General features: G+C 50.4%; 1 protein-coding gene across 1 annotated transcript; it reads right to left on the reverse strand.

The window, feature by feature from the left end:
- Nucleotides 1-23,202: 23,202 nt before the first annotated feature.
- On the reverse strand, nt 23,203-49,564 carry LOC102373037 (plexin-A4-like). The gene is made up of 3 exons (XM_006038133.3): nt 48,326-49,564; nt 26,951-27,133; nt 23,203-23,250 (listed from the first exon to the last, which is right to left on the reverse strand). Exons 1-3 carry the CDS (start codon nt 49,502-49,504, stop codon nt 23,203-23,205), a joined length of 1,410 nt encoding a protein of 469 aa, XP_006038195.2. The 5' UTR covers nt 49,505-49,564.
- Nucleotides 49,565-51,087: the final 1,523 nt, after the last annotated feature.

The raw sequence follows: 51,087 nt of genomic DNA on the forward strand, positions 1-51,087 counted from the left end.
AGGGGGTCGGACTCGATGATCTATTGAGGTCCCTTCTGACCCTAACAGCTATGAATCTATGAATGCCCCATTTCATGGATCTGGCTGCCTCTCTGCCCTCCAGGACTCTGAGCCTCTGCTTCACCTACTGGCAAAAGATATAGCCAAGATGTGATACTCACCACTGCTTCGCAGGACTAGGAAAAACTCCATTTTAGCAGAATCAGAAAAAACTTCAAGAATAAAAGCAGCTTCCCCAGTTGCTCTGGGATAACAATGAAAGGCCAGTCAATCCTATTGCTCCAGGCCATAAACTAACTATGCACAAAGGAGAAATGGCCTACCATAGACATTTCAGCTGCATGATTAGGTTCAACAGGTACATGCCAGAGAGAAGCAGGGAGTTGGGAACGCAGGTGTAGTGGGATGCATTTCTTTGAAGGTTTCTGACCTGCCTGCCATCAAAGCCAGAGCAGACAGCGCGGGTCCATCTCAGTCGGGAGATCCTTTGGTATACAATGGAAAGGCATTCTCCTAGTCCTTCTAGTCTGTTCCAAAGTTCCCCAGCAGGAGAGCATGGCATAGGCCATTAGAGGATAACAGTCTACTACTGCTACCAGCAAATAGAGTTATTCATTCAGCACCAGGGATAGAAGGCCGAGTTGCAGTGCCCAAGACTAATGCAGCGGTTCCCAAACGGTGGGTCGGGACCCCAAATGAGGTCGCAACATCAGCAGAGAGGGCCATGCTGAAGACATGGGGTCATGCTGAGGAAAAGTTTGGGAAGCAGTGCCCCAATGGAAAACCTATGCCCTATTTCTGCAAAGGAAGGGCAGGGGCACAGGTGACCAGAAGGGGACAGAGCCTAGGGCTAGATAACCCTGGCTCCTGGGCAGAAGTGTCAGGCTGGCTTGTCTTTCCCAGAATCACCTCCCTCCCTCTCCCTGCTTCCCACCTTTTGCATTCAAATCACTCACTCCACTTCCTGCACTGCTCCGTGCTTGTCCGTTCACAGCATCTGATGAAGGGAGGTCAAGTTCACAAAATCTTATATATTTTATTTAGTCAGTCGACACATCTACCCTGCCTTCTGCCCAACTTCAGATGCAGGCGGCTAACTACCTTCCTCTCCCCTCATCCTGAGGGCTGCCTCCCAAATGCATAGGAACTTACCATCAAGGCCTGGCAGGAAAGGATAGGGACTATCTGGTGGGAACTGAGATGAAAGACGGGCTCAGTGGGGCCACAGATGCCATCAGAGGGAGGGTCTTTTACAAAGGTGAAAATCCATGCCACGAGCACTAGCTGAGGGCGTTCGAGCTGCTATTGCAGCCGTAGCAAACAGCATTTTCCAGTCTGCTTCTTTCCCTGATCTCACAGACTCTGCAAGCTCCCGGCTTGCCCCGCTCCGAAGGCAGGAACCGCTCAGCTTTCCAAACTTATTCATGCAGCCGCAGCAGCGTGCCAAGTTCATCTCGACTTGACTCAGACGAAAAAGCAAAAGCTTGGCGTGTTACAAACAGCAGTCAAGGAGCAGCGGGTGGCGGGGTTTCTTCAGGACAGAGGTTAGGCTACTGCAGACGGATCCAGCGCCAGGGGGTAAAGGGAAGAGACAGCAGGGTATGAACTCAGGCCTGAGGAGGCCGGCCTGCAGCTGTCTCTGCTCTGGCTTGAGGGCTCCTGCTGGGACGCAGGCAGCCGCCCGTGGAAAGAAGGCTGTGAAGCACGTCCGCTATGGGGAGCTGTTTCCCATTGATGCTCTGCAAGCGCAGGCAGAGAGAAGATGCAACAGGGATGTATGAAACCCCAGCTGCTGAGCCACACGTGGGCTGCATAGGAGTGAGGATGCTACCAGCCTCCTTGCTGAGATAAAGCACTCGTCTTGCTTGTCCAGCATTATCAAGCCCCTGTTGCCCATTTTCTCTTGCACCAATAAAACGCGCTGTTGCCTTTGGCTTCCTGTGCCGCAACACCCCTCCCCCTGGCAGGCAGACAGCAGGTGGGAAGGAGGAGACGGGTGAGGACCTCCCCCCTCCAATATCTCCAAGTCTCTCTTAGGGCACTGCTGATTTTTAGCCAGCTCCCTGGACAGGAACTCCCCCACGCAACCGTCTGTGATACCCAAGGCAATGCCAGGATGCTAATAAAAGGTGGGCAGGAAATGTGTGCATGGGAAGGGGGAGAAGTAGAGCCTCCCTGAGTGAGAAAAGAGGCACAGAGTTGAGAAAAAAAGATAAAACAGCTGGAGGACTGCAACTCTTGACCTTTCTCATGCCAGAAGCTTAGCCCCAGTCAGCAATGTGGGAAGGGAAGGGTTGTCGGCATAGTCCTGACCCCTGGACACCTGTTTGCAGCCTCTCCCCACGCACCTCCTCCCGAACTGCCCCTAGGGATCGACAGGATCTGCATATGAACATACAGCCCCTAGCACAGGGAGGCCCTGACCCTCCCAGATGCCTACCACAATACAATGAGTACTAATAATCATTTTGGCCTCTGGTTTAGCGCAGATGTGAAGTGGCAGAGAGGGTAACAGGACAGCCCTGAGACATGATCCTCCTATTCATTGTGGAAGACACCCACTTTAGGGCATGGCTACATTTGACCTGTACAAGACTTCTCCTGAGGAGGGAGGAGCTGGGGCAGGTTGAAGGGCTGTGGGTGTCCCAATAGATCACCATGGTTTGGGTGATCTATCGGCCACATGCAGTCCGAGTCAGACTCCAGCCAGTCCTTCCCAGTCTGAATTTCAACCCCGCCATGCGTCCCAACAACGTGCAAGGCAGCAGAGGGGGTGGGGGGGGGAGCAGGTGAATGTAACCCTGCACCAGCGCCAGCTGTCGAGCCCGCGGGCAGGCAGTAGGCCTCCGCAGCCCTTGTAAATAGCGTGTAAAGCTCCTGGGCAAATGCAGAGGAGCAGGAAATACAAAGGGAAGGGCACGTGGGGTGGGTGAGTTTCTGTGCCCAGAACCGGGTGCTTTCAACCGTAGCCCAGACTGAGCAAAACCTAGTCTGACGGCCAGCGTAGGGCTCAGGCATCTGGCACCGCTTGGCTCCCTTTCCCAACCCAGCAGTGACTTCTGCAAGCTGCTTGACTGCTTTGTAACTCAGTTTCCCCAACTGCAAAAATGGGTATAAGATCCTTGCCCATTGGTGTGCATGCTCACAGACGTGCCAAGTGCTTGCATGTGCACACGTGCTCACACATACATACACACGCGCACCCATTACTACTATTGAGAAGCAATGAATACGACGCAATTCGTGGAATAAACGGTGTTAATTTTGTAGCTTCAAACTTTCCATCTACGCTCTGCCTACTAATCTAACTCTGCTGGGAGGATTTCTAATGCTACAGCAGGTTCAACACAGCTGCTGTTTGGAAAAAAAAAATCTCCTTACGCAATCTAAAAATACCCCCAGCTCATGCCAACAATAACTTTCTACCACACCACCGTGTACTCTTTCCATCGCTCTGTATTTATAATTCTCTCTGCCCTGTGCGCGCACTCATTCTGCCTCTATACCAGACACAGGAATAGTGTAATAATCATGATCAAGAGGGCTTCCCATGTTCATTACAATTTTTATCAAGCCGAGATGCAATTCGCCCCAGTGCAAAGGACCAACGTAGGAACAAAGCTCACATGAGCGGTCTGCCCCAGGAGTGCATGTCGCCGTACAGATCATCACCCACTCGGGGTGGTACACATCACAGGGCTTTTACCCCCATCCCTCCCAAGTCAGAGGTGATGGGATAACGTCTCCTGGGAGTTTGCATAAACTTTTCTTCATTTGCATTTGGGCTGTAATTGAAAATCGCTAGCGCTGGCAAGGGCATTCTTGTATGCTGCAGCAGTGCCTTTTCCTATCTCTGCCACTACACTCTGCAAGTAGCCTTGGGGCAGTCACTTCAACTCTCTGCACCTGTGTTTCCCACCCCCCCGCTGCTTGCCAGAGGTCAGGCTTCTAGTCATTAAGAGTGTGCAAAGAACTTATTGTTTCTCAAATAGAAAGTACTAGAGAGAGGCAAATTCTTGTCAAAGGCATTGTGCACCTAAGCTAAGTCCTGAAAAATGATGGCCAAAATCAATGTAATGGAGGAAAACCGCATCAGCGATTCTTGTTCAACCAGCCCAATTTGAGGAGTCGCTGGTCACAACCAAATGTCAGGTTAATCTCCACCCAGTCTCACCAGTCATCTCATACGTTGCCCTTGTCATGGGCACTGCCCGCCCTTCTCACCTGGCTTTACAGCATGTGTTTGCACGTGCCTTTACACCCCAGGGATTTATCGTTCATTGGACACCTGCACAGCTCCATGCACATTGCCGATTACCAGTACAATCCCTGTTGTAGGAGCAGTTATTCCCTTTACAAGAGTCCCTAACACCAGTACAGCTTATTTCTCTTCCCTCAGGGTGCAGACTATGCTAGTAGAAATAGCTAGTAATATTAGTATGCTTGCATCCACATTAGCTGGGGAGGTATCGCCTTAAATCGAGCTGTTACATTCATCGGTACAACTTTGTATGCAGACGAGTCTTTAACGAATCAAACTGCAGCAGCTGGGGTGGTTCCCCTCGGGTCCCCTTTTGGCTGGCTCCCCACATCAGACCGAGTTGCCCAGTTCAGATCAGCATCCAAACTTCTGCAGGGAGCTGGAGGGCTTGCATCTGCAGCGGCGATTTTGATCCACCGTAACATAACAGCCGACGGAAAGAGCCTCGTCCTACGCGGTCTTCTTTGGTGTACGCATCAAACGGCATCACCAAAATCAATCGCCATGCGGTGACGTCACGAGCATAATTGAATTGTGCGTGCGCCGAGCAGCCTCTTTGCGCTTGCTGTCCCAACTGACTACCATTGAATTATGATGAAACATCGGCAGAGATATATGAAACATGCATGAATAGCCTAAGCATTCATTTTTAATGATGGAGTCCTGATAACACTCCCCCCGCCCCAACCAAATCAAAATGAATTAAACACAAGGAGCTGTCAGCTTTTAAAAAATCGCATCATTTCAATGGCAACGTGAAAGGTACGCCTGAATGGCAGCGCGACGAGGACAGTTGTAATGATGCCGATTAACATATCTGTCCATTTAACGGTTTCCAGTGCAGGGGGAGATAGCAGCCTGGGTGATATTGAAATGGAAAACAGGGTGGGAAGGAGGAGGACAATGGTGTATCTCCCAGGAAACAGTGGGACCAAATCAAGAGGGAAATTTCAGCTGAATGATCAGGCAATGAATCCTGACAGCAAACTCTCCTGGGCTCTCAGACCGGCTCACCGAGGTACAGGGAACGCAGGACGCTCAGGAGAGACAGGACTCAGTCCTACAGAAATGCAGCACGGACTTGTTCTGCAAGGGCATAAGGAGCCGGATCAGAGTCAGGTTATTTCTATATGAGCCACTATGGGGCTGACTCCATCTGGGATGCTTGAAGTAACCTGCCCTAGGTTTAAGTGTGGATGAGCGGTGCAAGGGGATGATCAACGCAGGTGCTGTGTCCTTGCTGCTTCTTCTCATGTTGACCTTGAGAGGCATTCTGGATCCGTGGTGGCTCCCTGTCTTCACAGGCCTCCTGGACACCCCTTGCACCCCAGCCCTGAGCCGTACCCAGGTGCTTTCAACCACAGGCTCACAAGCGCTCTGCCCACCCGAGTTTCACGACTCCACTCCACCCAAATTAGTTATTTCCCACAGACTAAACACCACGCTGCCTCAGAGCAACGTTTCTCGGAAGACTGCCCCGCTGCCTATTAGCACCTGGTCCCTGGATATCACAGCAGTGAACGGGCTTTGCTGGTGAAAAGTTACACACTTGCTAATGTTTGTTACCTGGTAGCAAAATGGACACGCTCCCATTTGCAAAGCTCATTAAAAACCACCTGGAAGGACTCCTTGAAGAAATCAAGGCAGAGGAAGAACCACTCACTCCTGCCTTGGAGAAGTCAAGTTGCTCCCAGATTCACTGCAGATGAGAAACGTGGGTCTTATTGCCAATCTAGTACAAGATGCTACTAAAACAAAAAAAGGTCTGGAGTCATCGTAGACTCTATTCCTGATTGCACTGAGACTAGAAATGGAAGCACAGGAGGTAGCAACTGGTGATGTAAATACGTTCCCTGCAATAAGCAGCACCAAATTTGCCCTTCACAGGAGCAAATTGGATGTAACCAACCTGGATGTACACAGCACATTTCAAGATGGAAACTGCGAGTCTGTGCTCGGAGGCTCGGCAGACTTAGAGAGGCAGAAGCAGCCACTGCAACTGAGAAGAGAAGAGCCAAGGGTCACGCGAGAAAATGAATGGCAAGTACGTTTTAGACTAATGCGTCTTGCCCGAGTGGGTGCCTACCCTGAGAAACTCACTCCTGCAGAACATGAGCATGATAAAACCCACCAACATGTGGGTAAGGCTGGATCACTAGACAACAGCACTGCCATAGACACAGACTTCAGACCACAGGACGGGGGCCTGGAAGGAGGGGCAGGAAGATTTTCTCCCTGCACCCCCAGCATGACACACGGGGGCTCAGGAGACCTGGGCCTACTCCCCTGCTCATCACAAGCTTCCCTGTTCACTCACCGTGAATATAACAGCAGTTCCCTATCTTATAAGGATGCAGCCAGGATAAAGGCATGAAAGGCCAGGAGAGAGAATAGTCCTGGTAACATAACATCTGGATAAGTGCCACACAGAGACAGTATGTACAGCACCGTGCTCAATAAGGCTCTGACTTTACTGGGGTCTCTAGGGTTGGAGTGCTGTTGTAGCTTGGCCAACATCTCTCCCTACTATATAGCTAGCCCAAGAAAAGATATCACCCGAAGAAGCTGACACACCGGTCAGAGGTTTCAAACCTGGGCACTATTTTTCCTTCTCTCCTTTGCTTTGCATTGGCTTCCCTCTCATATGCAAATGTTAAATCCTGGAACCAATTAAGAGGGCGATTTATTTCTTAGAAAGGGAATGGATCCATCTCTCTTTTATAGGAAGCAGACACTTCCGCTTTGTTAAATTTAAAAATAAAAATCCACTTGGGGGAAAAAAAAAAAAAAGGCCACCGCATTATCAGGAGGTGTTTAAAATGCAGCGAGCAGGTTTTAAGTGTTCCCGAGAAACTCTCCTGTCAAATAGACTTGGGGGCCGGGAGGTTAAAACACAACCATCATAACCTTTATTACTTCATTTTTGTGAAGCCATTAACTGCAGGAGGGACCACAGATGTGCCACAGAGCCAGCAACTGGAGTGAAATTCAATACCCACATCAGAATCTAATTTATGACCAACCTGCTGGGAGGGGGTGGGGGAAAAAGCTGGAGAGTGACATTTCTGCATGTCAGGGCGGCCACAGATTGCAAGATGCATGGGGTGGAGAGAGGGAAATGTGCATTAAAGAAGGCTTTCCCAGCCCCCTTCTCGCACACAAGCACAACTGGGACAGATGTGGATGGAGGAACTCTGCTGTAGGTCAATGGGTTTCTGAGTACATCACTGTCTGGGGGAGCAGCGGCATATAGGAGAGAGCCAGGCTGAATGGATTTGTATTCAGTAGCATTAGAGGGCTCAGTAGAGAGTCAGTGTGTTAGGTGCTGTACATCCACACAAAGGGTGGCCGTAGGGCCGAGTTAAGACAGAGGGATGACTTGCTATGCATCAGCTGCTCAGCAATAACTCTCCCACATGTCTACTCTAACACTCGGTAAGCTGAAGCTAAATGGGGGGACCGTACCCCTGAAAGAAACAACTGCCACACTACCACAGTTTAACTTCCACTTAATGCAGGGTAGAGCAGACCCATGCAAGAGATACCACGGACGAGCTGCTGTCTTACCCTCTTTAGGATGAATTGCACATGTGTCCATACCCACAGCTAGAGACCCAGATACCCCGAATTGAGCAAGTCACAAAGACAGGCTGGTGGGAGTAGAAACACAATGGGAAACACAGTGGGAGAAAGGGAAAGTGATGTGACCATGGTTACATAGGAAGTCAGTGGCAGAGCCAGGACTCGCATCTCCTGAGTCTTGATCCAATGCTCCATTCACTATCTTCCAGTGCTGATTTCCAGCCCCCCTGCCAGCCTCCGTCTTCTCCACTGACCTCCATTCAACCCCGCCGCCCTTGGATCTGTGAACTCCCCTCTCGTTGGATCATAATACATTCCTCGGTGCAGAGACAGGGTTTTATATGCCCACGGGTGCAGCAGTCCTGAGGCAGGATGTTCCAGTTACCTGGATGGGTTCAGAAGCAGAAAAGCCCAGACGGTGCAAGGCAAGACTGTCCTCCTGGCTCCAAAGGAAAACATAAGAGCTGGAAATCTCCCTAGCAAGGCTCTAGCAAAGGGTTTCCACCCCAGACTTGTGCCACCAAATCCAGCCATGGTAGAAATGGGTAAACTGGTGTAATTCCCTTTGGCTGTGACAAAGCTCCACCTGCTTAGACTGTGAATTAATTTGATGTTTAGACCATTGCTAGCCTCAGCTGCGATACACAGCACTCAACACCTTCAATGGAGGGCCCCATGCACCTTCATAGGGTGCATCACAATTATTAACTCTGCCTCCTCCACTGCCCTTTTAAACACATGCCTCAGAGTCAGGAGATTTGCCCAAGGTCACCCAGTGAGTCAGTGGCACAGCTGGGAACAGCAGCCAGATCCTGTGACTCATTCGGTTCATTCACAAAGTCAGGTCTGAGCTAAAATCCTGACTCTGAACCTGTGCAAAGCCACACCAAGACAGGGGGGTGCAGAGGCAGCAGCCGTTTAAACTCCAGTCTCAGGTCTGCAAACAGATATAGGCAATGCTCTATTAAACTTGGAGGTGGGAAACGGGACACAGTAGCCAGTAAGGATTCACCCAGGAAAATAAAATGCAACCAAAGCCTAGCTTGACTCTTGCACAAAACCAAGCAGCAGCTAATGGAGTCACCTGCCACCATCAGGACAAGCAGAAGTCAGTCACGTCGGTGCCTGCCAGAGCATCCCTGGCACGGGCAACGGGCCTGATGGCAGGGATATACTTAGTGCCAATGACATCATCGCTCTTAACGGGGCCTGCCGGCTGCACAGAGCATAAGGGCAGCGTTTCCGTTCCAAGGTCAAGCCCAAGCCTTTAGGGAAAAAATGCCGGAGATTTCCTTACCAGCGAAGAGAACAGCACAGCAGCCTACTGGATCACAGGACACGAGAAAGATAGAGGTGGGGGGACTGGGCCAAGGTGAAAAGCAAGGAGTGAGGGGGGAATATAATATTGAAAAGGTATTCTATATTACATAATGCATTATACGTATTCTGTTGCATTTCTTTATGATATTATAGTTAATAAATTATCTGCTCATGTGCTACAGACATTGCAATATAGAGGTATAACATTGTTGGTTGGAGCCGTGTCGGTCTAAGGACTTAGGCAGGTGAGGTTCTTTGGATAGACGTGATATCTTTCATGAGACCATCAAAATAGTTGGAAAAAAAGGTTCTTTGCAAGGCTTCTTTACTATTTATTCCATCCAGGAAGAGCACACACCAACTGCAGCTGCCTCCTCAGCCTGACGAAGGGTATTTAGCCCTGAAAGCTTGCAAAGAAGAATTTTTCCAGCTATTTAAGCTGGTCTAATAAAAGATACCAGATTTACTCAAAGAGCAAGCTTTTGGGCACAAACACCCTTCGTCAGGTATAGGGAGACTCCCCTGGTGTAACGTGTTTGTCGCTACTTAGGCTTTTATAGGCGTCCCTGTCGCTTGCTCCCATCGCCATTTGTGTTTTTACAGCCTGGGTACAATTCAGAGGCTTCCACTATAAAAAAATCACAGTCCGCCTCTGCTCCACCTAAGGGAAAATCTTTGCTAGCAGTACAGGGCATAGGCCACGCAGCTGAAGCATGCAGATTCCCCTGCCCAGCTGATGACAGAGCTGTTGCAAAGTCATCCCCCTAAAAATAATTTCATTAATCAGACACGTCCTTCCATCCTTTGGGCTGGGTGGCCACTTTTGCCAACCGTGACTCATACTAGCTGCCACCTTCAGTCATCAACATCACAAGTCAAGCCCGCCAAAGAGCTGAGACCAGCTTATCAATTATAGCAGTTTTTTAAAATAATGCCTCTCGTCGGGTTTTTTTGGGTTTGGTTTGTTTGGGTTTTTTTCATATTCTGCTTTTTGAGCCTGTTGAGATCGTGCTTTCAATTTTTTTTCCACCGCAGTCAGGAAGATGAGAAACCGCTTTTCTCGCCCCTGCTAAATACAACCAGAAACTCGCATCATCCCATGATTCCCAGAGCTGGGGCTTTAAGCAAAGCATCAGGTATTATGAGACTCTCATTAAAACCATGAGAACTGGTAACCATTAAATGACTCCTTCTGAACTGTGAAATCTAACTGGGCAGCTCTAACCTTCCCTTCTCCGCATCCATTAGTCCAACGATTATCCAAATTATGCATGAATTTAGACTTGCAAAATTCTACATTATCCCCAGCGAAAACTATTTGTTTTTGGGGGCAAGCAAACTTTGGTTCATTTTTCTGCCTTAGCATCACCTAGTGCAATAAAGGCTGCCTGAATAGATTTTGTTGGCCGAGCCAGTATATTTTCACGACAAATTTTGAAGGCGCTGTTATACACTCATATATTGTATCCACGAATAGACATTACAGAGACAGCAAACCCTTTGGGGACCACTGCTGTCTTGGGCTCAGTGATTATACAGCACCCAGTATTGTTATACTAGGCCTGATCCTGCCTGGGGCTTCTGGCTGTTAATATAACAGAGGCCTGATTTACGAACAGATACTGTACCCATATAACTGTGCCAGTTAGGCATGCAATTATTTTTTACCATTATAACTAAAGCAGTACAATGCCCGTCACGTGGAACCAATTATGCTGGTTTAAAGGTGTCTGATGCCAGGTTGGCGTGATACCCTCCCACACAACAAGCTGCTGCTATCTATCCACCTACAACCCTCCCATAAAAGAAATGGTTTTGTTTGCTGCTGTATTCTGGTACTCTACTAAAAAGGGCACTCAGGTAAGTTCAACCCTCCTACTTCAAGGCCATTAAAAATGCTAACCCTGCAGAAACTAATCTCACAAGATACTGCACTTTTCCATTTAACATGTGCTAAGAAGAGCAAAATAATTATGTAGATGAAGAACTGGGCAGTGAATAGAAAATTCACCCAAAAAATGCCATTTCAGGGGAATTGAAACCGCTTACAAATCCAGGTCGGATTCGGGGAATAGTTTCCTCTGGGGAAAAAGAAAGGGAGGGAGATAGATCTTGAAAAAATCTCAAAATGCTTCAACATCCTTGGGTTTGAAACGGCATTATTTTGTTTTGAAACAGACCCAAATAAAGATTTATTTAAAAATAAAAGAAAGAAAAAAGTGCCCGCTCACCTGAAAAATTTGGAGCAGCCCAGAACAAAATGTTTTGACATTTTTAGTTGGATCCAAAAAAAAAAAGAAAAAGAAAGTTTCCATTTCAATTTGGCCAGAACTGCGATTGCTGTCTGCTCCCCACCCCGATAACCACCGGCCTCGGTTAGCACCAAATTGGAAAATCCATTCTTCACACGGCTTTCAAACAGACAGGCAGACAGACAGGCAGACAGGCAGACAGGTAGCCAAGGCAAACGCAGCGCACTGACCGAGCGCCTGTGGCTGACGGAGAGGTGCTATCTAAAGAGCGGGGAAAAATGCACTGGCAACCTCAGCATGTACTTATTTTCCACGGTTAGGTCTGTCATCAATATGTTCCCCCAGACTCCAAAGAGATCAACTGATCTCGCACGAAATCCCGGACAAAAAATCAGCCAAAACCTGTGAGTCGCGACTGACGGATGGCAGCACCTGCAGCGCACTAAAGCGCACCCACCCCATCCAATATCACCAGCAACAACTACCCCCCGATACTCTAGTTGGGGGAAAAACAAGGCAAACGCAGGGAGATTTGCACGCAGCCGCGGCGCTGTGTTTAATTCGATTCCATCCGAAAAATTCATATGAGATCCCTGCTAGCTTCAGCGATAACCTTTCCCCAATAGCTCTGCAATTTATCGTCAGCCAACAGCGCAGAGAAGTTACGGGAAGTCCCGAGGAAGGCAGGCTCCAAAGTATGAGCAGAAACCACAGCAAGAGGCAGCGTGGATACTGGAGGCGTCTCAGGAGTAAAAGTGAATTGCATGTACAGGATCCGTGCCAGAGAGCCGGGGGGGACCTGCTGCACGTGTAACATGGAGCTGCCGTACAAGCAAGGGGGAGCTTTTGCAAAGCACCGTGGTTCCTTCAAGAAATGAAGATCCCATTTTCCAGAGGAAGCCAGAGGACTTGGGCTCTTAAAGAAGCTTTACCCTAAGCATAAGTGCACAATGCAGGGTAAAGTAGTCTCCAAAGAGCTCTGGACCACAGTGACTATACTGCTTTTAGAGGCCAGACCAGCTCAGGGACCTCTGCACCACACTGCAGTGTAGACATAGTCGAGATCAGGGGTGCTCAACCCCAGATCCGTGTCATGTGGCCCACCAGGCTCACCAAGAGTCTGAAAATTTGGCAGCAGGGGAGGGATGGGGAGCCCCGCATGGTCTTACCCACTAGATTGGGCATGCGGGGCCCAATCCTGGCATGTAGAGCCAGGCAGAAGCAGCACACAGGCCAGCATGGCACCCGATCTGGGCACATGGAGCCTAGGGGAGACAACGTGGGGCCTGATCCTGACTCAGCCCCCCACCCCTTGTGCAACTCATGGGGCTCAAAGGCTGAGCACCGCTGATCTAAATAATAGGCGACTATGCCAATAAGCAAGGCTGGCAAACACTTATCTTTTCGTGGGGACGTTATTTCACCCACCGTGGGAATGCAGGCATCTTTAAGCAACACAGCCGCTCCTGACAACACTGCTTAAAGCACAACGTTACGTATTACCCTAGCTCACTTCTGCTTCTGACAGCTTGAGGCTGAGGGGCTGCAGGTATTTTGGTGGTCAGGGTTGATCTCTGCCCACGGTGTCTGCATCAGAGCTGGCTGGAGAAGCGCTGCCAGCCCCTTGCTCTGCCAGATGATGCAGCTCAGACAAAACTCAACGTGCTTTGCAAAACAGCATCAGCTCTGCTGCACTTCTGTTCGAGGAGAAAACCAGGGGGGGTGCAGTTTTGACCCAACGTCAGAACAGAGTCGTATCATCCTGCCCGAACGTCATATCGTCCAGCCTGAGCATTTCAGGAGCTGGCATGCGGCTAGTTTGCAGTAGGGCGCAAAACCAAACCAGCCAAGTCAAAAGGAAACATTCCCAATGATTAACACAAGTATGTTACTTGCAGAATTTCCCTTCCCATAAAATGCTGAAGTTCAGCTTTCATTCCTGATCAGAGCCAAGATAAATGTCAAGGTCCTGAAAACTTCTGTGAAATGGAGCTGCCATCCTCTCCACAGCCCTAAGATGTCCATATGTGGCCACAGCCCAAAACAATTCTTGAATGGTTATAGGCAAGTTAGGATGGTTTCCCTCCTCGCCACCCCCTTTCCCCGCAAAATAAGGTGCAATGTAAATGCAAAGCACTCTGCCTACTCTAGAGTCACTCACTGTGTGGACGTTCTCATTCAGGAATAAGCAGGCCTTTTTCTAGTTTAGCTTAATCCACTTCCAAAGAGGATTAAACTAATTCAGAACACGGCACTCTTATTCCAGATTAATGCTGCCCACACATGGAATTATTCCAGGAAAAGCTAACCCATTTACAGACAAATCCAAAATTAGGAAGGAAATCCTCTGAGCTACAAGATGTTAATTGCCGGGACTGTAATCTCTCGGAGGCAGGTCGTAGCAAAGAACAATCCAGGAGACTTGTAGAGAAGGCCCTGGCCGCTGCAGGGATCCCCCTTTCACCTGCAGTCCAAACAGGGAACATCTCAGCTGGCTACGGATAACTCCCTTTCTCTGCACATAAAACGAGGACCCTCCTGCAATGGTAATTATTAGGTGTAATTCAGCAGCATGTTATGTACAGGAGGTCAGATGAGGTTGATCCTATGGTCCCTTCTAGCCTTAAACACTGTGAATAATGGGTGCTCTAGCTCTTCACCGTGGTCCATAGACGGTATCATAATGCAAACACAACTCGAGAGCAATGCAAAGACCCTTGGTGGGATTGGCTTAGGTTCTGTATAGTACTGAAGACACGTCCAGTGTCTCTGTCTTACGCTGGTGCGCTGGGTCTGTGCAAAGCACTGCCTCCTGCCCCACTTCCAGCAGCTTCTCCTTTGCCCTTGGAGATCTCCCATCCGTGCACTGATCCAGCTCAGCCTTATGTCACTTAGGAGACTGGTGAGCACTGCAGCACAGGCTGCTAGGGCTAATAACCAAACACGAAGGACCACACAGAGACGTACATAGGAGCAACGCAGCTAAGTGCTTTTCTGAATGAAAGCCCAGTGGCTCACCCGAAACATGAGCAAAACCAGAGGATGCAAGTGCGGAAAGTGCCGTTTGAGCACAGCAATTTCTGGCCGCAACAGGGCACGGTCCTCAAGAAGGGTCACGACGGAGGTTCGGTTTTGATTAACAGTCCAGCCTTGAAACTCCCCATCTGCACCCTCGGCAGGCAATTATAGGTTTACTAATTTCATCAAGGGGCAGAGAGCTGATGCACTAGCTTATGGCTTCGCTTAAAAGGGGTTAAAGGGCACGGCTGTGGTTTGGAAGCCCAAGTTTTTCCTACCTTAAGGGAAAGAATCGTTAGAGCAACGAAACAGATCCCCCAAAGGTCTGCAAGCCTTCCTCCTCCCCCAGCCCCTTCCCCTCCCCTCCCCGACATCACTCCAAAATTTCAGCACCGCTCAGTTCTGCGGGGGCCACAACTAAAGCCACAAATATTTCATGCTCCTTGCTGCGGTGCTTTGGCAGCCGCGCTCCTGACAAATGACACTGAGCCCCACAAAGCCGCAGCGGCACTGATGTGAGGCTGATGAGGAACGACGAAGGCCTCCTAGCCGAAGTTGTTAACCCCCCCCCAAAAAAAAAGATCCTGCTTCATCCATTCTAGTGACAATCAAAACACAGCAGGGGACCAGAGGCAGCAGGAGAGAGGGCAGGAGGGAAGAAACCCAACGGGTGAGGAATATAAGGAGGGTTTATCCCCACCGCCTTGTGTGGCTTTCACAAAGAGCCTAGCACTGGAAGCAAATCCTCCAGTCTCCCCTTAAATACAGAGCGTGCACTGTCTGCAAAGTAAGTGCACCAACTTGCATTAGGTAGCAGAGTCGGCAAGCTGCCAGGGAGCCTGTCCTCAGGGCAAGGGCGCCATTAGGGACAGAAGCATCCTTCCCACGGAGCAATCATGGCCTGTGTAGCATCGGGGAGACTGGAGGCGCAGGGTGGGAGGGAGGGAGACTTTGCAGGAGCTCAGGCTGACAGTTGCTCAGCCTAACAAGGCGAGGCACGCTGCTTTTCCCCTTTTAATTAAAAGTCTGCTCATAAATCAAATCGCGTGTTCCTGGGCTTCAGGTGTCAACAGGGAGAGAGGCGTTCCCTTTCAATAGCCCGGGGTCCGCTTCTACAACCCGCCATCCCTGCTCAGGTAACGCATGCGATTACATTAGTGTTGTTTCCTGGGGCTCTCAAACAGACCTGCGAGGAAGGAAAATGCGCCGGGCCGAGGTTAGGAGTGCTGCTCCTGCGGGCATGTGCATTTACCAGGTGCTTCCTGACTACTTCGCCAGTGCCCTTTCCAAGCGGCCTACATGCATTTGAATGTCACACGCGTGCCCAGCCCTCTTCCTGGGACCTTCACCCGCTCCGTGCAATGGAAGGGGCTGTGATGTTCCTCGCACACGCTGCCTTTATAAAGGGTAAGAGTGAGGTTTCCAGCTGGGAAGGCACCTCACAGCACTTTCTGCATGAGATAGACAGGAGCCTTACAGGGACGGATGATGCAAAAGCCGCGATCCCAAAGGACTCGCTTGCACCTACGGCAGCCACCTGTCCTGCTAGCACTGGCATCCGAGACCTTGTCATGGTAGGATGGAAGCTACTAATGGCTGACAGCAGGTGAGATTCAGATCCAAAGACAATCTCAATCCTCAGTGAAACCAGTAGATGTGCTCTGCAGCCTCCTTCAGGCTCAATGCAGAGAGAGATCAAGGTCCCTGGTAGCATTAAACGAGTAGCAGACAATGGTAGATGAGGGCAGCAGAAGTGCCAGGCTGTATAGCGGGGCAGAGCAGAGCCATATGGGACTGAGGGGCTTCCCCAGTTGCAAATGGAGAGGCTGGGGGCTAAGGGTGCAGGCTGTGCCTGTCGGGACTTAAAAAGGCAAGAGAAGAAATTATGAGTGTGATCCTGCAAGGAAGCAGAGAGACAGGGCTTGTGGGCCTCAGGGCTCACCGGCGTGGCAGACAGGGATTTCTGCCTGCTGCTGCTGTTCAGAGGAAAAGCACTTTGTGCATGATTTTATAAATAAGATTAGACCAGGAATATACCTGACTCTCATTGTGGATTCTCCTCCTCATGGAAAGAGCCCTACACAGCCCTACTGAGGCCAAAGGGATAACAGCAATTTGCACTTCTGTGAAGCCCACCCCAGAAGGACCTCTAACCGCTGGGGTAAACCTTACTGCAACCCAGGAAGCAGGAAGACAGTATTACCTAAGTTTTGCAGATGAGGAAACTAAGGCACAAACGGGAGGCTATAACTTCCAGTCTCCCAGCACCCCATCGGCACCTGCAAGTGCATCATTGCCTGGTGCTGAACAGAACCAGAAATCCTCCGCTCTGTCCGAGGCCACACGCCGCCTTCAGCTTCTTCCAGGTCAAGAGCCAGACAGGGCCTTCGGAGGGGGATTTTCCCTAACGTACCTGCAGCTCGCTTCAAAGGGAACCAGAGGGTCTGTAGTTCGAATGCTCCCCAGGTCAGTAGCCGCTGAACAGAGCTACTGAATATTTCTGAGATGTTATCAAACTTCTCAAAATGGTCGTGCGAGTGGAGTTTCACATTTCAGGCACCGAATCAGCACCTTGCCCATGAACTCTCCTGCTCCGGTTCCCCCCAGATCAGATCAGCTGCTCCAGATCGGCGCTGGGAAATACCCACCAGAGCCTGGACCAGGTCAAGGAGCGATGACACATGCGGGGCAAAGAGCAGCAGGGACACAGGGAAGCGGCACCTGGGCCAGGTAGGGGCACAGCACAGTCCCTGCTGACAGAGGGAGGAAGGCGCCTAATGTGGCCCAGCTCCTATTCCAACCAGCTCCCTGATAAGGGACAAAGCCTAATCAAGTATGCAAATGATGGACTATCTGGAGAAAGGGGGAAGAGAAAAACCAAGCAGAGACTGTGCGTTGAACAAGCCTCCGAAACAACGGAGTGGGCGGAAGGCTCCTTCTTTTGATAAAATTCTTTCAAAAGATTACATTAAAGCAAAACTAATTAGGAGAATCACACTTAAGCTGACTTCCCGTAAGAAGGGTCAGCCGGCGAGACGCATTCAAATGAAAGGCAGATGCAAAAGGCACTTAGAGAGCTAACGGGAAAGTCATTATCCCAGGCACGGGGAGTGGGAGAGGAGAGAAAGAGAGACAAGAGCCCACTCTTTTGGCTGGGATGTCCATCTGGGCATTAGATGGAGCATTTGACAGCTAAATAGCCCCACTCTGTCATCAGGGGACGGCAGGAGTGGCAGAGGAAGAACTGAGCTGATTACTTAATGTCTCATCAAGCAACGACGGCGGGAGGAAAAGCACAGTGCAGGGAACACTGACCTAGTGGCACCTTTGCTCTTGCAGGGACCCCATGCAGCGCGGGCTGTCATTGCCACTATCCTGCATGGTGATGCCACTATCCCGCATGGTGATGCAAGGCATGGGAGCCTGCCCTCCCAGCTATGGCACATAGCCCCTACCTGCCCCAAGGGTGGCATTCAGGGCCACGGTAAGCCTGGCAGCCTTCAGCACATGGCCCACAGCAAGCTGTAGGCAGGACACTTTCATCTTCCAGCAAAGGAGCCAGAAGCGGCACGTGCCCAGCTGCCCCTGCCCCGCCTGGCCCTTCACTTGCTCCAAAGCAGCACGGAGCATCCTGGTGGTACCATGGCCTGCCCAGGAAAACCCGGCCCCAGGCACTAGCCGTGTGACAACTCCGGCCGAAGGGGCTGACACACGCAGCCCGTAAGTGCAAAGGGGCACGCTGAAGTCAGCCCCTGCTGCTCTCTCCGCTGTCAGCCCCTTTGATTCTGCTGTGTCTTCCAGGCTGGTTTTCCACTTCAAATCCAAATGCCTGGTGCAGCCCTGGCGACGCAGCCGCCCAGCGCCACCACTTTGAAGTACAGATTGGATCTGCAGGGATTAGAGAGTCATTTGCAAATCTCATTCCATGGTCACGAGACCTCATCTCCACCTACACGCTGAGACGTTTCGAAATCACCGCCGGAGACAAACAGCGGCACCCGGGAGAGACAACCACGCCACGGGAGCATCCTCCATCACAGCACCCTGATTGCAGAAGGGCGTCATAGCACCGGGGGGAGTGGAGAAAGGGGCATGCGAGTGCTCTGTGCCAGGAAAATCAATTGGTTTTGCTGGAAGATGATTTTTGCTGGGAAACATAACCTCCATAGCAGGCGGAGGCGGCTGTTTCTGCTGTGCTCAGTACCATGGGGAACTCTAGACAGCGCTGTAGCACGTTGCAGCCGCAAGACCTAACTAGGATCCATTCACCAGTCACTGCACTGCAGGATACATGAGACACCGAAGCAGCCCCTTCCTCATCAACCCCACTTCCACCTCCAGGGAGGCCAGACAGTAAAAAGACTGGCCACCCTCCGCTCCCATAACAGAAGGGACTGGATAGCATGGGGGGGCTCCTATCTCAGGCCTTTCACTGCAGCCAACATCATCACGGTACCAGAACGCCATGCACCGCTTGGTCACATTGAGGTCAAGTTGCAATGCTGTCATGACCTTATGCTTGCTATTGTGCCAACCCCGCAGCCCCAGAAACTGGCACAAAAAACAAGGGGGAGTTCCCATTTTTCTCTAGGAAATCGTAGGGGTTAGGGTCACAAGCCAACAGGCCAAGGGAGGGAACGGTTAAGAGATAAAGGAACATCAGAACAAGGAGCAATGGTCTCAAGTTGCAGCAAGGGAAGTTTAAGTTAGATATTAAGAAAAACGGTCTCACTAGGAGGGCAGCAAAGCACTGGAACAGGTTAACTCAAGAGGTTGTGGACTCTCCATCCTTGGAGATTTTTAAGACCCAAGTAGACAAAGCCTTGGCTGGGATGATGTAGCTGGGGATGGTCCTGCTTTGAGCAAGGGGTTGGACTAGATGTGACCTCCTGAGGTCCCTTCCCACCCTCATTTTCTATGATCCTATGAACAACAGTGATAATGCATACTCAGTAGCTTAATTCCCGTCCCCACCCCCCACACACACCCCTCCAGAGACATCCCCAAACAAGTCTTTAGTCCCAGAGTGCTCCAGCAGCAGCTTGCAGCTCCCCCAAGTCCAAGTCCAGCTCCTTCAGTCCACAGCCCCGACTGGCCATCTCTAGCTCCGCGGTGCGCTCCTCTTGTGTAGGGCCGCCCAGGTATCACGTACAGGCTCCTCTTTCCCCTCCTTACTCCAGCCTCATGCTTCCTCTTCCTTTTTCCCTGTGCCCCAGGTGTGGGGGAGGTTTTAGGACTTGCAGTCCAAATTAGCACTCATCACAGCCCTGCAGACTGCTCCTACTCCCACCTGCTGTTACAGGCATTGCTCACTACACCATTACATGGACGAAGCTAAGGAGTCTCATTCCACTTCCTAGTAGGTAGCTCTCCATTTAAACCCTGCCATCAGCACCAGCTGGGCTCCTTTCTTGGGGAATTCAGCACAAGCAGCGTAGCCTGAATGGGCCGTGCATACTGAACCAGACAGTACAGACAGAGAAAAAGCCCAAGGTTGAATTGATCCAGTCTTTGCAAGTTAATCAGATTAAATTGAAACAGAAGTGAACAGACATTTACTTTTGGTCCAGGAAATGCAGCCACATGTCTCCAGTGGCTCAGGCCAGAAGCCCGGGGGCGCTAGAGCATGGTTCTGGCTATGTGTTCACTTCCTCTTCCTGCTGCCCCTGAGGTCTCTGGGATTTTCAGTCCAGAATTACCACAACAGGACTCTGCAGGATTGCTCATCACTTCCTCTTCCGGCTTCCAGGTACGTCTGGGATTTGGAGTCCACAGTTGCAGCCAGCAGTACATTTGAGTGGGGGAAGGGGTGTTTAACCCCCCTCCCTGGCCCCAGACTTCAACTGGTGTTTGCCTGAAATAGGGGGCATTACCACCCCCCACCCCCCGCCTGCCATAGACTGGGCTACATCCCCAGCGGGGTTTCCCCTTTGTCAGCCAGGCCTCGCTGCTCCAGCTAAGGAGCAGAGGAGTGCGGCCAACCCTGCTCTTTGGAGCAGACAGCACAATCAACCCAGGGCTGCAAAGCATGCTGGGATGCTGGGGGACTGTGATTTAACTTGCACAAGGAAGGGGCCTAGGACAGAAGTTTCATAAACCAGTTTGGCCCAAATCAGTTAAGTCTGATACTACATTCAACCAGGTTTATCTTACACCAGTTTCAGCCAAGTTTATGCACACTGAGCTTCTGTTCTGTTACAAGTTTAAACCAGTTTCTGATGATTTAAACCAGCTTGTGTGTAACTTCTGTCCTTAGCCCTAAAGGGTATGGCCCACGCAACTGAACTACAAGTGTTCAGACATGGTCCTGCCACAGGCAGGAGTGAAACGTGTTGGCAGGGATCTCTTAAGTGTAGCACTCTACACCTGTTTGGAGGAAAAACAGAGAAATCTGGTCCCTATAAGTATCCCTGAAGAAAACAGCAGCTCCCAGCCCCATGACCACTGAGCGGACAGCTAAGGCTTCATGCTGTTCTGGAGGGATGGGCGAAGCCAACCTGCCAGCAGGAGCAGGAAACTCCTCTTCCTTATCTCCAGTGCAGTCAAGTCCATTCACAAAAACCCTCCTTGCTTTCACAAGCCAGACTCCTTCCAAGCAGAAGGTGGAGAAGGAAGTTTATTCTCCCTGCCGTCATCTCACCTCGTGGGGAGTTAGTTGTCTACCACGAAATAACCTCCAGGGAATATCAGAACCAGGCAGGACTCCTCGTCCCCTGCGTGTTCCCAAACCGATCCCCTGGAGAACAGCGAGGGCTCAGCGTGTTCCCTTGCACTTACCAGACACCCACATCAAAAACCAGGGGCTCTTTTATCAGCTCTGGCCGTCTGGATAGGAACCGCACCGAGGTGGAAAGGAAAAAACAGCTCTCTCTCCTCTCGCCATGCGGCTGCTTTCGTATTCTGCAGCCGTGTGGCCCAATTACACCAACCCACACACAGCCACCACCGCCACTCTCTCCTCGGCTGTGTTTCCCCACTCTCCAATGCTTATTTATCCTGGTAAACTGTTTGTGCATAAATACATCTATTATTCCCCTGACTAAGGCAGGGTGCCCAATTACATCCCGGCCTTGATAAGGGTTGGGGAGAAACAGGGAGAGGGATGGTCCTGCCACTGGTGGGTGGTTGGACTAGGTGACCTCTGAAGGCCCCATCCAGACATACTTACCTATGATTTTATTATTATAAATGGTTCCCAATGGGGATGAATCAACAGAGCCTGTCCTATAGAGCAAACCTCCTTGTAGAGCCCCTACTCATGCCCTTCTCTTGGGATACCACAGCCGCAAGATGGTGACACTTGGACACTGCAGTTCTTGCAGTCTTGTAAAGTCCTCGCACCCTTGTTGAGAAGACTTGAGTCCCCCGCTGACCCCTACAAGGGCTGCACATGCAAGGCGGGGTTGGGAGCTTTGGACTGCAATCCGGCAGCATCTTCCAGTTCCTCCCCTTGCAAGACAGAGCTATGGGAACAGCTCTGGGTTGCCACTAATCTAGACATCCCTGTGCCATTTCAGCTGCTTCTTCCCTGTGTGTCCTCCAGCACCTCCCAAATGGAGAAGCCATGACTCTGCTGAAGATCCTGGCAATGCCACCCCCTTGGGTCACAAGCTAGCAACAACTCCTTTCCCCGCCTCTTAAAAAAACGGCCTGCTGCTCCATTTTGGGACCCAGATATCAGCCCTGTGGGTGAAGTGTGTGGCACCAGTAGTTGTGGTGCTCCCGTCTGATGAGGGGTGGGAGGCCGGCACTTACTCTTCAACTTAGTTAGCCGCAGTGTGCCACTGGGACAAACCCAGAACTGTGCATTCAACTCCTCTGGAGGACTGGGAAGAAACATCTGGCTCTAACTAGGCTTGGTGGCTTTTGTCCTGGATGGGACTGTCAACTTTTAGGATCCTACTTCCCCCATTATCCTTGGGATGCAGGCAAAATCTTTCTTGCAGCAGTTCAGGATAAGACAGTGAAAGATTTTTTAAAAAGCCACTGATGTTCAGACATTTCCCATACTTGGGACAAAAGCAAATGCTAACCACAGATTTCAGAGCTCTCAGATGCAAACCTAAACCCTCACCCTTTAACGTGAGCCAAACCCTTACTGCAGACTCTGACAATCCCCAGGACCTTCTCCAGCTGACAGCGTTTGATATCAAAAGCGACAGACGTAAGACATAAAAGGTAACGAGTCGGTATTTAGGCCGATTCTTCCTGCAAGAAGTTTTGAAAGAAAACACACACAACACACACGTACTCGCACACAAAATCTTCCTCCGAAATACTTTTACTCGAAAACGCCTAGCTTCCCACGGGATGCTTTGAGCCAATTCGAAACAGGAACATTTGTTTCCAAGCTGACAAAGATTTGGGGGTTATTACCTTACCACTGTTTCCCTTTTTCATGGTTTAAAAAACTGGAACAAAACAATATTTTCAAGCCAATTACGAAGCATATCGTTTGGTTAAAAATCCTGGGGGGGCGCGCAGAAACTTTCAGCAGAATTGACAGGCTCCCACCAAAAAAAGTCTGGTTTCAACTAAACTGTTTGTCAGCCACAAAAAATGTTTCTGCCCCCAAAATTGCGAACAGCCATGCCTCCCGGCTGCATGACTAAGGCATGCTTAAATAGGATGTGGAGAGCAGTTCTGACCACTACCCACTGGCAGATAATGATGATAAATCAGATAGTCACGCATGGTAAGAAAAGGAGTCCGAAAACACAGTAGCTGAGATCCCCTGCGAGACAGCATCAGCTATACCGCAGTAGTCCATTAGCCCTCTACTGCCACTCCGGAGAAGAGCTGAGCGTTTAATCCATGCTGTGAGCAGAGATGAGAGAGGTAAAACAAGATAAAGCAGAGATCTAGATAGTCTAGAGGAAACTTTGGCTTACTTAGGCAACTGGTTTGCAAGAGGCACAAACAGTAGTACTAGCTACACTACTTTCCAATACGTCCAGGGATTGCTATATACAGAGGGGGGAAAAAACAAACCCTGGAAGTAACCAAAATGAGTACGATCCAAATAAACCCTCAAGAAAGCAATATGCTTTGAGAAGTAGAAAGGAGACCGGTAATAATTCAGCCTGGGAATTTTCCGCCCACAGCCCTTGACGCAGTATGTCCTGTATAGAGGAGTCTCGGTGCTGGCCATTGCAACACAGCCACCTCTGGAGTGCAACGTGGCGATGAAACAACGGCACGCTGCAATGCTAAACAGCTCAAGGCAAGAACAGCAGCACAGCACCCCAGCCAACAGCAACAGCAGGAAGCAATTATAGACCCTGGGATCCCACCGCAGCCCCAGAAGTGAAATATTTCTTCTGAAAAGCACCACAAAAGCTTTAATGACCACAGGCGGTCAGGACTCGGGGCTCGTATCCCATCCAAGAACGCATGAGCTGCCTAGTTTAAATACTTATTATGACTCCCATGGCTGTGTGTCTGACTGCCGCTTGCAATGACTGGCGTGTTAATACTCCCAATGCTCCTCTGGGCAAGGGGAGTATTATGTCCATTCTGCAGATGGAGAAGTGAGGCCCGAGGAGATGCCGTGGCATGCCCAAGGTCACACAAGAAGCCTGTGGCAGTGCAAGCATCGAACCTGGGCCTCCTAGTCCTGCACTATTCCTGTTCTCTCATCTCATACGGCCAGCAGAGCCGCTGGATCCGGCAAGCAGAGCTAGGGGCTTTAGCAGTAGGGGGCTTGGCCCTCTTGTTTTCCTACAGATCACTTTGCATTTTGCATCCTTCTTTTATATCATCTTTGATTTTGCCTCACTCTTTTCCCTACCTCCCACCCCAGCATCCTTTATCTTAGTTTTCCCTTTTCTTTCTTCTTTGTTGTCTTGGTTACATGGCCAGACTCCCGATATGCTACTAGCTTTCATTTTAATGATACGTTCTTGTAAAGCACAATATTTTACTTCTATTGCACGTGTCATTGGATAAATTCCTTTGACATGTATAACATTTGTGTATCAACCAACTGATATTGCTTTATGGCTGTGGGTACTTTGCAGGGCTCTCACGAATAGTGTGCATCAAGAACATGATATACGATCTGTGTCTTTCATATAAAAATACATGCACGCACACTCATCAATAAAGTCTAGGCTGCAGAGAAAGAAGTCTCTCCAAATAGTTTCTGCTCCTTCCTAGCAGGAAACACTTTAGGATCAACAAATACATAAAGTTCATGCCTTCAAGACAAGCAAATGTATGGAAAAATCTGTGATAACCGTCAGGGCTGACCCAGAAGTGCATTGGCAGAGAGCGACCGGCCTGTTGGAGGGGAAATAGTAATGAAATACCACCGGGTGCATACACACGTACTAACTTTCTGAGAGTTAAGCCAACTTAACTTTTTAAGCTGACTTAACTGTCAGAGGATACACACGTATGTGAAGCAGAGTCAAATTAAATGCAGAGCAAGACAACGCACCTTCGAGGTGTATTATCTTGAGTCACATTAGTTAAGTCAAATAAATCAACAAGATCACTGCCAGCGTGTCAAGGAGCTGCAGGTGTGTATGCTCCAACGTGGCTTAAGTTACCTTGTTAAGTTGCCTTAGTACATGTGTGTGTGAACACAATTGCTAGGACCCAGCAGGAACCAGACAATAGCAAACCCCTGGCCACGGTCCACCAGGGATTGAGTATCATCTCACGCGACAAACTATTCCAGACCCATAGGAGGTATTTTCTTAACCAACATAATAATCTAACATTATGCCAGCAAGATGGGCGAACCGTTACAGCATCAATGGAAATATCCCTCTGAGCTTCTCCTCCTCCTCACTTCCTGATCTAGAGCACCAGATGAATGTGAGAAACCTAAAACGGTCCCCAAAACTGCCAGAAACCAGGCAAAAAACTGAAGCTCTCAGGAAAGTCTAATAGCAGGGCTGAGGCCTTGCAATGCAGGAGAACGTCATGTCTACACTAGCTCCCCAGCACTGGTGTCTGCTCCTGCTCACAAGAGCCAGTCCTGGAAATATGGTAGTGAAGATGATCCATGGTGGGTCTCCAGCACTGTGGAGACTGAAATGTGAAGAGTGGCTGCATGGGCACCCACGGATAAACCCCCCCACCGTGTTTCGGGATTAGCAGCATGTGATCAGGAGTGGGTGGGCTGGGCGGGCTCGAGAGTGGGCTCTGCCACCCATGCCAGAGACGCAGGGTGATGCACCACTTTCCCAGATGAGGAGGGAAGGAGGCTGGTGTTCAAAGCTCAGAGGGGTCCCCAGGTGCAGGATGGAAAGGGATGCAAGCAGTAGCACCGACAGTTAACATGGGAATATCACAGAGGATAGAAAGCACAACCTAGGGAAGGTAAGTCATAGGTGGTCACAACTTCCCCCTGCACACACGCACTCTCCCTTCTTGAAGGCTGTTTTTCTTTGCAAAGGGAATTCAAAAGGAAGCAGCACAAGCTACAGCCCAAATCTCCAACCCCAGCACTGAGCTTCGGAGGCTCCTCCCTGAGGACCGCTCATCCCACATCCTGCCTGGCCTCTTAGGGAGCATCATCCCCGGGAGTATCTTCATTATAGTCCGGAGCAGCAACAGTCCCACCTGCAACACACACTGTTTCACAGCAGGAACGTCCCTCGGGCCAAGTGTACAGGCAAACACCGACAATGTTATGCAATGCTCTGGAGAGGGCACAGTGCCCATCTTTACCTTTGCAAGATCACATGTACCAGGACTTGGTAGCTGAAGAACAAAATGCCTGCCAAAGCTACAGGTAAAAGTCCCTCAATCTCAGTTTTTGCCTTTTGAAGCCAAAGCTAATTGCCCCAAGTGACAAATTACAGCAGCTGTTGTAATATAAAGCTACAGCTAAGCCAGAGGCATGCACGGCTCACGTGGCAGGGCTGGAGTAACTTCGTGAGACATAAGCCAAGATATTCCAGAAAGGGTATTTATTTATATTAAGTTGGCCGTGGTTACCCAGTAAACACAATGCCTTTTACCATTCAGGCACAGCTCTTCTTTCTATTTTAGCATGAACGCCCAACCTGACCTAGATAGAGCAACCACAAAATCCACAGGCAGCTTGTGGCCAAAGCATATCTAGTCGCTCTGCTCCGATGAAGGAACATCTCCAAAACACGAGTCGTGTTTCTTAACAACCCCCCCAACTCCAGTAAATTCTTTGTCCTCAAAGCGCTCTGCTGTCCAACGATCAACCTCTCAACTAGACAGAGTCTGAACTTGAAAAAATTGTACTCGGATCAACACTGCGCCATTGCACAAGAACGGGGTAGTGAGATCCAGGCTTTGCTTTCGAACTTGTTCATCTTCTGACAGACTCTGCCTAAAGAGAAGGTCTTTTCACTCCCTTGCATCTGCCTACACCCTTCATTGCAGTCTCACCACCAGCAAAACAATTGACCTTATGAAAAACCGTGCACCCGAGCTAGAAAACCGCATTCCTACTCATCTCAAGACAGCCGGCCTCCGCAGGGACTAACACCACCGAGTCAGAAAGAAGGCCAGGATGGGCCGAGCCTACCTTTTTCAATTTGCCATTCTTGGTGCCCACGAAAGCCAGTGAGTGGTTCTTGTAGACGTACGCGATCACCGACGTCATCCTGTCCCTGTCCTCGGTGAAGATGGGAAGCCCCCGCACCATCTCCGATACTCCCAGCGGAGCGTTCATATCCAGGCCGCAGAAATTGTCGTCGATCGTTAACAGCTGCAAATGGGAGGAGAGAGCATGAGCGCGGGGTCACTGAACATCGACACCGCTACACACCACGGCTGTGCCGGGCACCGTACAAAACCATAGGAGGAGATATCTCCTGGCGAGACAGACCGACAGAAAGAAAGGAAATGGAGGCACCAAGAGGTGAATCGAGTTGGCCAACATCAAGAACCAGGCGCAGGACCTAGGTCCTTCCAAAACACAGCACCTCATCCAGTGGGCCAGCCTTTTCCTATCTTTATATCATTTAAAAGCTAATAAGACCACCATCACCACAAATGTCAGCTCACCCATCCCCGGTGTGTGCCCATGAATCCCAAAAATGGGGCTCCTGGCCTCTACTCCCCCTCTGCCCGAAATCTTGGTCAAGCCATTGACGCTCCCCAACTCTTGGTTTTCTCAGGAGGGGATTACAAATGCTTAGCTACCCCACGGAGGATTGTGAGGATGAAATCATTAGAGGCCAGATCCTATTCCACTGATCAGGCATCTGATCTGCCTTTCTCAAGCCCTTGACAATCGCTTGTTTCTGTACCACGCCGTCATCTCAGCTTTCATGCTTAAATCACAGAAAGCAGTGAGCAAGAGGGTGCACCCATTTTCTGCGGTCACCGGTTTCTCAGGGGTTCGACCGGGTTGGAATAGGATCATGCAATAGGAAGAGTAGGATCTGGCGCTAAGGGTTTCATTCCCCTTGAGTCCTCTGGAGGGAAAACTCATGACTGCTATGACCTGTGCAAGGGCCTCCTGTTTGTGGGGGGACATCTGAAAAGTCCCAACAGCTTGATTAACTGAACATACACGCTAAGATCTACTGGATCACCACGTTCCCCTTTCTGCACTTGAGCTCTTTTGGACTGCCAACAAAGAGGTCTTTGCTGGTGGAGCTGTGTCTGCAAGGGCCCAGAATGGGCAGCCATCAGACAACAGCATCCGCTGTGCAGGATTTTGGTATAGCTATTGCCCAGGTTTCTTGGATAGCGTGCAATGCAACTTCAGTGGAGTATGCAAATGCTGCAGCAGCAGACAGCATCCTACCCTACCTCTAGGCAGCATGGCTCAGTAGGTAGAGCAGTGGACAGGGTAGATCCCCTCCTGTGAGAGAGGTCCTCTCCTTCAGTGCCAATAGGGGCAACAGAGGCTTTCAGAGCTCTGCCAGGGCTGCCACTGTGAAGTCTGAATTGGTTGCCAGATACTACATAGCAAGAAGCATGAAGTCCTGGCTATAGCTCACACTTGCTAAGGCAGGGGCTGACTTCAATAGGTCCATTAGATGCTTAAAGTTAGGCAGATGCTGAAGCATTTTACAGGGCCAAGACTTACAAGATGTAATTAAGTGCAAAGTTAGATTATATCATTTTCTTAGGTGGAAACAGGTGGCAACTTTTGCCACCTTTGTGCCACCATAACATTTCTCACGGCAGTGCAAAGCATGAGCAAACAGGCGTCCATACTCCTTGTTGCACCGCAAACTGCTGCCACACATAAGTCCATACTCCTTGTCGCACCACAAACTGCTGCCACACATAAGTCCATACTCCTTGTCGCACCACAAACTGCTGCCACACATAAGTCCATACTCCTTGTCGCACCACAAACTGTTGCCACACAAAGGTGGTGTCAAATTGTGCTGCGGATTAGCAGAGGACATTGGTTTATTTTACGGAAAGAGAGCAAGGCAGCCCAGAACTCTGCAGCCTTCTCTACGTACCTGACCCTATTTCAAAAGCATGCATGCCCATATAGTTTGCCTGTAAATTTTGCTACCAAAAGAAAGATGCTTACCATGCTGACCCCAGATGACTTCCTGCCCATTGGGCAGGGGGGCTGGACCCGATGATGTTGCATGGTCCCTTCCAACCCTAATGTCTATGAAATCTTTGCATTAAGGGAGATATGCTGATATCAAAAGAAGAAGATATTTTGCTATAAAAAGAAAAGAGCTGCCCTGACTTGTTGTGGAAGTCACAGGGCAAGGACCATATCTTCTGTGGTCAATCTGTCCCGCTGGGAACGTGCTCTGGGAGCTTGTAGGGCCCGATTCTGCACACCCTGAAACTTCCCGCATAAAACAGGGTCCCTCAAGCCCTGGGAGTACCTGCCTGGCTTTCCCCGCTTAACAAGACGCCCCCCATGTGTCGCAGCACAGCTGATCTCCTTCATTCGGCAACGTCTGCATCATTTCACTTCTACTCTTACAGCAATCACCCATGGCCACAACCACGCTAGCCGCTTGAACTCCCATTCTCCCGCCTAAATAAGTAGCTTACAACTACTCCTCGCTTAAGCTCACAAGCAATATACGCCTCGAGTTGATCGGCTTTGTTCTCACCTGCAAATTAATGTGGGCAAAAAGTGACAAGCATCTAAGATGCAGGAGGAAAGGAGGCACTGGGAAGGAACGGCCCAACCTGAGCTCTGGCCTGTGGGAATTGTTAGCATCCGAGCTATACTTTCAACACTCAAGCAGTAAGAAAACAATTACAGGCCAAAGCTCCAGACCCCAAGCACCCACCGGTGGCCATTTTAGGTTGGATAACCACGGCAAAACTCACAACACTCAACTGATCCAAGGGGTCACATCACTGCACTCGGCCATTAACCTGCAGAGTAAAATGAGGCAGAACAGCATTGCGACAAATTGTAGGATATGAACAAAGGCTGGATTGATCGTCCAAATATACACAGGCCCACTTATGTTTCAGGGCCGCTTCCTGCCTGAAGTCAAGAAGAAAAAAGAAAAACCTGGGTTGGTTATTTAACAACTATCTGCTATACAGCTTCCTGACATGGCTTCTGAAACATTTGGTGCTGATTATTGTGAGAGAGAGGACAGTCATTTGGATCGGGTGTAGCCTGGCCATCGTTATAGCCCATGATTCAGAACCGCACCAAAAGTCACGCGAAGGCTGGCCCAGTTTGACTAGAAACCTCAGGAAACATTTGAGTCATTGCAATTGGTGTCCCACATACTTAACAAAACCAAGCATGCATCTAGCCTGATGTAATCATCAGATAGACATTGAGAAAAACTGATTTCAGATCTAGGGCAAAAAAATAGGTGCTACCCTTCTGGTACGGGGAGAAACCCCTCCTTTCTCTTCTCGGGGCCTCAACGGGGGGAAAAAAGGTGCATTGCACTACAAAAAAATTAAAGAAGGGTGCACTCATGGGAACATAGGACCCCATGCATGAAACCTACCCAAACTATCAGACGTGACAGTAGCTGAGCACTTGAGCTGAACATTGGGCATCCTTTACCAGGGGTATCCTGACCTTGTGTCAAAAGTATCCATACAGGTCATTCACTAATCTCCCCGCGGTAAACCTTGACCTCTCTAGCTGATCGGCTGTAAGGCCAGGAAGGATTAATAAGATCACACGGTCTGACTTCCTGAATGACGCAAGTCCTCGAATCTTATCTCACGATTCCTACTCAAACTTGTGGCTTGACATCCTGGAAAGGGCCCAGACCTAACCATCTGACTGCTGCAGCTTATTTCCTTCTGGTTGAGGCCAGGTCTGGCTCCAAATGAACCTGGCTTTGCACCGGCATCAGGATGAATTTGTGATTTTCTGCAACGAGATCTAAAAGGCAGCAAAATGGATTTCCGCATATATCCAGCAGCGATGCTCACGCCTTCTCCTGGACAGCAAAGTTCCTGCTACCCCCGGACAGATGAAGCTCAGTGCCCAAGGTGCCCCACAATAGTCCCAACCTTCAAAACCACGGCAAGATCACATTTTCCCCCCGTAGGCTATTCAGTCTCTTTCTGCGCTGCAAGTGCCAACAAGACAACAATGCAGGCAGCTGTCTCCTCTAGGAACCGGGTTGAGGGCAGCAAAGGCCACTCCAACTGGAAATTATTTTCATCTAATGTGATCCTGTCTTGGAGATCAACTGCAGAAATGCCAGTAGGAAAGCCTTCCATTTAGCATCACCTGGCCCTTTTGCAGCTGTCGCATTCACAGCAAATGCCCTAGTAAGGGAAAGCCAAGTCCTTGAGTCAGGAAGAACATTAATGCAGGCTTAGATTTGTGATGGAGGGGTTACAAGTCCAAGTGCAGGTTTATTTTCCATTTCAGACACTCCTACAGACCATACAGAGCTGCCAGGATGAAGGTTTGGGGGTCTTCTTGCTTAAGCTCTTGGTACGAACCCCTTTGCAGAAGAGAAGTGGAGGCTGCTGCGTTCATGCAATGGGGACACCAGATGTTCTCGCGTGGCTGCTGGATCAGTTAGGCTACTTGAGAGGCAGCTCCAGGGCCAGGATCAAGGCTTTTCAGTTTTTGTTCTCTGCATTAGTTCAAAACCACATTACGCTGCGGAGGCTGTGTGGATGGGAAGATGATCTGAGTGATGAGGGAGATGCGGGCTGAGAGACGGGGAGAAGGGGGCTCCATGCCTGCCTCCGACATACCTCACTTCTCCTCTCCCTATGAGAAACCCCTGCTTGAAACATGGGGGAATAGCAAAGTTTCCCAAAGTGACAGGAGGGCTTGGAAGCCATCTAGATCCTCGCTCGCTCCATCCTCAACAGATCTGACATTTCCATGGGAAGTACCGGCCAGTTTCTGAGACGGACTTAGCCTTGGAGCAGTCCCAGCTGCCTCCCTGGCTTCAGACTGAGGGGTGTTGGCAGGACACTTGGGGAAAGCCACCCTGCCTCTGCTTGGATGGTCCCCTTCCTGCGAGGCGATCAGCAGAGGGCTTAGGTTTCATAAGGATATAAGCATCCATACCCAGGGACCACCTATCCCCGTGTCCTGTCTCCCATGGGTGCAGAGATTGGATACCACGAGACAGAACAGGTACGCAGGGCCTGTCCACACTGATCCATCCCCTACCCCCTCTTCCTCCAGTTTGCAGCATTCAGTGGCCTAAAATGTGCTAATCTACCCTCTTGACTTACCCACATGAGGCTGCGATACCCCCAGAAATACCCCCAGCTACTGCTACACATGTCAGGGGGGGTTTAAGCCATCCTCAAAGGCATTGCATGCTGGCTGCAGCCAAGGCTGGGGATTTTGACAGGGCTGTGCCAGTGCCCCTGGGCTTCATGGCTCGAGTTTGGGCTGGGACTTAAATCCAGAGGTTCCTGGCTAGAGGGTCTTGTCCCTCCATTCGGGGCGAGACCCATCGCTACATTTGGGGTCAGGAAGGAATTTTACCCCAGATTGGCGTGGACTGTGGGGGGTTTTGCCTTCCTCTGTACACATTCACAATCTTTACCATAGGAGCAAGACATTGGCCACTGTGGTCCCCCTGCTTTACGTGTGGCAGGTTAGGGTGTTATGTTTTCTGTTCCGTCAGAGTTGACTCTGTAGTTTGGCTAAGAGGTTAGAAAATGGATTTGAATAGGACGGTTTGGATAGGGATGATCCTCCCTCAGGCAGCGGGTTGGTCTAGATGACCGTCGAAGGTCCCTTTCAGCCCTGCTTCTCTATGACGCTATGACCCATGTGCCACCATGGCCAAGCGTTACATCCACGGGTGAAGAAAGGATGGGTGAAAAATGGCTCGATATGGTGAAGGCACCCGGCAGCAACACCAAGTTATCTCAGTTTAGCCCATTAAATAAATAATTAACTCCTCAAAGCCCTCCAGGAAAGGCTGCTTTGTGGCTGCTGCAGCCTGGGCCTTCTTCTTTGCCCCCACCGGGGATTTCCAGGGCTCCCAAGAAGCCGTAACTCAGCAGAGGGATTACGGCTCCGACGTGCCTCTTTCCATGACCTCATTCACTTCTGCGGGCAGGAGAGAGCAGCTTGGCATAGCTGCAGGGGCCTGAGTGCCAGATACCAGGGGGCCAGCCTGCAGGGTGGCTATAATAAACCTCAATTGTCCTTTAAACATCTGCTTTAGCTATTTGTCTCCAAACAGCCCCAGCTACAGAACACAGCTTAATCCACATTTGGGGTAAATCCTAGATAAAGGATTAGCCATCCCCAGTTCCTCCTCACTTTCGCTTTGGCAGCACCTTCCTCCCTAATCAAAGTGCAGAGCAGCACCGGGGAGGTTTTCCAGAGATCTCGACAGTCTCCAATGCAATCCCCACGACTCGCTAGGCATCAAGCTATCCCCAGTGGCCAGGTCCTGCCTTTGATTTATAGCTAATACCTAACAGGCTCTCTTTTTAAGGTGGCAGGTACTTGGCTACTCACACTTGTAATCACAGGCTTGGCTACAGACAGACTGCTGCATGAGGAAACATATATATGCTGCTCAGGCTTTCAGCAGAGCCAACCCAAATAGCCAGCAGACAGCCCCTGCCATTACCCCATCCTGACATCTCCCCGCAGGGCACAGCCTCCTAGCCAAAAGCAGCGGAGGTCTCTCCGGCTAGGGTGTTGAAACTCCAGGGTGGACCAAAGCATGAGCAAATTCGGCCCCTGGCTTTGGAGAAAGAGGCTGTAGGGGCTGGTAAATCTTCAGCATCTAGGATTCGAGGCCAGAGGCTAGAAATCCAGGGCAACCTACCAAAGAAAACACAAGCCACCAAGCAAACGTTCTCCTTGGCAGTTAACATGCAACCGAACGGCATGCAGAGCATCGGCCCCGGGGGAGCTCCGTGATATAATGGAAGTCGGACTGGGGCCAGCACTTGGAATTACATCCTAATTGCACACTGCATTTCACTCGTGCAACCACAGCAGCAGTTAACGTGCAATTACATGTCACTATGTACAAATGACAGTGCAGTTATGGTAACTTTACCAATTACCAGGAAATTGCATCCACTATGCTAAGAGATTTTCACTCAAACGTAATTCAAGAATGGGGGGAAAGTTACTCGAATTGACTAGGACTTGGACAAGCATTTGGTTTTTAGGTCTGGAGTTTAAGCATCAGTTCAAGGGCCGGTGTCAAGTTTCCGGAGCGCTGTAGCATCGTAACGTGGCAAAGGCATTTTTTATGCCTGCATTTATGTGACTGCTGTTCTCCCGGCACACGGCTTTATGGGAGTCTATACCATGTACCTCACGTCGTAAAATTTGCAATTTCCTGAAGAAAAGGCTGCATTTCTTATGGAGACTGACAGGTTTCTCTAGTCTTCAGGCCACATGTTAAACAGAGCTGCTCTGATGACTTGTTGCAAATGATGTTTGCTGTTAAAGTCACCTCCTTTCAGAGCTGTGCATTAACCTACCCTAATTCTCTGAAAGATCAGTGATGAATGGGCTGGACGAACCATGTTCATCCTCTGGATCGTTTAGGAGCTCTTCCTTCTAGATATTTGCTCCTTCGTGGACAGCCTGGGACTGGTCACATAAGGCACAGGTGTTTCAACCCCTAAAACCGAACAAGGAGCCAACATACAGAAGCAAGCAGGTTGATTCCTCATCAGCTGACACCTCTGAATGGTCTTCACAAGCAATTCACTGCAGCCAAGGGGCACTGTTTGCTGCAGAGGGGGACACGGTCATCCTTCACCCCACCTACAAAGAAAAAGGCACCTCTGGCTGCTGCTGAAAGTCATTAACCACACTGAGGACCATCCTGAGATGGGATGCCTCCTCTGCCTCTGAGCTTCGGACACCTAATTCCCAGCCACGCCAGTTAATCAGGCCCAGCCCTGGGAAAACAGAGAAGCTGAATTGTCAAAGCCTTGAGAGAGGATACAAGGTTGAGTTGGAGGCTTCAGGAAGGTCTTAGTGGACAAGGATCCACTTCATAACGCCTACGCACCATCACTGTACGCACGGAGGAGACAAGTTCTGAGGCCAAAGCTGTCTCCAGCCAGGCCTGCCTTGTACACATGCAGTTTGCACTGTGCAAAACAACCAGGCCTCTCCAAATCTCAGGTGTTAACTCATCAAGCTTTCCAACTCCCCTTCTAACTCAGGTCATGAGGTGGCCACTAAGACTTAGGCCTGCAGTTCCTTTGTAGGCACGGGCTGCGCCCACAGACAAGGCAGCCAGATGGACTGGATAAACACCAACTCATGAATGTTCAAGGATGAGGGACTCCCCTGGGGCCCCGCCGGAGCCAAGCCGCTGGCTCAGGGTAGGGGGAAGATATGAATGAAGCCAGGGGAGGATATACAGAAGACTCCGGTCTCCAGAGCCCTCAGCCTCAGCACTTTCCCTGACCTCCACAATTAACTCCAAACCTTTCACACCGCAGAAGATTATTGACATGAGATACTCGCCCCATTGAAGCCACTATGGCTCATGGGGTAAATAAGCATTTGGGGATATTTTTAAAAGTAAAGCATTGATCAAGCCAGCTGCAAGAGCTCTTCTGTAAGAGCATACCCCAGCAGCAAAGCTCTGTATCACGCACAGAGGAGATGATGGCACTCTACTGCTTTCATTGCTGCTACAATGGAAAATGCGGAGCTACCGTTCCGTTACAGAGAAGAAAGTCGTTTAGTAAAGGATGCCTCTCTTTTCGCAGAGGAAGGATGCTTTTATGGAAAGCTGCTGAGTTTTACCCTGGAGGTGGCTGCGTTTCCAGAGTGCACAGAAGGATCTCAGAGTAATTCAGTACATTTTCCGGTTAGGCGCTCAGGACAACGATGAGAGAGGCATTAGACCAAGAACAGAAAAAAACCCTATGATTTAATATTGGTATTGTGATAGGGCCTAGAAACTCTTGTTAATGCTGACCCCTTTGTGCCAGGTGCTGTACAAACTCCAAGAAGTTTATCAGCCAAGTGTAATCCTCTCACCTCCTCATGCCCACCGTAATTTCCTAATGCACTTCAAGACTCTTCAGGATAAAGTATATTTTATTTCATGAAACACTGAAAGATATGCGGCCCTGATCTGGATGCAGCAGAAAAGAGGCACCTAAAACAACCCATTTTGGCTTGATTGCTTCCCTGCACGTGCTAGTAGGCGAGGGGCTAAAACCTGGCGAGATGCTGAGCACTTCCTGGAAGCTGCTGTGTACTGCATCTCCCACCTGGAAAATAGCAACAGTTGGTGTCTCCCAGCACCCAGCACAACGGAGCCCAGATGCATCCCAATGCCAGAACCACGAGAGATTTGCTGCTGAATTACAATGACTATAATTATTATTTTGTTACACAGGCACAATTATCATTTGGGCTGCAAAGTGCCACGCACGCCAACAGTGCTATATAAATTAAACAACAATGCTGCTTTGCATTCAGAAAACACCTTCACCCAGTGATCCCAGAGCTGCTTAAAGACATTAATTAAACCTCACAACAGTGCTGGTAAAGTAAACTAAGTGCTGCAATGAAGCGACATGTATGTGCAATTGCTCTTTTATGGGGAGAAATACAGCAGTTTGGCTGCATGTCAAAAGCCCCGTATGGCTAACAAGGAATGGAGATTCTCCTTTAGATCAAGTAGGCTAAAGGAGAGGAAGAATTGAATTCTGTCTGATGCTGCCATCACACCAAGGGCGAATTTAAAAAACCCTGGTTTCCACCAAAAAGTGACAGCGAAACCAACTAATATCATGAAAAGAAAAACTCCCATTTACTGCCTATCTTTGAGAGATCAGCATTTGAGGAATTCAGGGCACTCTTGTCAGTGAAGTATAATTTTACTCGAGCCATTAAACCCAAACTCGGCCTGCTTCTGGGAGCAGGACTGTATGGGGGAAGCTGCAGCGGACTGCTTTCAGCAGCAGTGCCCCAGCAATTACATTCACGTGTCTCTTGGCTCGGGTTTTCGGCCAGCCTCCCCAGTCCGTCGGTAAGTAATGGGTCATTCCCTTATTAGCAAGAATGCATTTAGTACTCCCTCCCGATCTCGCCATGCTCCCCTCTCTCGCTGGCCACATCCCTCTGTACCCAAGAGTGCGTCTGGATAACATCACTTGTTTACAGGATAAATCAGCCGAACAAATCCTATTATATTTTGGAATACTGACAGCGACACGGCCCTGACATTGAAACAGGGAAAACATTACCTTGTTCCTCCTGATCTAATGTCACCCAAATGGTCCATCTGTTATGCCAACTTCCCCATGTTACTGAGAAAACAGATCTCTCAGTCTCTTGCATAAGAGCCATTGATTTTAGGATATGCACGCACACGTCTATACACGTGTTTGGAGTAGCTAGCCCCTCCTGTGTTTACGAGGCATCCGGTGTACTGTCTCCATCGTATCTACAACACCGGAGGAAAGAAATCACTAGGCTGAAACAGGTCATGGTTCCTGCACATAAACAGCTGATGGAGCCGGGGACCCCATAACGAATCTGTGATCTCCGAGTGGCACTACTAGATCAAGGATATGCATGCGCACGACGGAGGGCACGAGCGAGAACCCCAGTGTTTTCCCAACAGTAATCCCAGCGTGAGACCTCTGCCACCGGAGGTGAAGGGAAACTCCCGGAGGCGGCAGGATTAGGTTCCTTCATCCAACGTCACAGTCACGAAAGCTGGCGCATCACCTAGCACGTTCTCAGGGAAGGGTCCCAGAGACAGATCTGCTGCTCTGCAGAGTCAGGCACGGAAAGAGTCTTGTTCTTCAGCAAAAGCTGCAAGGCTACTCTCTCATCCTGTGCCATTAAAGAAGTAGTGCTGGGGCTGGAGCTAATAGGAGCTCAGGACACCTGGTTTCAATTCCCCGGTCCATCACGATTTGGGGCATATTGCTTGTATACATCTGCAGGGCACAGTGCAGCCCTGCAATACCTGAGCTGACTCGGGAGCCAAAGGCAGGCTAGCTGTGCCAGACAAATCAGCCTGGGCACACTGCCATGCTAATGCAGCTATCCCGGCGCTGTGACCCGAGCTCGTCTCTCTCCACATCCCCTCCACCTCTCTTCAGCTGCAAGACACGGATCGTAGCCTTTCCTTCCCCTGGGGGACCTCCACCTGTGCTGCTGTCATGATAATAATGAGGATGGAGTTTGTGCGATTTGAGGGAAGCGTCCTGCGTACTGGGCCATACCTGGCAAAGCCACAGGTGCACCCCAACGCGGCAAAGGCAGATGCTTTTATCAGGCGGCTGCCAGCCCGTGGACACGTAAGCTGCTGCTTTAAATGTTTAGACTCCAATCCTACCCTGGCTTTCCTCCTGCATGACGCCACTCAAGCCAGGTGAGTGGCAGAGGGTGTAAGTGAGGGCAGGATTTGGCCTGAAGGGAGAGGCTGAAGTCAAAAAGAGTCTTGACCTCTTTCCTCCGCAGGGCCGTGGTTGTGCAAACTCCAACGCACTTCTACCCCAAGACCAGCCGGGCTTTAAATAGCACCCGGCTGCTGTGTGTAGCCCCAGTTGCTTTGCTTCTGGCTCTTCTCGGGCTGTTGGATTCAGCTTGCCTTTTTTTTTTTTTTTTTTTTTTAAATAATAATAATAAAGCTCTTACATAACTATTCCCTCCACCCCCCACCCCGTCCTCAATCTTGCAAGGCAATATCACGGGGAGGCAACGCGAGGTCAGGCTTGGGAAGCAGTTGATTGCCAGGCATGTAAATGAATGCAGGGAGAGCATACGGAGCCCGCAGAAAAGACAGACGGCTCGGCCACGTGTGATGGGGCCGCGTGGCCGCACACAAGACAGCCCGGGTTCCCGGCAGCCGAGGCAGCTGGGCTCAGCTTCCGCACGGCACATCGCGTCGGCTCCAGCTGCCAAGATGAGCTCAGCAAAGCCGCCCCCCGCTCTGCCCTCCTGCCCGAGGCGCTGCCACCACCCCGCTCCAACCCAGTCCCCCCCCCAGCGTGGCACAGAGCCGACGTGGTCTCTGGAGTACAAGGGGATGGGGAGGGAGCCAAGCGGAGGCCTAAAATATCACAGACAAAACAGTTACAGCAACGAGCCTTTGCCTGCTCTCCCCTCAATGATGGTTTTGTGCGTGGGGTCAGCAAGAAGCCAGGAGAGGAGGAGGCAGATTTTGGGCAAGGGCCCATTTAAGGGAACAGCGGACATCTATATTTGGGTGGTTAATAACTACACTCAAAAAGGAACAGGGTCTGGAGCTTGGCTGGCTTCTTTTCTTTCAAAGTAACACAGGGATTTGGGGCAGACGGGGTGGGAAGCAGGAACATGCCGCGAAACACCCCGGGCAGCCGAGCCAGACTCGACGCGGTCTGCGTACCCAGGGATGCTTCGTGCCCGGGATCGTACTGAAACACCCGAGGCAAGCACCTTTCTGTGCAACTTGGCCCCGATTCGGCAAAACGCTTAGGCATGTGCTTCCAATTAAATAGGTGCTTAAGTGCTTTTCCACATCAGGGCTGTATACAGCAGTTTTCACCCCTGGTTCTTGCAGCGTGTTACAGAGGTTTGGGAAGTACCTTGTTTCCCCACTTTTTAACAGCTGAGGGACAGAAGAAGGCAGGAATCAAGTAAAAGAGTAGGGAAGTGCCCATGCAAAGGACTGGATGTCAGGTTAGTGTTGCCAGTGCCAACCCGCAGTGGTTGAGGTGGCCTCCTGTGACCAGAAACCTGAGCAGGACTCAAGCCAGGTCCCCACCACAGGGTCTGGCTGGCATAGCTGCGTCCGCTGTGGTTGTGAAGAGATCGCACCCCTTTGCCAAGCCAGCAATGCCAGCCCGCTCCCCAGTGTGGACAGAAGGCGGCTTTCACCGGCTTTGCTAATGCCCTGCGAGGAGGTGTTGTGCAAGGATGCCAATGGAAAACCCCTCCTGTGAGCATGTCCTTCCCCAGCAATGCAGACACAGCTACAATGGCAGAGCCCCGCTCCGACTGACCCAAGCACTTAGGGTGTTAATACAACAGTTATGGGATTAATAAAAGCTCTGGGTCCTTTTCAGATGGCTGCCTAAGCGTGGCAAAGCCTTTGCCCAAGCTCACAGCCCCCCTGACCCAAAGCTCACATAACTCCCTGCCAAACAGTCCCTGTCTGCTTCATAACTTCTGTGCCTGCCCCTAAGTGCATTAACTAATTAACCTACACAGGAAAGGGGAGGCAAGTACCTCTGGCCTTACTCTGTACGGCCAGAGAAGGGCAGCAATGTGCTCAAGACCATCAGGACTAGAAGCAGAACGGAGCCACACCACACTGGCTCTCCTTCTCCAACACCAGGGTAAAGGCCTCCAACTCCTACCTAGCATCGTCAAGCCATAAATCTCACGTGCTTTGCAAAATGAAGAAGGGCCATTTATTCCTCTTTTCCAGACAGTGAACCCGAGGAGCAGGGAAGGGGTCCAAGCTCACGGTGTAGGTCAAGGGTCAAATTCAGAGTCAAAACCAGGTAGCCAGAGTCCCATCCCACTACACCCGTGACCAAGCTGCTGGTCTGCTCCAGCTAACACCCAGCATCGAGGTGAAACTGGTACCACCTCCAGCCTCGTTTGCAAAGCTAAGCAAATGCTTCTGATATACTGCATCCCCACAATGCATGCCAGCACCCACCACTCTCGTGGTATAAAAAAGACAGGTTGCTTTCTCTTGCTATCTCCAATGAACGTAGTTTGGAGTCTGTTAGCTCTACGCCTTCCTGGTGCATACATCTTTGATTCCTTCCTTGCCTTGCCTGTCGGTTGAAGGGAGGAGCTCTGAGACCACGACTAAAAGTTGGCTGGGGAGGGATTCCTTAAGCACGCAGTGTTTTTTTATGAACTCCCCCATTCAACTCTCCGCAGTTGTTCCAGATGACAGGTCTCCCGCATCTGAAGGCGGAAATAGAAATGTTCAAGTGTGGCGCTCGCTGCTTTTTTGCCAAGGACGGTCCACGGGGGTTTAGGATGATTGAAGGGGGTAAAATGTGGAGTAATGACATGAAACAAAAGTAGAATTTAAAAAAGGTACAAGGGGAATGTTCCCCAATGGTGAGATCATGGCAGAGTCTAGATTACTCTGTAACCAGGCCCCAGGTCTCATATCAGCAGGCATTAACCCAATGACCTTTGCATCTGAAAACACAAGCCTCTACAGCTTGAGATGAAAGAGGGACTTCCAGGATCAGCAGATGCCAACCTGTGTGCACGGCCTGGCTACTGCGGGGGAAACAAACTGCCCAACAAGGAGCGCAGGTTACAGCCCCAGCTGGGGAAATCTACCCCAAACAGCCCCGCTTGCAAACAGGGACATGAGCAGCTGCAATGGAGCTGACTGGCTACACCGCGGACCCACTACTCAGCAGTCTGCTCGTGCAGTTCACAACCCAAGGGTGCAGCTCCCACCAGCATGAAAGCGAGGACCCAGTGAGCTGCATGAAGAGCCTAGAGCCTGGCACCGAGGCAGAGGAAATGAGTCTGTGCATCCTTTCGGGGCGAGTCTGGTGCATCCTACAGGAATGTCACTGCCCAGTGCAGGGACAGCCCATTTCTTCATTATAGCAGCAGCTTCCCTGCAGTTTCCATAGGAAATGGCTTTTTCCTATGCACTAATCAAGCATTAATTCACCTCCAGCCCTCACCTGACGGGGGAAAGCTATGGACAGAGGCCACAGAAACTGGAGCTGGAGCAATTTCTCCCAGCCTCTTGAGATGCTGTTCTTCCCACCACCGCTGTCCCTCTCCCTTGTTATAAGAGATGCTGTTTTGCAGTCAGAAAGAGCCAGACAGGACACCTGACTGTCAGGCGAAGAAGTTAGACAGGTGTCCGCTCCTCACACCAGTTGGCTATTCAATGGGTGGGATGCTTACCTAAGATTCGGAAGACCCCAACGATACTCCCAACTCTGCTACAGCCCTATTATGTGACCCTGGAAAGGTCATTTTCCTGTGCCTCAGTCGCCCCTTCAGTAAAATGGGGACAACAATACCATATTTACTCACATACCATATGCACCTTTGCCCCCCAAAAATCAGCCCTCCAAAATTGGGGTGCATGCCTTAGCCAGGGAAGCTAATACTTCTTTGCTGACTTTGAAGCATGGAGGAATAGAAGCATGGAGACACTTTGCTCTACTGCTGCCAAAATGGCTCCCACTTCTCTCTGGCCCAGCAAGTCATGGGGGTGTGGGGAGAGGAGTATAGCGTTAACCGTCTCGAGACATTAAGGAATTTGCATTAGCTACTGATTGTAGACACTGACCCCAGCGGTCTTTCCTGCCCAGAGCAGGGGGGCTGAGGCTGACGATCCCATGAGGTCTCTTCCAGCCCTAAACTTCTGTGAATCTGTCAATCTGCACACGATAGCTTGTGTCTGAAGACCCAGTCGAGCTCGCTCAGGGCAAGTGAGCTGCTGAACATGGTTTTTTACAGGAACTTTATATAAAGAATGATTTACAGTAAAAACTAACAGTCCTGCTATTGCCCTTGCAGGGGTCAGGTTCAAGCCATGTTGCTCTCCTGCCACACCAGGAAGTTCCAGCTGCCTCACCCAGACTGTCTCCCGGGAAGTCACACTCCCTGGACACGCTGTTTCCAGGAGGACTTAGTCCACGTCACACAGTTGGCCATGACTTGATAGGGAAAAAGAGACTTTTCCCATTCTGCCTTCTAAAAACAAGGTGTGTGTGTCTTATTTGGAGAGACGTGATATGCAAGAAAAGACGGTATTTTTCTCAGGGGGGTTTTGAAGGACAAGCCGTACCTCTCTGCATGAGGTTATCACAATTAATGCAGATAATTTTCCCTACGGGTGAAGGTAAATCCAAGCTGGCAGCCCACGGAAGAAAAGAAGAAAAGATGAAGAGTGATATGGATCAAATTCAAAGTCTCCAGGTTGGTCACAGCTGTGCTGCTCTTGGACATTCAGGGCAACAGCAGAAGTACAACTCACTTCCACGTGTGCCCTAAGCACGGTGCCCCTATTCCTTAATTTGCTGAAGGGGTTATGATGCATGCTCGCAGAGGGTGGTGATGCACACACCAGTCATCCCATTAGAAGACCATACTCTTGTACACTACTGTCCAGAGGAGGGAGGGGATGTTGGTATCACTGCCGTGTAAGCAAAGCACAGAGAGGAAAAATGACATGTTGGACGCACACAAAAGGCTCCTGGAAGAGCTGAAATAAAACCCAGGTGTCCTCACTACCACCCCGCAAGCTGAAGCCATAATGCCTCAATTTGACTCTCAGACCTTGGCTCCTACCACCAAGCTGGGAGGGTCTTTGGGCAGCTGTCCTCCCAGCTAAACCACCCATCAGATAACAACCCCGATGGCTTTGACCAACCACCACCCCATGCCCCACTAGAATAAAGTGCTGGGGAAAGAGGGCCCAACAAGGGGAAAGCTGCCTGTTGGCTCGTCAACTCAGAAAACGTTTTTCCCCCCTCAAGTGAAAGCACTGCCATGAAAAACAGGAAGAGATTGAATACAGTAATTTAAACAGTCAAACTCCATTTCCTGCCAAAAGAAAAAAGAAATACACATGAAAGGCAGAAGCCAGGCAATGGCTGGGGACGGGTGCTTGATTATCTTGGACAGATACTTCACTAGATTATCCTGCTGGAAGCTACAGAGGTGACACCTTTTCATTTAAGGGACTCGGCTTTGTTAGGCAGCAGTTCATAAAGTGGGGCCTGCGAAAAGAGGAATCCAATCAGGTGGATGAAAAGACCTGGATCTGAGATAACGAGACCAGAGAGCGGGATGAGTTGCTAAGCCTACTCTTCTGCTCGCTGGACCAGCAAGGGCTGACCTGGGAGAACCTGCTGCATTACAGACATGACGTTTAGGGTTTCCTTCCCAACCCAACACCCAGTCAAGGATATCTGCTCCCTTCTCCCAAGCAGCTCCATGCTACACCAGGCCTGTCTTCTGAAACACCCAGAAAGCATTGCATCTGCCCCTAATGTCCCAGGATGGCAGACCCCCCTCCTGTTCCCAGCCCCAATGGAAGAGGAAAGGTTCCCCTAAAGATACCCTATGCTGCCAAACGGGATGAGGCTCTTTCAGGTCACCTCCCTTGCAGAAGTCTACCCTGAGGGGTGCTGGGTGACCCTTTAGGAGTGACCCGCTGAGACTTGAATGGACGGCAAGGCAGACAAAGAGGATCCTCAAAGACACCTCCCCCCCTCCAAAAGCAACATCCCACATACCTGCATATCACAGGAAGGCTGGCACAGCTGAGAGGACACCGGTCTGGCTTTCGGGAGGGTCATTGTAGCCTGGATTAGACATTCAGCCTCTCCGCATCTCCATTCTCCCATGGGGAGAATGGCACTGCCCTACCTCCTGCCAGGGGAAATGTTATGAGGATAAATACGTTCAAGAACAGGAGGCACGTGGGTCCTACAGGGGTAGAGGCCACAAGCACCCAAGACAGAGATACCAGATGGGTCTGAAACCTGCAGGAGTCCACTATGCCCATCCACACGTGCATCCCGTACCTGTTATTACAGGGGGCTTCCCAGCCCGAGAGCTGCAGCACCATAGACTCACATCCCTCCTGTGGCTACAGTCAAAGAAGAAGCGATCCTTCTTGACTCCCCGTCCTACAAACCTTGGCAGGAAACTGGACAATATTTACATCATTTGAGATGACGTGAACCTTTCACCGCTTTAAGAAAGACCCTGGTTTTTGGGCATTCCACATTGTTGCTCGCTTTATTTTTTCCCCAAATGTTTTCAAAACTTCCTGTTTACTGAAAAAAAAAAGAAACCAGTCTCTGCATCCTGCAAACCTGGCTTTGCCAAGAGGGGGGATATCTCAGTGATATTGGGACAGTAGTTCCTCTAAGAAAAAAGATTAAACATCCACTAATACAATTGTAACAACCAAAATATGTTGAAAAAAAACCCTATTAACTTGAGAAATTCTTCCATTTCCGGAAGGTGCCATTCTTCTCCCACTTGAAATATGAACTTTCATTTCTACCCAAGAGGACTTTTACAATCTTTTCTCCGATGCCTGATAAAGGGTGTTTGTGCCCGAAAGCTTGCAATTCAATAATTTTTTTTTTGCAAAAATCTTGTTGGACTAACAAAAGAGATCGCCTCTAGTGTGAGCCCCGGCTGCTTTCTCCTCTAGATCAATATGACTACGACCTGGATACCATTCTTCTCCCAACCCATTTCAGTGGAAAAGCTCTGGCCAGCTCTACTGTGCAGCAATGCGGTGGGCCGTGTCCAAGCGCTGTGCTGCACCGCGGAGGTGACTGCATCTCTCTGACAGGTGATGCAACTCCTCAACATCTTGGGGTCCAACATGCTCCTCTAATGCAAGCTCTCATCATCGCGTATGCTCATGGTGCTGGCAAACGGGAAACCCCGATGGGCTTATCTATATCACATGAGCAAAATAAGACCAGTTTGGAAAGCAACTGCGTGGTTATAAAACCAGATATGTCTTCCCTGATTTGTGCTGAGCATTAAACAGTGGTTTACTGACAAGGGGCAAGCAGTCACTGAGAACCTTCCCTCCATCCTTCCCCAGTTGGAAAAAAACTCTACTTTTTAGGGGAGGGCTGCTGCAAATGCACTGCTTGTGGTTTCTCTCATCCCTTCCACTCCCACACACGCGCCCGAGAAGCCTGGATGGATCCTCCGCCTCCAACCTGATCTGCAAAGCAGGCTCGCTCCATAAGAGCACTTCAAGATCCCGGCATCTTCTGCCGTAGGGTGAGAGCAGGAGGCAAGATGTGCTCGCACAGCATGAGACACGGCCCTGACAAGCTCAGCCCAGCTGGTACCCTAGCCGGTACCAGGTTGCAGCCTGTGCAGCGCTCCCCCTCCCACGCTAGTATGTGTGCACCTGCTGCAGTCTATTGCAGTGCCACGCGTGGGAGCCTGAGATTTGCTGCAAATCCCTTGCTGTCCCATTAGGAAAAAAACCCTATATGATAGTACAATAGCCTGAACCTACAGCTCCCAGAAGCACAGGGGTACTGCTGGGGGGTTTGGAAAGGAGCATGGGTCTGGCAGGGGCCTCCCAGGCCAACGAATCCAGCCCTCCATAGTTGCAAGCATCTGTTGCCCCAAAGGGTCCTCAAAAAGGAGACAGAAGAACGAGAGAAGGGCAACAAGGACGGTTAGCAGTACAGAGGGGCTCCCATATAAAGAAGCTAGGCCTGTAGCTATTGAGCGTGGGAGCGTGGGGCACGGCCTTTGATTCAGAATTTCCTGGACCTTAAATCCTGGAGGCTGCAAATGAGGGAGGAACAGTGGAAAAAACCCGGATCGTAGCCAGTTCGCTCTCTTTTGGCATCGGCGCTCTGCTCCCGTGCGACACAGGATTGGGCAGGATGGACCTACGGTCGGACTCACTAAATGGCAATTCTTACGATCTTAAAATCGCCACTTTAAACCCTCACCCACGATGACAAGGAAAGTACTCAAGAACCCAGAACGCCCTACAGCATGCCACAGGGAGAAGCCGCGGGACAAGGGCACTGCCAAGGCACCCGCACGGGAGTCATTAGTTAATATAAGAAGATCAGAAGGTCCCTCTGCCACTATGGGAGAGCACAAACATCAAGACCAAGACGGGGCCAGGACCCCTAATAGACACCACTCAGCCTTCCTCCACCAACAGAGATGCATTTAACACCTGCTCAAAACCAGGGGAAGCTGCACTGGTGCAAGCAGGGGCTTCAGCGAGGAGGGTCTGTAGCACTGAGAGCAGCACTGCCAGCGCCTGGCTCTAGCAGGGCAAATCACCGGTGGAGATAACAGCCATACTGCAAGGTCTCTCCCAGATGAAGGAGTAACTTCATCACTCCCAGATGAAGAAGTAACTTTGCAGCCACCCCCGTGCATCAAAGGACCACACTTCCCAGCCAAGAGGCAGGGCTCCACCCGTCTCGTTCAAGCTACCGCTGGCAATTCCTTTGCCGTCGACAGGGCTGCTCACGCAGTGATGAGTGACTCAACTTTGGTGGCAATTGCCAAAATCAGGACCATCCCGCAAGGATTGCAAAGCACTTTCTTGAGCAGAGGGAGCCTAAGACCCGCTCTACGCGCACAGACATGGGAGCACAAAAATATTGAGACAGAAACCCCTGCCCAGCCCCAAACCCTGCCTCCTGCTCCAGCTACTAGTCCATGCCACCCTTCCAAATCCCTGCCCATTTGGCTGTGCTTGAATAGTCACCTCTGGGACTCGCAGCGACCAGGGCACCCCAGTGGAAACCACTTTCCCTGGACCTCGAGGCAGCTCTTTGCAATAGCAGAGCCTTGGGGGCTAATGCAAATCAAACCCAGAAATCACTCTGGGCCCACTGGAAGCAATGGGAGCTTTGCCTTTGGCTTGGATCAGCACAGGATGGGGTGGAAGAAATCCAATGCAGAGGGGTTCAATTCTCATGCTCACTGCAGTGCCCTGGGGAAGTCATGCCCATACCCAGACCCCTCAACACTGCCCGAGGAAGGGGTCATCAGGCCAGTGGAAATGAAGTCAAATGACACTCCTCTGCCACAGAAGGAGTGAAGGCACTGCTGTCTATCGGGTCCCCACATGGGCACTGGCTTGCAGGGGGGTGGAAAAACTGCATTTTTCCATTTTCCCTTTGCTCACACTTGAACTCGCCTTTTGCTTGAAAGAGCTAATTAAGGAGGAAAATCAAAGCATGGATCTGACTGTTACAGGCCGCCCAATGCAACACATGCCATAACCAGGATTTCTCTATGGCCCATCAAAAGGCAGCAGCATGCTGCCTGGACTGGCACCGGGTACTTCTGCATGCTTGCAGACTACACCAAGCCAACATAGGACAAGCCCTTTTTTGGGGTCAGAGAGCACCCCTGCCATTCCTGAATTCTCCCCTCAAATCTTTTAGGATCTAACCTCGCTCCTCAAGCCAGTCCTTACTTTTGCAGAACAGAAACAATGCAGATTTGGATGTGGACAGGACAACTGGGGATTTCAATGGGTTAATGGTGAATGCCTCATATCCCCGGAAGGCACCAAATCACATTTTTTACAAAGCTCAAAAAAACAGTTCACACCCAACAGTCATTAAGATCTGGGTCTGAAAGCTTTAGACAATGGAAACGAAATGGGGATTATGTGTTACTTGAGAACCAATTCAATTCTGGCTCGTGCTAGTCCTTTGCAGAGGTCAGAATTTCACTAAGTCAAATTGTAGACTAATCATAACAGGAGGATCCCCCCGAAGATCGCAAAGCACCACACACTCATTCATGAATATGCACGGTAATCCTGGGAGAGAAGGAATCTATATTCTCCTCTTTTCACAAGGGGGGAAACTGAGGCAGGAAGAGGTTCAGTGGGGTTGCACGATGAGCTGGAGGCAAAACAGGACTGGGTTCCAGCAGATCCTGCTAGCCCCCTCGCTCTTAGCTGCATGCTGCGATTGCTACGCCACGCGGTCCACGCTCCTGGCATAAATAAGCACACAGAGAAGTTAAGCGTGGCTGGCTAGATGTGAGACTTACCGCGCTGCTACAGGGAATGTCCTTGACTTTGAGCCACGCCAGATCTAACGTCCCCTCTCCCCTGTAGCAGGACTGCAGCCTCTCCTTGATGCGGTCGTTGATCTTTTTCAGGACAAAGATGCAGAGAGCAGACTCATCCAGCGACTTCATTTTCCTCTTCTGCCCCTTGGTGAAGACCGTGAAGAGGATATCAGCATCTTTGCTGACACCCAAGGACCTGGCCAAGATGGTTCCCGCCTTGGACAAGTAGGCTGCCTGGAGCAGCCGGTACTCCACCCCATTCTTTTCGCAGCCGATGGGCACCTCGACGTAGGAATTAAAGGCTGTGTCCTCCTTGCAAAGCCGGACCAGCTTGGAGGTGTAGACCTGCTCCTTGGTGGTGGAGCCTGGCGGGGAGATCATCTCTGGCTGCAGGGTCAGGAAGTAGACGAAGTTGCCGCTGCTGAAGCCGTAGATATAGTAGATGTCAAAGTCAGGGATGATGGTGAACGTGTCCGAGGGGATCTTGATCATGGAGGCCACAAACTCGTCGTGAAAGACGTAGGCAAACATCCCGTCGGCCTCAGAGTTCTTGGTTAGCTTCCGGCTGGAGATGGTGGGGAAGTACTCTGGCTTGCCATCCACGGCGGTGGCGATGAACAGCTTGTCGTCCATGTTGCTGTAAGAAACAATGACTCCGAAAACAGAGCCGCTCTCGTTCACCCCAGAGAGGTAATGCTCCTTCTTGTGGAAGGGCTCTCCCAACTTGAAAAGGTCATCCAGCCTCAAGAGCTTGCAGATCCCCTGGTAAAGGCTTCCGCAGGCTATCAACCTGTTCTCCTTATAGTCTATGAGGAGCATCTTGTTGATGTTGTTGGTGGGAGTCAAGGGCTCATTGCAGGTTTGGACTATCCTAGGGGGATAACACTTGGGGTTATCGTCATCCGGACCGGTCTGGTGCGTCACCAAGACCTTCAGGTCACTGGAGAGTTTGTAGATCCTGTTGACGGCTCCCAAGTAAATATGTCCAGTTTTTTCATCCACCACCAAGTGGTTAAAAGTCCCCTCTGCCTGCTCACCTGTAAAGGTGATGAAGGGTCTCTTTGGGAGAGGCGGCTGTTGCCTAGCAAAAGACCACGTCATGGTGGACAGGAGGAGGTGGGAAATCAGGCAAGTCCATTTCCACGTGGCTGCCGACATGGTTAGCAAGATTTGTATTCCCAAAGGATGGAGGATTCGGAGCCACGAGCAATTTCAAAGCACCGGTCCCCTGGCAGATCTTGTCCTACAAGCGAGAGAGAGAAGAAAGCAAAATGTTATCGCAACGGAGTATTTTCCCTCCTCCTTCCTTCACAACCAAACTATCATCAGAGCATATTTAATTGCTAATCCTCCCTTTCTCATCTTTGAGCTCCCTTCACAAAACAGCACAAAGGAAACACCCCTGAAAGAGCTGCTGGAAGTCCAGGCAGAAATCGTGCACCAGAATAATAACCAGCCACACACACACGCAAACACACCACGGTGTGGTAGATGGATTAGTTTGAGTTGTCTTTTGATACGACTCTGAGCGGTGCCCCATTGGGCTAGAAACCATCCCCGCATCCCAAGGGTCCATCTAAACTAACAAGACAGAGAAGTTAAGGATTCATCTCCCTCCCCCTGAGAGCACGGGGATATTCAGGGCCTCGCCCCATGCAAATACAGAGTAAATGGGAGAACAAAACCTAGTTCTCTTCTACTCCCGTCTACTTTAACCACCAGGCATCCTCCACCTGTAGCGGAGAAGAAAAGCCACCCTGTCACCTAACCTAAGAGAGAGAGGCAGGGATCACTGAGCAGGTTTCGGTGTTTAAGGACAGTAAAGTCCAAAGGCCCATAAAATGCAAATAAAACATCCCAGGCGTAACTCCTTTGTGTTGCTGCCTTCCAGACGGTAAAAGAAGACACACAGAGACTCCCTAAGGAAAGGAGTTTCCTGCCCCTGTTCTTACCCAAACCCCCTAAAAGCTGAAATGGCGTTTAACCATGTAAAGTGGAGCGTATTGCATGCAGCAGCAACCACGGTGTTGGCATAAATGTTCAGCGCGCAGCAAAATCCCGGTCTTTTCCACGAGGGAGACGGGTGCCCCGGCTATGAACAAGCCCATCGGAGCGGGGCTCCTGGGGCAGCTGCATTTGTCACATACGCCGGACCTTCAGCAGCAGAGTTTGTGCCTGCCCTTTTATCCTAGCCTCCAACCCCAAAATATTCAGCTGTTTAAAGCCCAGGTGAGAATTTCCTCCTTTTTGTAAGAAACGCCAAGAAAAGTTCAAACCCAAAAGTCTTTTTTTTCACTCGGGGTCCATTTCCAAGGGTAAAATAACGCTGGGTGTGGCAGAAATGCCCCCGTCGGTGCCCCTCTCCAGAGATCTGTCTCAGCCAGCCCGAGAGGCTGCTGTTGAATCTCTCACAGCGGGGATCTCGCTCCTTGTCTGCAGACAAAAGCCTGGCGCCTGGGAGGCGATGCTCTGGTCACCTGGGCAGCGGGGGGAAGACCCGGCCCTGCGCGCGGGCCCAGGTAGCCAGGGATGCCATGCAGATTGGACGGTTTGTAGCCAGTATTGGCAGCTTCGATTGGACCAGCTGCTGAGGTCAGAGAGGTGATAAAAAGGCCTGGGCCAGGAAGAAAGAGAGCGATTATCCATGCGGTCATCCAGGTGAATCTGAACCTGGCTCTCTCCTCATCACCGCATGCTGCAAGAGTGCCCTGCCTCCAGAGGAAACAACAAGCACCTCTGGA

The sequence above is a fragment of the Alligator sinensis genome, unplaced genomic scaffold (genome assembly GCF_000455745.1).
Source record: "Alligator sinensis unplaced genomic scaffold, ASM45574v1 scaffold1622_1, whole genome shotgun sequence".
NCBI lineage: Eukaryota > Metazoa > Chordata > Crocodylia > Alligatoridae > Alligator > Alligator sinensis.

What these genes read in the sequence shown, in the direction of transcription:
- LOC102373037 (XM_006038133.3), bottom strand. Translation starts at nt 49,504, where the DNA reads ATGTCGGCAGCCACGTGGAAATGGACTTGCCTGATTTCCCACCTCCTC. An exon ending in ACATTCCCTGTAGCAGCGCG is followed by an intron (nt 27,134 to 48,325) that starts GTAAGTCTCACA and finishes TCCCATTTGCAG; the next exon opens with CTGTTAACGATCGACGACAA. An exon ending in AGAATGGCAAATTGAAAAAG is followed by an intron (nt 23,251 to 26,950) that starts GTAGGCTCGGCC and finishes CTCTGCTCACAG; the next exon opens with CATGGATTAAACGCTCAGCT.